This window comes from Cuculus canorus, chromosome 16, assembly GCF_017976375.1.
Source record: "Cuculus canorus isolate bCucCan1 chromosome 16, bCucCan1.pri, whole genome shotgun sequence".
Lineage (NCBI taxonomy): Eukaryota > Metazoa > Chordata > Aves > Cuculiformes > Cuculidae > Cuculus > Cuculus canorus.
The window spans coordinates 17,981,031-18,039,723 of record NC_071416.1 but is presented as its reverse complement, the minus strand read 5'-3'; the positions used below and the strand labels follow the sequence as shown (position 1 = coordinate 18,039,723).

At 52.1% G+C, this 58,693-nt stretch overlaps 2 protein-coding genes across 6 annotated transcripts; one reads left to right on the top strand and one right to left on the bottom strand.

The window, feature by feature from the left end:
• Nucleotides 1-10,747: 10,747 nt before the first annotated feature.
• RBPJL (recombination signal binding protein for immunoglobulin kappa J region like) lies at nucleotides 10,748-33,164 on the bottom strand. Of its 2 annotated transcripts, XM_054081754.1 has the most exons (12): nucleotides 32,746-33,164; nucleotides 24,680-24,737; nucleotides 19,383-19,508; nucleotides 17,698-17,768; nucleotides 17,334-17,449; nucleotides 16,258-16,432; nucleotides 15,720-15,857; nucleotides 15,051-15,160; nucleotides 14,811-14,951; nucleotides 14,299-14,454; nucleotides 13,972-14,075; nucleotides 10,748-13,557 (listed from the first exon to the last, which is right to left on the bottom strand). In XM_054081754.1, the coding sequence occupies exons 1-12, from the start codon at nucleotides 32,780-32,782 to the stop codon at nucleotides 13,284-13,286; spliced, it is 1,506 nt and encodes a 501-aa protein (XP_053937729.1). In that variant the 5' UTR covers nucleotides 32,783-33,164; the 3' UTR covers nucleotides 10,748-13,283. The 2 variants fall into 2 exon arrangements, with proteins under 2 accessions (XP_053937729.1, XP_053937727.1); XM_054081752.1 differs by having other exon boundaries at nucleotides 14,811-15,160.
• MATN4 (matrilin 4) lies at nucleotides 17,571-42,742 on the top strand. 4 transcript variants are annotated; one of them, XM_009567572.2, is made up of 11 exons: nucleotides 17,574-17,894; nucleotides 35,448-35,564; nucleotides 36,708-37,277; nucleotides 38,434-38,556; nucleotides 39,033-39,155; nucleotides 39,241-39,363; nucleotides 39,484-39,606; nucleotides 40,016-40,429; nucleotides 40,719-40,871; nucleotides 41,675-41,779; nucleotides 41,940-42,742. In XM_009567572.2, exons 1-11 carry the CDS (start codon nucleotides 17,819-17,821, stop codon nucleotides 41,996-41,998), a joined length of 1,986 nt encoding a protein of 661 aa, XP_009565867.2. In that variant the 5' UTR covers nucleotides 17,574-17,818; the 3' UTR covers nucleotides 41,999-42,742. The 4 variants fall into 4 exon arrangements, with proteins under 4 accessions (XP_053937725.1, XP_009565867.2, XP_053937726.1 ...); XM_054081750.1 differs by lacking the exon at nucleotides 39,241-39,363 and having other exon boundaries at nucleotides 17,571-17,894; XM_054081749.1 differs by lacking the exon at nucleotides 38,434-38,556 and having other exon boundaries at nucleotides 17,577-17,894; nucleotides 41,940-42,741.
• The last annotated feature ends 15,951 nt before the right edge of the window (nucleotides 42,743-58,693 follow it).

Here is a 58,693-nt window from a genome sequence, read left to right as displayed (position 1 = left end):
AGTCTTGCCAAGTTTCAGGTTTGATGCTGTCCTTCAAGCGGGAGCAGAGTTGTTTCAGCTTCCCTGGGATCAGCTGCTCTGGAAGCAAGTCCATGTCCACTTTGTGCTGTTCTGGACTAAAGCAGCTCTGCTCTTAATCAAGACCTGGAGGAAGCTACTGCTTCAAGTCCCCCAGATCTGACAGCTTGGTATTCTTGAGGGATGGGGCCCATCTGTGTCTCCTCAGGCACATGCAGGAGAGAGGGCTGGGAAAATTCCCAAGTCTCCTAAGGAGTGCTGTCTTTAAATGGATTATCATCCTTGAGAAAATGTAATTCCCTTCTCCCTCATGGGAACTCCTAATGCAGGTGGTTAGGATTAGCAGGGGTGGAGGAAACAACTCCGGACTAGTATCCGGGCTTTGCTCCTTGTTGCCTTGTCTGTCACTGGTGTGCTCTGAAGGTCCTCTGAGAGAATGCTGCTTGTTCTGAGAAGAAGCGCGTGTTGCAGGGCTGATCTTTGCTCCGTGGGAGCTGCTGCTCCAGTAAATTGGTGACGTATACCTGCAATCTTCACGTTCTCATGTGGCTGTTCTTGGATGTGCTCCTTGGAAGTACTTATTTTTGCCTTCCTAACCCTTTATTTCCACACTCCACACCCCTACACCCCGGGCTTCATCTCTCTGTTGCAAGAATCCTGTGTACTTTCCAAAACTGCCCTCAGCATAAAAGCACCTTGGTTTTGTAATGCAATCTGGATGGGTACTCTGCAAATCCCTAGAGCACAAGCCTGGCTGCCTGCCCACGCTTGCAAAGCCACGGTTCCTGGGATGGATTTGTCACCGTTCACTTAATCTCTCTTCCTGCCTTCTCTGGTCAGCCTGCCTGTATCTGGTGTTACCTGATGTTAGCTGAGGGGCGACACGCGCTAACACCTCATGAGTTCCTGGTCTTCAGCTCTGACCACGGAGAGGACGCTTGTTTTCTTTTTCCTAGAGCTGCTCTGGGTTTAAAACCAAAACACCGAGAACCTTTGCCTGGCTGGAAAATAGCTGGAACCCTCCTGGGTACTGATGTGGTTGAGTGGTCATGGGCAGCTCTGCCCTTCCCAAATGCTCCCTGACAGGAGGGACTTGAGGGAACAAGCAGAAGAGCTGGGAGGTGAAGCGTGACCTTGCTATTCCCCTTTGCTTTATGGCTTCCAGGGGAGATTTGAGGTGGGATTCACAGGTGTTTGGGTCCATTCATTTGCTGGGATGGGTGCTGTGCCAAGCTGTTTGCCAGAATGGTGCTGAAATGGGCCATAGAGATGGTGTGCAATAGTGTTTGTGATAGCGGTACCAGTCCCCACCAGCCCTCTGGAGGGGCATGGGGCACGAGGTACTCACATGTCTACGCAGGACACCCAGGCTGCCTGCAGAGACCATGGAGTCTGGGAGGGGACAACTGCTGCATGCTGGAGATGTGGTGTTCCCTGCTGGGTGCTGACCAGGGTGCAGAGCTTGGCTCCCCATGGATGCAGGTGGGGGACAGGGTGAGTGGGGCAAGCCCAGGGGATGGGGGTCCTGGGACAGCCCACCCTGCCCATGGGGCTGGAGGCCACCAGTGGTGCTCACTGGATTCCAGTTGGCAGTGCAGGAGGTATCTGGGCAGGTTGTTCTCAGGGCTGGGACCTGCTGGGTGACAACCTTCCTCCTTTGTTATTGCTGGGCACAGCTGACCCCTTCCTGCACGGGTGTCCCTATCGTTGGGGCAAAAACCTCTTAGCTCCTCCTTTACCCTTCTCTGTCCCATCTTGTGCGGTGCCAGCTCTGGTGCTGAGGTCTGATGTCCTTGGAGTGTGAGCCCATCGCATAAACCAAAGTGGATCCTTGGACAGGCTCAGAGGAGTGTGTGATGGAGCAGTGTTGCCCATGCAGTGTATAAACAGCATCCTATTTCTCTTCTCCTTGTTAATATCATAGAATCGTAGAATCACCAGGTCGGAAAAGACCTCTTGGACCATTGAGTCCAATCATTCCTATGTGCCACTAAACCATGTCCCTGAGCACCTCATCTACCCGTCTTTTAAACACCTCCAGGGATGGGGATTCAACCACCTTTCTAGGCAGCCTCTGCCAGTGCCCAATGACCCTTTCTGTGAAAAATTTTCTCCTGATATCCAGTCTGACCCTCCCCGGGGCAGCTTGAGGCCATTCCCCTTGTCCTATCACCTGTCACTTGAGAGAAGAGGTCAGCTCTTTCCGCTCTACAACCTCCTTTTGGGCAGTTGTAGTGAGCAATAAGGTCTTCCCTCCGCCTCCTCTTCTCAAGGCTAAACAACCCCCTCAGCTGCTCCTCGTAAGTCTAGCAGGAAGACTGAAAAGAAGGCAATAGGGAGAGAAGGAGGATATAAAATCTTTTTGCTTCATCACCTCTCCATCCCCTGAAAGAGGAGGGTGAGGGCTTGCACCAGCAGCTGCACTGGGGGAAACAGCGCTGCTCTGGGTTCAGCTGCGCACCTTGGGCTGGGTTCCTGCCCACCAGCCCCATTTTCCGGCAGCCCCGGCGGAGCCCTGGGGCTCAACACCCCGGGACCACTGAGACATGCTCTCGCCCCGCCCCCCCCGGGGACATCCCCCTGCTCCCGGCCCCTCCTGCTCGCCTTGTGGCTGCTGCCACCTCCTGGGCAAATCCCTCCGGCCGCCCGAGCCCCGCCTGCGGCGATGCTTGCGCTGCTGGTCGATCTGCTGGGGACCGAGAGGCTTGTGTTTACACCTCCCCAACCCCCAGACTTTTGTCCCCATTTTTTTCATATTTTTTCCTTTTTTTTGTTATATTTTTCTTTGGTTTTCTATATTTTCTTTCTGTATTTTATTTCTATATTTTTTCTAGATTTTTCTTTTTTCTAGATTTTTCCCTTTTCCCCTAGATTTTTCTTTTTTCTAGATTTTACTTTTTCTCTATATTTTTTAATGTGTATTTTTCTATATTTTTCTATGTTTTGCTAGATTTTTGCTAGATTTTTTTTTCTCTATATTTTTGGGGTTTTTTTCCTGTATATTTTTCCTATATTTTTCTTTTTTTCCTGTTTATTTCTCCTATATTTTTCTTTTTTCCTATATTTTTCTTTTTCCTATATTTTTCTTTTTTTTCCTATATTTTTCTTTTTTCCTGTGTTTTTCTTTTTTTCATAGAATCATAGAATAGTTTTTGTTGAAAGGGACCTTAAAGATCATCTAGTTCCAACCCCCTTGCCATGGGCAGGAACACCTCCCACTACATCAGGCTGCCCGATGTTTTCCTTTTGTCCCTATATTTTCCGTTTGTCTCCATATTTTCCTTTTGTCCCTGTATTTTTCTTTTTTTTCCCGTATTTTTCTTTTTCCCTGTATTTTACTTTTTTCCAGTATTTTTTTCTCTTTTCCTGTATTTTTCTTTCTTATTCCTATATTTTACCCTTTTTTCTGTGTATTTTTTCCTATATTTTTCTCTTTTTCTTGCCTATATTTTTTTTTCTCCTTTTTGCAGTGCAATGCAAGCACTTCAGCGCAGATAAAGGCCCCTGAGCCCTTGGCAGGGATGGGGAGGAGGGACTGAAATGTCTTTTGGCTTTGACACACACCAGCTCCTGACTCCTCGGAAGGGACCAAGCGCTTCCCAGGGTGCGCTCCAACCCAGGTTTTTGCTCCTTATGGGGAGGATTCAGGTAAATCACTATGGAGGCATTTTCTATGTCACTTTTTGTCCTAGCTATTGCAGCCAAAGCTCATGGGCAGCTTTATAGAGGTGGTCTGGCATCTGAAAGCCATCTGGGAACCACAGGGAAATATAATTTTCCTGCAAAATGCATTAAAAGAACCTCTGTGGGGGGAGCAGACAGTGGCCTGGCATTCAGCAGACCGAGGGCAGTGGCTGGCGAGGTGCTGACCGAGCTTTACCCACAGGCTAGGTGTTTCAGGAGTCTAGAGCAGCATCCCAAGAGTTCTTCCTCTGTGCAAGTCACTGCTGAGCCGCCGTGGGTGATCAGACCTGGGAAAGACCGTGTCCCCCCCAACTTCACCCCCCAATGTCAGGATCTGCTTCGGTTTGTGTCTGTACAATCAGATCGTGTTGTGGCGTGATGTGCAAGGAGACCCCTGGGTTCACTAGCATCCCATCCTGCCCCAGTGCCACAGGGATGGGCCTTCCCTCCCTTTCCCCAGCAGAGTGCATGGTGGTGTAGATCCTCTGTCCCACAGAAACCAGATTTCTCCTGCCACCCTAAAATATTGGTGGCTTAGGAAAAGTGTGGGTGCAATAGCTATAATGATGCGTTCATCCTGGGAACAGACTAATCTTAATAACGCGGGGTCATGGTGGTGAAGGTGTATCCAGTTGATGCAGTGAGATGTGGCAAAGCCCGACGGTGGGGCAAGGGCCCTGAGGTAGCAGCTGCTGCATGCCTGGTGGGACCTCGCTGTGCTGGGAGCTCAGCTGGGAAAATCCACCCTCAGTTGTGCCAAGCATGGGGTGACCAGGGCTGCTGTAAAGGGAAAGGGGCTTTGGGGCGCCAGCCAGCCTGTTGCAGGCAGGAACCCACCACCCAGCATGGGGCTGACAGCTCCCCCAAACCCACCTTGTGCTCGGTGACACCCCGCTATGTGTCTCAGCCTGTAGTCAGTGTAGTACAATGAGCCACCACTTTGACAGCTCTGGGAGCAGTGTCCCCAGAGCCACTGGCAAACCTGGACCTGTGAGGGCTGTGCTGAGCATTGCAGAAGGTGTAGTGAAGCCAGCCTGGCTCCCAGTGGCACCCCAGCCTCGGGGCGAGGGGTGGTGTTGGCTGCTGTGGAGCCTGAATTCCTGGAGATCTCTGGGGTAGGTGTGCTAGCTCATCTCAGCCTCGCCTGCATGGGCTTTGTGATGGGAGGGAAGATGAGCGGGGCCATTTTGAGCCCTGTGGGTACATCTCTGGCTGCGGGGATGGGACCTCCCTTAGGACTGGTGGCTCCTCATCCAGGGTGCTCATGTGTGTGGCCAAGACAGCCAGATGTGTGGGGTGCTGAGTGTCTGCTTGCCCCTGTGCATCTTTAGCCCAAGTAGTACTTATGCAGGATGCAGCCACCAAGGCTACTGAGGTTGTTGGGCTCATTGCAGGTTTGTTTTGCCAGCCCGTCCTTGGTAAAGGTGATCCAAAGCCCTGGTCCTTTCCTTGAGCCTTTCAATGGTGATGGTTAAAGTTGCCCTTTCACGTAGGTCTCCTGCCAGCAGCCTTGGGAAGAAGCACTGCCAGAGCTCGAGGCTGCCTTATTCTCAAGGCTACTTGCCAGGACCAGCATGAGAAGCAGTCTGGCATGCTGTCCCCAGCAGTTGTACCACCTATGACCGGTTCCTTGTTGAAAATCAGTTTACTACACCCGTAAACGCATTGCTGCTCTGCATCTGGAAGGCGTCTGTGTTTCAGCATGATACAGCGCAAGGGCCGAGTGTCCCCAGACCTCTGTGGGGTTTGGCACAGGCAGGGTTGCACACAAGTGCAGTTGCCCAGCTGGGCTGCTGTGGCGTGTGCTGAGGGAGCTCCCCATCTCAGTGAATGCCCAAGGCTGAAGTTACCGGCCAGGGGACATAGGGATGCTCCAGTGCCGAAAGGCGGTAGCTCACCCATGGGCACTGCCCTTGCCCTGGGCAGGGGGGAGGCTCAGGTCATTTTGCCCAGTGTTGATGTTGCAGAGGGAAATGACCTGTTTTTTAATCACAGGCTGGTTATTTCGGGGAAGCAGGGGGTGCAGGAGGTGGGATGGCAGCCCCAGGCACCCAGGAGGGAACAATGGGACCGCTGTGCAGCTGAATGCCCTGGCTCCTGTCAGAAAGGTCCAGTGAGGGGTTTTCAGCACATTTCTATTCCCTTGCTCAGGTATAATTACACAGGGGAACAAAGAGCCCTTCAAACGTGCTCACTCTCCCTAGAAGAGCCTCAGGGGGCTGCATGCATGCACGCGTGTCAGCCATCAATGGGGTGCAAGGGGATGGTGAAGACAGCACAGTGGGGCTGGTGATGGTGGGCGATGGGGTGAGGACAGTGGGCAGTGGTATGGGGACAAACCCCGGGTGCATCCCCAGCCGCCCTAGGAGCCATGGTGAGCATAGGAGGCTTCCTCTGCCAGAGCTGCCCTCCTGGTTATGCACCCCATGGCAGAAAGCAAAGAACAAATCTCACAGAATCACAGAATCACCAGGTTGGAAAGGACCCACTGGATCATCGAGTCCAACCATTCTTAACACTCCCTAAACCATGTCCCTAAGCACTTCATCCACCCTTTCCTTAAACACCTCCAGGGAAGGCGACTCAACCACCTCCCTGGGCAGCTGTTCCAGTGCCCAATGACTCTTTCTGTGAAGAATTTTTTTCTGATATCCAACCTGAACCTCCCCTGGCAGAGCTTCAGGGCATTCCCTCTTGTCCTGTCCCCTGTCACTTAGGAGAAAAGGCCAGCTCCCTCCTCTCCACAACCTCCTTTCAGGTAGTTGTAGAGAGTAATAAGGTCTCCCCTCAGCCTCCTCTTCTCCAGGTTAAACAATCCCAGCTCTCTCAGCCGCTCCTCGTAAGACTTGTTCTCCAGCCCCTTCACCAGCTTTGTTGCTCTTCTCTGGACACGCTCCAGAGCCTCAACATCCTTCTTGTGATGAGGGGCCCAGAACTGAACACAGTATTTGAGGTGCGGTCTCACCAGTGCTGAGTACAGAGGGAGAATAACCTCCCTGGACCTGCTGGTGACTCCATTTCTGATACAAGCCAAGATTCCATTGGCCTTCTTGGCCACCTGGGCACACTGCTGGCTCATGTTCAGTCGGCTGTCAACCAGCACCCCCAGGTCCTTCTCTTCCGTGCAGCTCTCAAGCCACTCTTCCCCCAGTCTGTAGCACTGCATAGGGTTGTTATGCCCCAAGTGCAGGACCCGGCATTTGGCCTTGTTAAACCTTATGCCATTGGTCTCGGCCCAGCGGTCCAGCCTGTTCAGATCCCTCTGCAGAGCCTCCCTACCTTCCAGCAGATCCACACTTCCACCCAGCTTAGTGTCATCTGCAAACTTGCTGAGGGTGCACTCAATGCCTTCATCCAGGTCATTGATAAAGACATTGAACAGAGCTGGACCCGGTACTGAGCCCTGGGAAACCCCACTTGTAACTGGCCTCCAGCTGGAGTTAACTCCATTTACTAGCACTCTCTGGGCCCAGCCATCCAACTAGTTTTCAACCCAGGAGAGTGTGCGCCTGTCCAGGCCAGAGGCTGACAGTTTCTGAAGCAGAAATTATTTTGGAGAAAATTATTTTGGAGAAAAGCTGAGTTTTCACTAATGAGGCTGATGCACAAAGACTAGTTAATACATTGGTTCAACAGGACCGAATTCAGTAACAGATGAAGAAATAATTCTCAAGTATAGTTCCTGTATTTATATGAACACTAACTTATAATCTCCCTCTGCCTCTCAGTACTGATCTGCTGCTGTTGGTCACGTGGCCGTAAGTCACAGCAGGTTTAATAAAGAGCCTTTTCTTCTAGCCTCCTCCCTTGCCCCTGAGAGGTCCTTTGCTGGGCGCTGGTTTGGGACACGGCACAGGTGGCTGCTCCCTTCGCTCCCATTGATTCAGGCAGCTCCTGGTAGCCCCTCTGTTTGGGTTTGGGGTGGACACCAGTGCTGGGGGGTTCTATGTCAGCCCCACATGGGTCTGGCAGGTGAGGACTATGTCTTAGTATCCCTGTGGTGAGTGGGCATGGGAAGGCCTGAAGCCCCAGTGTTGCTCCCCTGCCCCGTGATCCCTGGCAGCGCTGAGCTTCTCTCTCTGGACCCTGGTGGAGCCAGGCTGGGGCAGGGGCTGCCAGGCAGCAGCAGAGGCAGGCAGGGTCCGGCTTGGACAGCCTCGCTCACTCCCAGCCATGCTCTCCATGGAGGTTCCCAGGGCCAGACTCCCTCCCTGGGAATGGGTTTGCTGTGCTTAGACACCAAAGCTGTACCAATTCACTCACTCTTTTTTTATTTCCAGCCCATATCTGCTGCTCAGCCCATACCCCAGAACCTCGGTGCTGCCCAGGGCTGTGGCAGGGCCACATCCCTGTTCTTCTGATTGCAGGGAGCGAGGACACATCACTGTAGGGTCAAATCCCTCCAGGAGCTGCTTCTGCTCCTGGCAGAGCCTGGTACCCATCCCAACACCCTGGTCCCTTTGCAGACACCAGTTGGAGTGGAATGTCCCACCCAGGCTTGATGCAGAAGTGAGAGGCACCAACTGGGGAGCTTGTGACTGCATCCTCAAGCTGTCCCAGCCCCAGCCAGCCAGGGCAGGAGGCCAGATTGAACATGGCAAGATACCTGGGAGTGCTCACAGCCTTCATGACCACACTGCCAGGGTACTGGCACACACTGGGCTGCATAGGCAGTGCTCCCAGCAAAGCCACGCTGGGGTAGCACTGAGCCTGATGGCCCTGGAGGTGCAGATGAGCACCTGAGGGTGCTGCTCAGCTCCTCTACCAGCAGCTTCACTGCTGCCGAGTCAATGCTGAGTTCACAAGAAGGGAGCTGCACTAGTTCCCACTCTGTTCCAGAGCAGATCCTAACTGCTGTAGCTGTCTGTCTGGTTTGCATGCCTAATTACAGTAATGGTACATGGAAATCAGGCTTGCATTTTTCTATCCCAATTGTTTATCTAAGCTCTTTAAAAACCTTTTTTCCCCTCCACAGTGAACCCTGAAAAAAAATGTGTGTTTCTTTTGCAAGGGGAATGAAAGCAGATTGCCAGTCCCCTCCATCCTGCTCCCTGGACCCCCTGGCAGCGCTGTGTGGGGTTGGCCTTGGGGAGCCGTGTCCAGTGCTGACCCCGCACCCCTAATCTGGCCACCAAGTCCTGGCTGCAGCCCTGAGGCAGTGGTCCAGCCCTGTATCCTGGTAGGATGCCGCCGGCCCTAGGACTCAGTCCTTCCCTGGGCTGCAGGAAGTCTGGAGCTTGCCAGGAGTGAGATTATTTTCAACTTGTTTAAAGGAAAAAAAAACGAAATGAAAAAAAAAAACTAAAAAGAAAAACAAAGCAAAAAAGGAACCAAATTTTCCACAGGCTTTTTGGCTGCATGGGCTGTGCTCAGCACCCGGACCCGTGGGCACAGAAGTGTGTCAGCCTCGGTCCCCAAACAGCCTGTTTTGGGGCCAATAACACCAGCTCCTGGCATTGCCAGTGATGTGGGCACCCACGAGTCTCTCTGGTTTGCTCCATCCTTAATGCTTTTTGTAATATTCTTAGAGTCTGGCCAGTGAGACCACCTCCCTGGGCAGTTCCTGATGCCCTTGGACTCTCTTGAGCCTTTAATTGTAATTCCTTAGCAACTCAGCTCAGCCTCAGGGGCACCACATTTCCAAGAAATGGATTTTTGTCTGCACCTTTTCCCTGGGTTATGAGAGGAGCAGCATCCCCACATCCCCCATTTTGAGGTCTGGAATACAGACATTTACACCATGTAGCATGGCCCAAGGACCCACTAGAACACCTGGAGACTCTGCCCAGGTAAGCGGGGCAGAGACAGCCCCAGGCTTAGGACTGGGGTGGACAGACTGGTCTGGTGGGATGCCCCTGCTTGACCTGTGTCCGTGGCACTGCTTGCAGCAGCTCAGCCTGATGTCGGGTCCACAGCAATGTTTGCCTGTTACCTCATGCTTCTTAGCAGAGGATGGGCAGGGACTGGGAGCGCTGCCACCAACCTGACCACCCTCATGTCAGGGAGGTGAAAAACCCACAGCGCAGAAAAGGGTCCTGCCTGGGCTGCCCTGGCCAAGGCAAACACTTTGCCTGGATCTCAAGATCTGGGGAAGAACATCCAGGCCTGGCAGCAAGCCTGCTGGTGCCAAGCTGCTTTGGCATGGGACAGTCTGGTTCCTTACAGCAACCCTGGGCAGCTCCCGCTCTCTGCACACCCCTTTCAGTCAGAGAGGGTGCAAAAATCCCCTTTAAGTGGAGTTTTTTGGCTTTTCAGCAGGTGTGGTTGCAAATTCCTCTACAAACAAACCAGCCCACTGCCTGTCTAGGTGACAAGCACAGTGTCATCAGTCTGGATTTGGGTTTGGTGAGCAGGGAAGGAACAGTCCTTGTACCCCTCCATGTGCCACAGCTGCCCCCTGCTCTCCCAAAGCCTCTCAACCACTCCATGAAGAAATGTGCTACATGGTCTAAATGCAATGCAATGGCTGTTTAAAAAAACAGCCAACCCCTCTGAACTGGGCAGCAAATGTCCCTTGGAGATGGTCAGACGCTCAGGTGATCCCCTGGCTGACATAAGCCTCTGGGCAGAGTAGGCGTGGGCAGTGTGATGAGCGTGGCAGTGCTCAGCAGGCAGGGTGCCGGTGGCTGTGCTCACTAGATGGCAGCAACTCTGCTCCCAAACGACCAGGACAGATCAAACCCAGACTTCGTCTTTCTCTGGAATATTGTTTTAGGGAGAGCAAGCCAGGATTTGATTTTCTTCTTGAAGTTTTTGAAGCTGCACTCACCTCTAGGACCTAAAATGGCTCCCTGGGGCTCTGGGCTTCAGCTGCACCCCAGCTTAGCAGGAGCAGGAGATCCCTGTTGCCTTCAAGCCTCACCATTGCCTAGGGATGCTCATGCAATGCCACAGCTGCACACAGTGTCAGTTATCCCAAGCCTCCCTAAAGCATTTGATGCTTTTCCTAAATCCCTAGCTCTTGGAATGAAGTGAAGGGTGTTTTATGGTTCATGTTATGTTTATGTTTTATTTTATATCTGGCTGCCTTGGGGATAGGGAAAAGCTCCATGTACTATTCAGGAGCACAGAAAAGAGCTGTCAGACGGGGTCCGCTGAGCAGCCCAGGCTCGGAGCAGGCAGCCCAGCTTGCCAGAGCTGGTGGGATGGTCTGTGTGAGTTTCTCCAGCATATGGTGGGTTATTGTAGGATCCGGCAGAGACGGGCGCTGCCGACTCGCAAGCGAGAATGTACAACTGGATAGCTGGCGCCTGTCTGAGACATTTGAATTAATCAGAGATTATGCAAATAAACAGCTCTGCCAATGCTACCAGCTCCTCTGCCGTGATGTGGAGCATATGTTCCCAGCTTTCTCCAGGAGCTGCAAAGCTCCTCGTTTCCATTTGCAGGACCTGCTGTGAGGAGCAGATTAAAGGCAGCCTGTGGCTGGGCAGGGGGAAACAGGAGCCCCTCGAGGCCCTCCCAGTCCTCCTGCTGCCACCTCTCCCCTTTCCTCATGTGGCTTGAATTACTGTGGCTGTTTACTTAATCCATCAGGCTTCAAGTATGAGCCACTCAGTGCTTTCTTGGCCTCTCCAGCAGAATGCTGCACCATAAACGTAACAAGGCAGGCTTGTTCCAAGCCCTTGAAGTCAATAAGCAGCGCTCCTCCTGCCCTTTGGGACTGGGCTGCTGCTAAATATAGCTGAGAGCACTTTCCATTCATAAAATGTGAATTATACCCTAGCCTCCGAGGGAGGTTGAGGAATCCGCGGGCTCCAGACAGTCCTGCGTGGGATGCAGGCAGAAATTGAAAGGCTTTGCCGTGTACTTTCACTTCCCTCCAGCCCTTTTTTTTTGAGGAGACAGCGGAGGAAATACTTTTGGGGTAGATATGAGGGATCCTCTGCTCAGGCTGGTTAAAGAATTTTCTTGCATTTCATCCTCAGTTACATTAGGGGCCAGGGTAGATTTGCTGGGGAGGTGAGCACAGGTGATGGTAAGCATGGGCTGATGGAGTGGCCCAAGCGACTATCACACAGGTGAAGCACCTGCTCCCCCAGCACCTATAAGATGCTCGAGCACTTGCCAGGAATGGGAGCAGTAAGGTGGTGTACCAGCTGCTCCCAATACTTAATAAGCATGCTGAGATCTGCCTCCTGCTCAATGGACTTGCTTCCTTTTGAAACCCCCTGCAGATCTGCATGTTGCTACATTCCTGTCATCCAGCCCTTTCCTTCACCATCCCTTGGCTCTTGGCATGCGCTGTAGATGTTCTCTTTGAGTTTTTCCTCTGGCAGCTGCAGCTCTAGATGCACACACATGTGTCTGCCAACAGCTTTGCACCCTGTGTGAGGCTTCCACTTTTGGGAACCCCATCTCCCAGTGTAATTTAGGGACATGCTGCCCTCCAGGAAGTCTCAGGTTAGGACCCTGGAGACCCAAGCTCTTGTGTTTCCATGGGAGCTGAAGCTATGCAGGTGCTGCAGAGGGAGGAGGCCAAGACACCCAGCATCATTAAGTATCTCCATGCTGGGTGGTACGAGGCTGTTGGTCCCTTGCAGTCCCGAACTCATCATGCTGAGCTGCAGTGTGGCAGGTGATGTGCACAGTGAGGCTGAGGATGGGCTGTGCGCCAAAACTGTCGGTCTGTGCAGTACTGGTGTCCCCGACATGCTGAATGGCACAAAACACTGCACGATGGGCCGGGGACGGGGTAAGTCACCCTGTGCTCCTGGGGTGCTGCGAGTCGTGGGGCACCGCGCTTCCCCTGCCCACTGCTACCAAGTTCAGTGTGGATTTAACACCGCTGTTGGGTTGTTCCTAAATCTAGCTCAAAAATGCCAAACCAGCAGGTTTCCAGGTACACCATGGGCTTTTTGATGCCGCAGAGATCTGAAAACTAAATAAACACCTCCTCTGCTTAACGCTTGTGTCTGGCTCTAAGAAACCTGCCTTCTTTTTATGGCATCTTTAGTCTCCTGCTGATGCCAGCACCTGCAGTCACTGTCTGTGTGTGTAAAACAGAGGAGCTTGGCAGAGCTATGCCAGCTATGAAGGGGCTGGGTTTCATGCCGAAGTTTTTCTCTCTTTTTCCCTCTTCCTTTTGAAATAACCCCATTTGGGCCTCTAATAAGAAAAACAAAGCATCTGGTACCAAGTATTTGGCCGCTGGAAATCAGCTCCTCATGCTCATCAAAGCACACAAGTGATACAGGGACTCCTGGTATGGACCAATAACACTTATGGCTGCATTCATGCATCATTGCTGTCCCTCCTGGCCTTTGAATATATGGACTGAGGACACCAAGGGAGCTGTGATGCTCTGTGCCAGCATGTGAGGTAAATTGAGAAGGTTAGTAAAGAAGCAATTGAATCAGTAAAGAGTCCTTGAAGCCTGATTTATTAATGCTCTTGTGTGAGGTCTCAGCAGGGTGAGATGCCTCCATGAGCAAGAGACCAGTCGGGAAATCACGAAATCTGGTGGGCATTCAATGTGTGCGGAGGACCCTTCGGTGAGACCACCCCAAGCCCTGGACAGCTCAGGGCTGTTCCCCTTCCCCAGGGCTGGCAGCAATGCTAGCCACTGCCTGCCTAGCTTGCTAGCTTTGCATGAAGAGGTGGAAGTTGGTCCTGGTGAACTCCTGATGGATGCTGTCAAGTATTTTGTCTGAGTTCTGGGGGATGTCTGAGAGGACCTGCTGCCCTGGGATGAAGCTCTGCTCCGGGGTGTAGGTGAATGTGAATGAGCTGGAGTAGATAAGGCCATCATCCCTGATCAGCAGGAGTGGGACCGTGATGGGGTATCGCAGCCATCTCCAGTTACTGCCGAAGGCAGAGACATCGGGGACAACACACATGAGGGACTTGGGGCTCCTGGGAACAGCACAGGATAGGAAAACTTGCATTAATCCATGAGGTCCTGGTGAAGGACCAGGTGGCAGCGAGTGCTGGGATGACTCCTCCAGCCTGGAACTCAGCAGGAAGTCTCCAGCTTATTTCCCCTCCCCTGTCCTCCCTGGTGCTTCATTCCTCCTCAGGGTTGCTTGCTTGTTTGCAGCCCCAAGGTTCCTTGCCCACCGCCATCCCCAGGCTATATCCAGAGCCAGCAGCATCAGCTAGACTCCTCTCTACCCCTCCTTGCAATGCTCACACACGGTCCTGCAGAACGGGCAGTACAAGTGCCCCTGTCCCGGAGGTCAGCAGCCACATAGCCCCCCGAGTTGCCCAGCACTGCCCAAATGTGGCTGCTGTTCCCTATCTGCTCCCTGGCCCTCTCGGCTGTGTTACCTGTACATTGTCTCTGCTTCCACATCTCCAAACCAGACCTTGAGGTGTGCGTGGAAATACTCCCCCTGCAACTCCAGCATGGCCACATCCCTGCTGCCCGTGAGCTGTGATAAGCAGAGCGCATGGCATTGTGTTACATGGTGGAATAAGCCAGACTCCTCCTCCTGCACGATGCTCTGCCCAAGTATCCCGTCCTCACCACAGTGGTCCAGACTCAAGCATTCCCACAGCATCCCAAACCCAGGAGATGATGAGTGTGGGTGCAAGGGCTCATCAGCAGAAGCCAGGGTGGATGCTGGGGTGGCCAGTGGCTGGCACTGTGCCTACCTGCAGGGCAGTGATGAGTGGCACGGGGCTGACGGGCTCATGGACACAGGCCAGGCTCTTGCTGAAGGTGTACTCCACTGTCTCCGTGCCGATGATGGTCCAGCAGGAGCCATCATTCAGCAGCTCCCGGGTGGCTTCCTTTGGGCAGGGAGATGCCTGTGAAGAGTGTCACAGCTTCAAATACACCGCAGCAGGGTACCAGGGCCAGGACACCTGGCTTCTGCCCCTGGTATCTCAGTTCCAAGAAGTGAGTCAGTGCCTCCCCTTTCCTTGCTGGAAAACTGGGATTGTGATGCTTAAGCTCAGACCTCGGTGATGATGCCTCTGCTAGAGCAGCCAAACCAGAGCAGATGGCTTTGCAGTGGTTCTAACCTTAATTTGGATGAATCCCCACCCCTTTACTCGAAGATTCCTCCTGGTGACATGTTCCCCAGACACCAGCAACACAGAGGAGCTTGGAGAGAGGGCAATGAGCAGCCCAGGAGTCCTCACTCCTCCTTGCACTGCCATACCTGGTACTGGATCACTTTATCTGTGGAAAGACACAGGTACATGTGGTCGCTGCCCTGGAACTGGAAGGCGCATTTGTGGAGCTGGGAGATGGGCTCATCCACGTCCAGCACAGCATACTGCTTCGTCACCTTCCGGATGATCTGTGGGGCAGCATCATCATCCCAGGGATGGTACTCATCACTCAGAAACACAGAGCAGCCAGTTCCATGTGTCTGACAACTTGTGGAATGGAGGCTTACCAGGGGGGGCAGGGTGATGCCGGTGGCTGTGCAGACGAGCTGGACCACGGAGCCGTAGTGGATATACCCTTCCCGCAAGGGGAACTCACTCCGGGTGCAATGCTCATTGGCTTGCCAGGAAGCAGAGAAGTAGAGTCACTGCTCTGAGCAACTGGGGAGCAGGTAAGCCTGCACTGCCTTGCTATGTGCAGGTTAACTACGCTTCTGGTACTTTCTTACTGCTTTCTCTGCTCTGCAGGCGCTTGCTGTTTGATGAGACCATTGCTCTGTGGGACCCCAGCATAGCAGAGCAGAACTGGCATGTGGTATCTCATAAGGACACCCTGGAGGCAGTGTCAGTGGGGATGCTCTGCGCTCTGGCCTCTTCCAGGCAAGTTAACTTCCTTAGATTCCTGAGTCTCCAGACCAGTACAGCTCTTGCTGCCCTATTCACAGCCTGTGAGCTCTCAGGACAAGATGCCAACCCTCAAGGCCAGTGGGAAACATCCACTGGCTCCACAAATACATCAGGAACACCAGGCAGAGATGAGATCTGAACTAGGTTCCTACATCCTCAGGTTAATTCCCACCCCCTTTGCTGCCAAAAACCTAGTTTGCAGGAAGGGAGAGCCCAGGCTGGAGGCAGACAGCCCCAGGAATGGCTAGCATCAGCAGCCCCAGGGTCCTTACCCAGGTGGAGGGTGAAGGCTCCCCATTGCCTGGCACTGGCGACAAAGGCTCCCCCCTCGACAGAGAGGTAGCGGGTGCTGACGGTCTGGGAGCGCAGGCGGTTGAAGAGAGAGACTTTGGAGCCTGAGGAGATGCAGACTGTGGGGAGAGATGTCTGGGTTAGCACTTGCCAGGTCTGTGTGTAGCTTGAACTATGGCTTTGTAAAGGCAAGGGAGGACAAGTCCTGGTCACCAGTGTAACCAGTTTGGCAGGAGCCAGCACTCCGTCTGCCTTTCTCTGTATGTGAGTGCCAGCCTGGTGGGGCTTTTCAAAGATGGGGAGCCCAGGAAGCAGGGAGCACACTGGCATCATGTATCATGGTGGGTGAACCCTTCAGAAAAGAGACATTGATATGCCCAGATATGTCCTTTTTTGGAGGTGTCCATGGGCTTTGGGCCCAGCCTGGACCATTCCAGAGCCAAGCTGTGAACACTTGGAGAGCATCCCACCCTGGGCTCACACTTGCTTTCCTCCCCATAGAGCCATCCCTGTACACACGATCTGTGTTCTTCAGCGACTGCTTCTTCTGTGAAGGCTTGGAGATGACCTTGATCAGCTTGCTGTGGAAGGTGCCAATCTCCTGCCCGTCACTGAAGAAGAGCTTCAGGACCAGGCGGAAATGCTTGCGCTTGTCTGCATCCGAGATGTACAGTGCCTTGGCACAGCTGAAGCCCTGTCAAGGGGAGAGAGCAGTTGTGGGCAGCTCCAGCCCAGCCCCACCCACCTTCCTCACCCTTCTCATCCTCCTCACCACCCTGAGAGGACATAATAGCACCTTTTCAAACAGTCCAGGGTTCATGTAGAGGGAGAAACAACCAGAGATGTTATTACAGGTGGAATGAAGAGCTGCGGATCGGCAGAGGCTTTATTTACACTGAGGTCAGAGAATGCCCCATGGAAATAAATGTTCACATGTGATTTATCCCACATAACATGAGAAATCACCCTGGGTTTATGGTTTCCTTGCTGTCCCAGCTGCCACACTGTGACTTAGCAGCTATGCGAGCACTGCAAACAAAGGCTCTTTTTGTAAGGTTTCTGGCCCAGCTCAGACCCCGTGGTCTTCGGGGACCTCAGATAATGCTTTTTTCAAAAAAAAAAAAAAAAATTTCTTTTTTACCCCTATCAAAGGACACCAGATCTCTGCTGAAGGTCTTGAACTTGGTGATCAATCAGGTGTTTATTTAGCTGTTTATCTGCAAATGAAAGACTGGGCTTTGATTTTGCGATAAGCAGCAGTGCTGCTCATTGGGAGAACGTACTGAGGCTGAGGGAGCTGTGTAGTTTTTGGCAGCTTGCCTGCCACGGGGCTGAAAAGGTGGTGCTGAAGAAAGATAGGGCTCTTTGCAAGGCAGAGGAGCCTGCCTGGCTGCTCAGGCTGCCACCTATGCCACAACAGTGTGGCAGAACAGGAGCAGGGAGAGATGGCTAGAAAGGAAGGACCATGACATCCCAAGAAAGGGGGTGCTGCATCATCCCAAGGCATGGGGTAACACCAGAGATAGCCGAGCAAATGCATGAAGAGGGTCTCCATGGGGTGCCACCGCATGGCTTTGGGGCTCATCAAGATATACCTTAGCATCCGGCTGCTCCTCAAAGCTGAGCTTCTGGGTCTCCTTCAGGCTGCTGCCCATGCTGTCCAGCCCCATGTACCCACACACCTGAAAACCCGCCTCTCCCACGTCCTTGTCTGGAAGAGACAGGGAGAAACATCCTCCAGCTGTGGGCTCTGCTCCTCCTGGCATGGTGGGGTAGCCCAGGCTCCAGCCCTCACTGGGTCTGGACTGCAAAGGGCTCAGCCTTGAGGGGGAAAGAGGAGTTTGGGGGGGGCAGACAAAAATAAACAGTGTCCCTCTCCCTTTTGTAGGGGTGGAGGGCAGCTCTCCCTGGCACAGGAAGGGACGGAGGAGAGATCCATGGCTGCCATCCAGCGCTTACCTTTTATCTGCTCCTGTTTTAACTTCCATCCTGGCCCACTCAGGTAAACGCAAGGTGGGGGGCAGAAAAATCTGCAGAGACAAGAGGATATTTTCTTACTGCACTCCGACACCCAGAAAAGATGCTTCGGAGGGACAGAGAGGGAAGACCTTCACCTGGGGCTTGCCAGCACCAGGAGCAGCCCTGCACCCTGGGAGGTACATGGGGCTGGGGACCCCCTGGCTCAGGGGCGTGGGCAGGGCTGGCCAGGGGAATCGGGCTTTGCTGTCTCAGCATCTCCTGCCCTGCACTAGGTGGCTGCCACATCTACCGGTGCTGCTGGTGGCTGTGAGCCTGCTGGCCACAGGATGATCCTGGGAGGGGAGGATATGGCGCTTTGGCCCCCCTGCTCTGAGCTAAGGAGGGATTGGGCCCCCAGCCTCTGCCTGCCTGCCATGTGGGAGTGTCAGCAGGTTAGGAACAGAGTTTGTGTTCACAGCCAGATTCAGAGTCCAATGCAAATAAATCTATAGCCAGGGTTTTAGAAACCTATTTTCTTGTGTTTTATTTGTGTTTCTGCTGTCTTTGCACTTGGGTGAATGACGCAAATTCATCCTCTACTGATACTGGGTAAGGCGCTAGTAGAGAAAACACCAGTACAGGGGGCTGGATATTTCAGAGCCCCGAAGTCCTGGGCATGGATTTATTTAAATAAGTCATCCTCAGTACAGGGCCCTGACTCACATCATGAAGAAAAATGGCACCTTTAAACTTTAACCTGGGAGCTCTGTGCCAGTTTTGTCTCCCTCTGCAGACCAGGCATCTGATTTTTATGCTCACCCCTTGCATGGGGTCTGCAGCAGGGGAGAGAAACTGTCACAAAGGCTCAGCAAAGTGAGGGCTTATTCCCTGGCCTGGGAGACCCAGTGCCAAAATAAAACCCTTAGTTGTGGACTGGCAGCCCCTGGCAGGAGACTGTGTGTGATAAGGACTTTGTAGGCACAGCCATCCCAGCCTGCAGCTGTCAGCTGGGGTCACTGGGTGCAGTTGCGCCTTTAGAGGCAGAGTTCGTCCCCTCACAGCTACTTCACACTCAGTAATAACAGAGGATTATTTATATTATGAGGATTAATGGGGGGATTAATTATATTACAGTGCCATAGTCTGACGTCACTGCCCAGGAATAGCAATTTTGGAGATTCAAACCAGAACCTCAAGGTGTTTTTGCAGTGTGGGAAGGGTTTTCAAAAATAGCAGCTTTTTGGAGACTGTGGGCATTGATGGAAACACTCCAGTCTCTGCTGTGGCCGTTCAGATCTTGAAAAAAGATTTCCAGAGCACTTCAATCACTAACCTTTCCTCTTCTTCACCTCTGTAATTCCATTCTTGGGGAATAAGATTTGAATAATATCTTTCCTTCTTTTACTTCATCTTTCTGCTCTCCAGCACTTCACTGGAGGAACCTAATGACTGGAAACACCTAACTGGGATGAATGCAGGCAGGGGTTAATGTCTTTCTTGTGTTGTTCAGTTCATGAAGATTAAATGATAGCTTTGGAGACAAAGAGGTTGTGAGTGGATGAAAGAGGGATATGGCAAATCCTTTGCTTCACCAACTTAAATCAGAGAAATCTGGCAAGGCTGAAATTAAAGTCTAGGTAGGTACGTTTGGAAGTAGCTATCGGAGAAGCTGGAGTATCTCCTACCTTTTTTCATTGCCATACGACTTCTGGGCGACTTTGGCATGCAGTATCAGTACCGTCTGGTCTGCTGGCAGCTGCAGGTACCTCCGCACACTGTCTCGAAGCAGGTTGGGTTGGTATGGGTTTGATCTATAAGATAACAATCTCCTAGCACTGTAGCGCCAGAACTGGTTTCCTTGCCTTGCCCTGTGCTGAACACGGTGCCTGGAGCTCCCTCCATGTCCAGGCTGATGGTGTGGGGAAGGTGGAAAGGCTTTCCCATCAGAAAGCACTAGAGCTCAGAGAGCATCTCAGCTGCTGCAGCACCAGGATTGGCATTGAAAAATATAAAGTTTGGATAACTGAACAACTACTTCCCCAATTTCCAGTCAAACACACAGAGGTCATTTTGTTTATAGTGCATTTCTACGACTGAAACATGCATTTCTATGAATTCTACTTGCACATGATGGTAGCAGTGCCCTAATTCATAATTAATCTGTTATTTTCCATCTGATGCGTTTGTCGCTCTGTGGCTTTTTAGTGATTTGGGAAATGACGCTGCTGAGCCACAAGCTGCCACACAAGGAGGAGCTGCTTGTTGGCTTCTGCAAGGGCTGTTGGGTGAAAATAGCTAAATTTCTCTCCAGGTGTGTGGTTTTGCTGATTCTTTCTGCTCTATTAACTAGGAGTTAAGCAAGCCCATTCCTGACTGCATGGGCTGATACTGACCTCCTCTTCCTGCAACAGCTCCAGTGCTGCCACCAGCACACGATTCTGAGCTCAGCCACAACTTTCCCCAGCTGGCACTTATGCCAAGCCAGGCAGAGCACCTTTGCCAAATAAACCCTTGGATTGCCCTTACCAGCTCCTCTGCCAAGGCTGGATCTGTTCCCTCTGACCCTCCACAGAGGAGCTGGGAGAATCCTGCTCCAGCACGCTGAGGCTGAGCTTTACCTACCAATATCTCCCCAGTGCCTGCTCCAGGGTGGGTTACTTAGTCTTGCTGAAAAGCCACACTTCAGCCTTTCTATCTACTGAATAGTTTATATCTTTGCATGACCAAAGAGAATCTGTAAGAAAGGTATTTAATCTTCTTCCATCTAGGTAATATGCAGCTGTCTCAATCCTCTGCTGCCAAGTAATAGTGGGATTTCAGCTTTGATCTGCCTTTGCTGTTTTTCCCTTCATTTAAAAGCATCACTTGGGAATCTCTCTGTAAAAAGTCTTTTTTTAATACAGAACTACTGATTGTGATCAGGATAAATATGCAAAAGACTGTCCATTGGCATGACCTTGGTTATTCTTCATTAATACAGCACAGTGAAAAATGAGTATTAAAATTTGCTGGCTACATTCAATATGATTTTGTCCTCAATTTCTCAGAGACAATGAGCACAGAGCAGGGGAGAGCCAGGCATGGTGTGTGATTTTCTTTCCTGGTGAATCTCATTGTTCAGTATTCAGTTAAAAATGAGGAATAAAGTTTTGGGTCCTTGCTCGTGTTTCAGCTGCAGGGACACATGCTCCACCTCTGTCAGTGTCACCCACCAGCACCAATATGCTTGCCAGCACCCATCCATACAGCTCACGGTCCGCCTGGGAGCCTTTCTCATTAGCCCATCAGCTGAGTAAGGAAAAGCCTGGGACCAAGGTGAGGCAGCGGCAGGGCGTGTTCAGGAGCAAACTGCCAAATCCTGTGGATTAAGACATGTGCTGACAGCACGGCCAGCAGTAATGCCTGCTCCACAGAGCCTCCCACGGCACCAGCTCAGGGCAGGGCTGAACTTGTGCTGGTATCACTGCTACCTGCCATCCATACGTAATATCGGAGGCACGTGGGTTACTGCTCAGAGCTTATTAAAGAGTCTTCTGAAATGATTATACACATTCTATCTACTGCTTAAAGTGGAAACCTGCATGCCAAAGGTGGGTAAATAGACTGTAGTTCTCCGGATTTTATGTCTAGCTGGAGGAACGACTACCTAGAAACTTGGTTTTCTTTTCTTCATCTGTTCTCTGCAGCCATTGCCTTCCAAATTTTGGGGCTAAATCACTTCAGTGATGCACTTCTGAACAGTGCTTGCCATTCTGCACGCAGAGGTGACCACCCAGCATCCATCATCTGGTTTAAATTTACCTTCAGAGAGTCACATGGCTTTTGCTAAAGCAGCTCAATATACCCACTTGGCTCCTTCTGGCACCTACAGCCTCCTCAGGGTTACAGGGAATTATTCACTCCTTCTGACATATTAAATTATTAAAATGCTTTGATTGTAGTGCAGTGCTAGTTCAGTGTCGTGTTAGCAGCAACACATGGGCTGGGCTCTTAGAGCTCACACAAAAAGCCTCCTTTTCAGAGCCTGTGGTCTCAGCAGGAACTCAGCCGATCTTGCACACAGTTGGACATTATGTGGAAGCAGGGGAGGAGCAAGCAGGGAGCCACCACCTTTCTACTATACTGTTTTTGTACGCTTTTTCCCCTCCCTGCTCAGCCTGCCATCACTCACCACCAAGGCTTTTCCCTCGCTTTAGTCAGGTTGTGCCTAAGGAGAAGCTTTGTATGCACTTTGAGGTGCATCTCTGGTGTGGCTCTGCCCTGGTGTTGGGGGTAGGAGAGACCCAGGGCACCCACAGATATTTGCAAGCCCTGGCTGTGTTGCTGTGCCCTCTTTCATGGGAAATGGGACAGGCTGAGAGAGTTGGGCTTTTTCAGCCTGGAGAAGAGAAGGTTCCGAGGAGTTCTTACAGTGACCTTCCAGCACTTGCAGGGGCTACAAGAAAGCTGGGGAGGGACTGTTTACAAAGGCTTGTAGTGATAGGACGAGGAGCAATGGGTATGAATTGGAGACAGGCAGAGTTAGGCTAGACATAAGGAGGAATTTCTTCACCGTAAGGGTGGTGAGGCACTAGCACAGGTTGCCCAGAGAAGTTGTGGCTGCGCCATCCCTGGAGGTGTTCAAGGACAGGCTGGATGGGGCCTTAGGCAGCCTGATCCAGTGGGATGTATCCCTGCCCATGGCAGAGGGGTTGTGTATGATCTCCTGGTCTCTAAGGTCCTTACAACCCAAACTATTCCATGATTCTACGATTCTATGAAATGAAACAGAAAAAGGAGGAGTGACGTGTGTGCTTTTCATGCAACACAGCTGGACCATCTCGTGAGGGGCTGTTTTAGGTAAGCACACAGGGAAGCCAGGCAGTTGCTGTGAGGCTTTGGTAGGAGATTTGAGGAGAGCTGTTGTTTAACTTCATAGCTATAAATTAGTCCTCACCTTCCCTGCAGCGAGTGCAGGGGGCCTCAACCAGCACTTGTCCTGCTCCAGCCAGGAAACATTTTCCCCCTCCTCAGTACTTTGGGTAGGGCTGTGCATCGCTGTCTACCTCCTGCCACAGAGCACCGCAGCTCAGGTGTCCTGCCTTCCCCCTGGGTGACTGCCCTGCCACAGGCACGGCTTCTGCCTCTGTCACAGACCAGGAAGAACCCAGCCAAGGGGCTGCACATGTCCCCGCTGAGACAGCCATACTCATGGTGTGCAACTTATCCCACTCTCTACGTCACCTTCTGCTCCCCGAGGGCAGATCAGGCTGGGAAGTCCCACAACACCCTGTTTGTGCACCCATGGGCAACTGCAAGAGCAGAAAATGCACTCTATGGAAACTGGGAGAAGCAAACTGCCTTCTGCACCGCTGTGTTCCAGTTCGAGGATGTACACCAGCTCAGTCTGTGGAGGAAGGGATCCAACTTTTTCAGTCCCCTGGGAATGAAACTATCTGACTCAGGAGACCAAAATACGATCCCAGCAGCCATTGTTTAGAAATTAGGTCGTCAAACCAACTCTTTATACAAGAACTTCAACTCATGGTAACATTGTCCTCAAGCATAGGTAATGCTGAATTCAAGTGCAGAGATTTAATTTGCTGCTTCTCCCCTACAAAGGAGCTGCCGTTTGCCTTGCTCAGGAGATGCCTGCCTTGCAGCTTGCTGGGGACTTACTGCTACAGAGGGCAATTGTTCTTTCCTGGGTTTGGGGAACTAAACATCCTAATAAAAAATATCCATTTTAGAGGCCAGGGCTATACTTTGTACAGAGCAGGGGAGAAAATGCCTGCAGTGCTCTTGGGTATGGAGTCAATGCAATGTTTATGCAAAAGGAAAAGTCATTAGAAATCGCAGAAATGAGAAGCCTGCAGTTTCTGGCTTCCCTCATTTTTCAATACCTCCTTTAATACAGACCAACCCAACCCACAAGCCCTGTATGCACAAGTGAAATTCAGCCTTTTCTGGGCTTGGGGGATTTATCTACCACACCAAGGGCAAATACCAGCGGAGAGCAGGAAGCGCAAAAACCTTGCAGCAGTGTGCTCTGTGGAGAACCGGGGGCCAGCTGGGGTGGTCACCCCAGGCACATTCCCAGCGGCCCCAGCAGCACCAGCACCCTCAATGTCTGAGTTTGTTAACACAGTATTGACTTGTCTGCTAGAAAATTCAGATAATGTGGGTGATTTACTGTAGTCTCCTTTCTGTTCCTTGTAGAGCCATTGATGTTAGTGCAAAGAGGAAAGAAAGTGCTGTTAAAGCACTGAACCACAGTCCTACAAAGCTGCAAAGGTGGTTTCTACCATCACTAGACTGATGCAAGTGCTAAAAAGAGGTGGAGGGCTGGGTAAGGTCTATTCTGGTGTGTCTTAAGAAGCCTCTGCTGCTGATCTCCATTGCTACAGTCAAGCATATCAATTAACCTTCTTGCTGGAAGCTTGACCTGAGGCTCTACGGCCCTCAGAGCTCTGGTCTGCAGCTCTGTGGTTCAACCCCACCTCCCCACACTGCAGACACTACCTGCAGAGGTCCCTAAACTTCCAGGGCACTGTAGCTCAAACAGGCATTAAGCTTGGAGTCTCTTTTTCCACAGCCTTCTGAGTCTACGCAGGTCCCAAGTGCACTCCCACAGTGAGGAAAAAGAAAAAGAAAAAGAAAAAGAAAAAGAAAAAGAAAAAGAAAAAGAAAAAGAAAAAGGAAAAGAAATTTTAGGAAAAGAAAAAAGTAAAAAACAAAGTAAAGAAAAAAATGTAAAAGAACGAAAAACTAAAGAAAATGAAGGACTAGCCCGCGTTCCTCTTCCCTCCCGCAGGGTCTGGGTGCCCGCGCTGTGCCCGCTCGGTGCCTCGGAGCCCCCTTTGTCGTTCCCACCTGCCCATCACCCAGTGCCCGCGGGCACCTGCCTGGCCGTTCTCCCCCGCCCCCAGCGCTGCCCCGGCCGTGCCCCCCCCGCCCCTCCCGCCCCGTTAAAAGAGGCCCCGGCCCCGCGCAGCGCCCCTACCTGAGCCAGCAGCGCGGCGGGGAGCGGCTCGGCGGTCCGCACGGGTGAGCGGGGGGCGCTGCGGGGAACAGCAGGCGTCAGGGGGGCTGCTCCGGGAGACGGGGGGCCGCGCCCCCCGGGGTGATTTTCCGGGAGGAAGAGGGGTGGGTGTCGCCGCCTCTGGGGATGCTTTTCCCGGGGGAGAGGGGAGGGTTGCAGCCCCCCCGCGGATGATTTTCCCTGGGGAAGGATAGGGGTCGGCAGCCTCCAGGGGGCTTTCCCGTGGGTGAGAGGTGGGGATGCTTTTCCCGGGGAGAGGGGTAGGGGATGCTTTTCCCGGGAGAGATGTGGGAGTCGGCATCCCTGGGGAGCTTTTGCCGTGGGTGGGAGTCAGCATCCCTCGGGTTTGCTTTTCCTGGGAGGGAGGTGGAAGTCGGTATCCCCCGAGGGGGTTTCCTTGGAGAGAGGCGGGGGTGCTTTTCCTGGGAGAGAGGTGAGGGTCGGAGTCCCCCGGGGATGCTTTTCCTGGCAGGGAAGTGGGGATCGGCAGCCCCCGAGGATGATTTTCCTGGGAGAGAGGTGGGGGTCAGCATCCCCCGGGGGGAGTTTCCTCGGAGAGAGGTGGGGATGCTTTTCCTGGGAGGGAGGTGGGGGGTCGGCATCCCCCGAGGGATGTAGGAATGGAAGTAGGAATGCCAAAGAGGGGAGCAGCAGTCCTGGGCATGAGGCGCAGAAAGCAAAGCTCGGGGGTGCGTTGAAGAGCAGAGCCTTTGACGTGGGTTTTATTACCCCAAGCTGCGGGAAGGAGCGCCCCTGCGAAGCCCCCTGCCTGTATGGGTTTGTACACCTGCAGTGGGGCCAGCAGTTGCCCTCCCGAGCACTCTGACATGGGGGGTATGTTTTGGGGGGCGCTGTAAGAGAGCATGGTACCCTACTCTGCGCAGAGGATGTAAACTCTTTACTGCTGTCGGAATGGTGCAGTTTGCAGTCTGCCTGCTCCGCTCACCTTTTGCCTAGCTTTGGGGCAGGTTTCTGCTTATACAACCCGGGATCTCTTTTAACAGAAAATAATAAGGTCTGGTACCCCTGGGCAAGGTGCACTGAGCAACAGGAGATCGAGATCCTGCAAAAGGATAAGCTGAAAAAGTGTACTGTCTGTTTGTTATGCACTGTTTTCGCACGGCTGGAAAATTGGTTCTGTGCATACTCATAAATATGTTTGCACAAGCAATCACCCATCTTTAGCTTATAATTCCAACCATTTCACAGAGAAAAAGTAGCTTTGGGCACTTTTGTTCTAAGCAATTACATGGGAAAACTTGTTTTGAAAATCAGATTAGTCTGTACTCATCATGTCTGTACTAACATGCAGCCGTCCAAGATAAGTGGAGTCAAGCAGATATGTGATGTGGTGGGATGTGCTCTGCTGGGGTTTCCCCCTCGTTCTGTGAGGACAGTCCTTGGTGGGGTGCAGAGAGCTGCCCAATCCATCGAGGAGGAAGGGCTTTATAGTGGGAACTGGTGTTGGTGCAGAGGCTGGCAGGGAAACAGGACTTCGAAGGAAGCCACCAGCTCTGTGCAGTGGAACATGGGGAGGGAAGTTCCTCCAAGAGAGGAGCCTGTTCAGAGCCCTGACTCTGAGAGAAGACACACAACTTCACCTCTTCTGCTTAAACCCATAAACCATAGACCCAATTTGGTTCAGTCGAGCCCAGATTATTTCTAATGTTACTAAGAAGTCCTCCCCGTGGGACCCTCTGTAGCATCTCTTGACAATGAAGATGCCTCTTTCTTTTTCCAAGAACAGGAGCAATTAATCACAGGCAGTGAGCATGCAGGTTCTCAGTAACAAGTAGAAACTGCTTTTCACAAGCAGATTCTTGTCTTGTCGTCAGGGATTCTTTAGATTGGCATTTGATTTCAGCAAAAAGTGTGTGGGGAAGTCTGCTCTCGGATCTCAGCTCTGATATTTGCCACCAGGATATGAAGAGCAGAGTTAACTCCTAGAATAAAATTGGCCTCATCCAAAATACAAATTCCCATCTGAAAGGCATGCAAGAGGTCTTGGTGTTTGTAGTAGAATGACAGTTTCTATTGAAGCCGGCATGGTATTGCCGCATCCAACTGGAAAAAGCTGTTGTTGATTTTTGTGGATGTTGCGACTTGCTTTTTTTTTCTCTTAGAATTAAAGTAATTTTACATGATTAATACAAGATGGGCTCAGGAGCTGCCCTTGCTGGCGATGGCAGCAGGCAGAAAATATGTAGCCAACAAGGCAGCTGGTTGTATGCAATCTGTGGTCACAGAAGATGTTTGTGCTTCAATTGCTTATAACATAGCATTTCCCTTGAGGTTGGCATTAGGGGTTAAAGGTTTTCAAGAGGAGCCTTTATTTAAACATCTTTAAAGTTTCCAATAGGGGCCCCTTTGTTCACTTTCCGAGCAGCGTGCCTGTCTTGGTAAAAAGTCAGCGCTCATAAAACGCCATTTGTGAATGCTTGATGAATAGGGCTGAAACACCGAGGGGGAGATCAGTTGTGTTTGTGTCTACAGGCGCATGAGAATTACAGACAAGCTCTACCATGAGTGAATTAATGAGATATAGAAAAAACACAGGAAAAAAAAAAAAAAGGTCCAGTGGTGCTTATGAAGAAACTTATACGAATCAGCTACTGCAGCAGAAGTCTTTAGTGCCTTTTGTGCCAGATGTCATGCATGTTTCCTCCAGCCATGCCAGGAGGCTGAGTGGCTCCTGCCACTTGTCATTACTTCTCAGTAATGGTGTTTTCTCCACTTTGGGTCCAAACAGTAGCAAACTGATCACTTGGGCTCTGTTGTCTGGAAGGGAGCTCATGCAGCTGCCTTAAGGGCTCCATTGAGAAGCCGAGCACAGGGACCCAGACTTTGGGCTTTCTGTGGGTACTTGCGGCACTTGCGCTTTCTGTGGGTACTTGCGGTACTTGTACCTTGAGGTGTCCAGTAAAACTTTTAGCACTTAGTAGGATTTCATCCCCTCTCCCATCCTGACTAAAGGTAAAGGGCTTAAAACTAGCTCTGTTAAAGCTGAGGAGGGTATAGGTGTGTGCAGGAGCCTCCAGATACCAATAAACAGCTATGGCAGAGTTTCCATGCAGGATGCCCCCAGGCTTCTTGTGCCTTATGCTTTTCTGTTTCTCAGGCAGCTTTTGCTTCCTGGTGTTTTTCACTGGAGGCTGGATCCTTCTTCCCTAGCAACTTTATACTTTTGTCTGTGTCTGTCTGCAAACTTCTGATCTCTTGCCTTGCAGGTCCTTGGTTGCATGCTGATTCCATCACTAACCTGATCCCTCTGACGCCCATCAGAGAAATCCATAAAGATCAACTGTGGTCCCCTGCAGAGAGGTGGCAGTAATTTGGTTTCTCTCCAGACTCAGCCTTCCTGTCTTTAGGCTGTGTCGTGCTGCTTTGCTGGTTGATTGCCAGTGTGTAAGTTTGGGAGTCTTTGAGTTGTAGTCTGTGGACCCATAGAAGTCTATTGTATATGGCAGGAGTCAGAAGGAGCTGATCTGTTGACAGCAGAAGTAACCCACTTTACAAGAGTCTGTGTCTTGGTGGGGAAATTAGCAAGGTCCACAAACTGAAAAATATGGGAAAAACCTGCCTTTGGGTGTTCACAGTTCCACACATGCAGCTAGGCTTGGATGGCTTTCCCAAAGGGTCACGTTAGGTGTCCCCCTTGTTCTTTTTCTCTTTTCACAGTGACTTGCTTTGGCTTTAACAGTACCAGCCAGGATGAGCGTGACACAAAACATTTCAGGCTGTGCTTGAGTAAGGGTGGCAATCTCTCTACCACTTCTCCATTTTGCTCTCCCTGTCATCTCCTGCACCTCTCGTGTCAAATGGTTGAGGCAGATGATGGGCCAAGAGTGGCTGTCCCCTGCCCAGGCTCCCTAAAGCATGTCTAGACATTCCCTTGTCTGTCTGAAGTGCCCTCATCCCAGGATGCAGGTGGGAGAGCCAGCCTGGCCCTGCCACAAACTTCCTGCAGCTCTACACAAGTGGCTTTGACTCTCCCGGTCTCTGGTTCCTCATGCCAAGCCATTGGACTCTCCTTGGAGAAAGCCTCAGTGAAGCTACCTCAGACTGTTCCCTGGTCTCAAAGACCTTGCAGGCGCCTTTGGCAAGGACTCAGTAAATCCAACGAGTTGCTCACAGGTTGACCAGAAAGGGCTGATCCCACACAGGGGTGAGGCTTAGGTCAAGTGGTCCTCAGCTATGACTCTGCATCATCCTGTCTTTGTCATCACACTCAAATGCTGCATGGAAACCTCCTGTGAGTCCTCCCCAAGGCCTCAAAGCAGAACTTGCAGGTTTCCATGCAGCATTTGAGTGTGATGACAAAGACAGGATGATGCAGAGTCATAAGGGTCGCCAGTGTGCTCTCCAGTGTGGACAGAAGTGAGGCCACATGCCACTGTGACACTGGTGAAGGTTCTTCTCTGGTCCATCTCCTATGGACTGATGGCATCCCAGTCCTGGGACAGTGGTTCTTCTGCTGTCAGAGGGACATGACAGCCATGAAGTTAGGTGGGAACAGTTTCCCATGCTACCTTTGGGGCTCTCCCTGTGAGAAGTATCTAGACAAAGAATTCAGCCAGTTTCTTTTCTGTCTTGAGGAGGGCTGAAAAGTCTCTGCATACTTTTCTGCATCCGCCAAATACTCCTTGCTTTCTGCTATTTCAATTAAACACATAGAAGGATGGGTAGGATAGAGGGGAGAGGCACAGGAATATTCTCCTAGTGTGTTTCTTTATGCCAACACATTGAGTCACGTCTCCAGAGTGAGAAATATGATATAAAGATTTAGAAAAGGAGGTCAGGCAATGAATCTATGATTGCGGGGCTGAAATAGCAGGCGCTCTCTGTGGTTGTCAGTGCCATGCAAGCCTCCTGGAGGTCAGCTGGGGATATTGGTCCCAGCAGATTTAGGAGAAAGAGATCCTGCTAGTAACTATCAATCCCATGGCTTAGATACCAGCCATGCTGCACCAGGAGCTCTGCTGACAAATTCTGCATTAGCCCAGGAATTGCTCTGGGCCATTTCACTTGCCTTTATGGCTGAACATGCATATTTCTGGGGAAAAAAAATGCCCTCTAACACCGTTCTCCCAGAACAGGAACTTGGGCAATAGATTGCTGCCTCAGCTTCTGAATGGCCGAGAAAATCTTCCTTCCAAAGTCTGAGGCCTCTTGGTCCATTTCAGCTGTCTTCCAGGGGCCTGTTTGCAGAAAAGCATCTGCTTTTTTTAAGAGAGTCTGTAAGGTGGGTCTTTCCCCTGCTGATCACTCTTCAAGATCAAAAAGTATTAGAAAATCCTTCCAGTTTTGCTTAAAATACTAGATAGGCACAGAGCTCAGTTTGCCTGTCATGCAGCTCAGGGGACAAGTGCAGCCGAAAGTTTTGAGCGGGACAGAGAAATGCCACCAGCAGTCCTGAAACAGGACCCATCTCTTGATGTGATTAGTTGTGCAGGGAGAACTGGCTGACAATCTCATACTTTCCTTTTGGCCAGATCTTTAACATGGGATTTGAAAGGCCATGTTTAATTTGCAAGTGAATATGACATTTATTCTTGTCAGCTGTTGCTGCAGCTGCCCGGGTACAGTGTGTTTCAGTGCAGAGTTTTTCCTCCTAGCTGAATTGCAGAGCACCAAGAGCTCTTTTAGGAATAGATTGGAGGCAGAGTAAGATGCCATGGGCTGTCGTGGAGAAAATTTAAAAGGGATCCTCTCTCCGTTGTCACACCCAGCATTTCCCTCCCAAGGGGACTTCAAATATCATCTCATAGAATGAGCCTGTCAGGACTTGTATGATGTTAAGTCTATGAGCTGCGAGACAAAGATGTCTGTCACTCAGCCTGCAGATGGACCTGGACAAGAAACCTGTTTTCCTCCTGCTCATCCTAGTGACTGCAGGAATGAGCTGCATAAAATGGGCAATTAGTTTTTTAAGGGAGAGGAAGAAGTCTCTTCTGCATCCAGCAAGGTTTTCCTGTTACAGCACTCCTGCCGATTCGTTCCTGTTGGGTTTAGAGCCATGATGTGCTGTTTGAGAAATACAGCCTTGTTTTTCAAACAATATGTCCTTCCAGGTGGCACTTGGCCCAGTAAAGCTGCCATAGCGTTGTAAGTGGAGAGTACTGCGATGTCCTGGAAAGAGTCGGCTCTTGTTCTCCCACACATGAGTTTGGGAAGAACCAAGGACACATTAGTCCTTAAAAAGAGGGGAAAAAACATTTTGGACTGGAAATTCATGCCATTTTTCTGCCTTGATGTGCTTGTGCTCCATGACACTTCCTTGCTCTAAAAACTGCATTGCTGTCTGCTCTTGTGGGATTTGCCACAAGTTTGCTGGTATCTCCCTGCTGCTGTGGAGGATGAACGTTGAGATGTTGGAGTTGTGTTGGAGTGCAAGGTTGGTGCTGCCTGTAAAATGGTCCTGAGGGTGGATTCAGTGCTCAGGGGCAGCAGAGGCACTGCTGAAAGCCAGGCACCTGCAGGCAGGGAGCACCTGGGGATTGTGAGAAGCCAACCTTTGGGAAACCCTCTAGGAGAGGATGGTTCTAGCTTCAGGGCTGTCCTGGGGCTCATCAGTTCACATGGCTTGCAGGTCTTGCAACTATATGGACAATGCCAGTGGTTCATTTGGTTTTCCACAGCAAAATCTGACACCAAGAGGTGCCTCCAGGTTGATGTAAGTTGTCTACATCTCTCCAGGTAGCTCTGGTTTCTTCATTGTATCCTGTGCCTTGATCAAGGCATGCTTTGGTCATCTCCTCTTGGTGCCGCGTGCACTTTTTGGGCAGACTTTCTTTCCGGCAAGGACCTAAAGGATGACCTACCCTTGCTGAGGATGTGAAAATATGTTCCCTCATCCTCCTGCCTTAGGCCAGCTCTTGCTGTCTTTCTGCTCTTGTCCTGGCAGGATTCTGGTGCCCCAAGCACAAGGAGTCTCTGTCCAGGCTCCTGAGCTTATTTTTTTGGGCACTTTCATCAAATAACGCTGATATGGGAGTTGAATTATGGCCTGCCAAAACTGCCTGGCTGAGTCTCTATGAAGAAAGGCCTTGCAGAACAAAGCAGGGTACATGGAGAGACAGACAAGATGGGTGAGTTTCAGGAACGTCATGTCTAGGGCTGCTCTACTGTCAGCCAAGGTTTCCAGTGCAGAAAAACATGCTATTAGTTGGTAGCACATGTGGCATCAGTGCAGTGCACCCCTGCCACACACGCCCAGGAACGCTGCATGCCTCCTCCCGTGCACATGCATGCTGCATAGGACAGCCCTCTGGCTCTGCTTGTGTCAGGTAACAGTGTGCTCGATCAGATGCTCCCAGCTGTGCCTCACTCCTTGCAATGCACGGTGATACTTTGTTCTGGCTTCTTGCAGAGCCTGGAGCCCGGGCAAAGCTGCCGCTGCTGCTCTCACAATGTGCCAAGGGTCTGCCAAGTCCAGGCAGGTGGCTGGACTTATGGGTTTTTTTGGCCATAAACAAAAAAAATCTTAGCTGATGTGCCCAGATGTTTGAAATCTTGCATGTGGTTGTACCTGAGACCTGGCTCCTAACTCCATAGTCATGGTCCACAACCCACTTTCCTCCTTGTGACACTACGCTCAGGGTTTTACTTGGGCTGTGAATGCACTGAGCCTTTCACTCCTTCTTTCTCAATCTGCTTGATCCCTTCTACAGTTCTCTATATAAAGCCCCCACCCCTCTAGCAGCAAGGAGAGTATGGGGCTGGCTGCATCCCCCACCCTGCTCCCTGCCATACCCTGTCCTTTGGGCTCACCCACAGAAGGATGCGCCAAGATCCAACAAAGGAGCCGGAGGCGGCGGGGGGGGAATATTCAGAATATTTCTGTTAACCTGTGTCCAGGAGAGAGAGCTGCCAAGGAGGCTGCACTGAAATCCAAAATGGCTGGTTTTCCTGAGACTCAGCACTTGGCAGTGAGAGCAGACGGGCAAGTGGCAGAGTGGGCAGGGATGCAAGTGCCCTGGGGGGCAGTGCTGCCAGTGGAGGTGCCCAGGGAAAGCATCCTGGCTTACCTGTTTGCCTCTGGGGATTTGTCTCCATGTCCTCCATGTCCGAGATCACTTGGGGAGCTGAGAGAAGGCTGAGGTCATTGCTGACTCTTCTGTCCTTATGTGTGGCTCTTTTCTTGGTCACGCTTTTTGTGCCATGCACTGAGCATCTCCTTCAGCAGACACAAGGAGCGGGCTGTGTTTCCCCTTGTATAACTCTAAAAGGTTGGGAGACTGAGTGTCCCTCTAGACTCGGCCACTGTGGGCTGCAGCTGAGCCAGCCCAGCTGGCAGCACTTACCCTACCTAGACCTTTTTTCCTTTATAGCTCTGTGTTATCTCAAGGTCCCCAGCACTGCAGCTGGCCCCATGTTTGCTTTGCCTCACAGCACCTGCCTGCCAGCCGGTTGCTTCCCATCCATCTCCCTCCCACTCCCAGCTGGTGGCAGGGGGGTCAGGAGGGTGCCGGAGCCCTTGAGGTGAAGGAAACCCCTGCAATGGGGCTGTAAGTCAGTCCCTGTGCTGCCAGCCCTGAGGGAGTGAGGACAGCAGGTAGCAGAGGAAATTGTCCAGTGCAGGATGGTGGGAGAGGTACTTGGGGACGTCTGTTCCATCACCTTTGCTTCCCCATCACCATCACCGTTGCTGTCGGGGCAGGCCTGGCATTATATTGAATCGGAGACCAGGGCACTGTCCCAGCCTGGGTCTCTGCTGCCAGGACTGGTGCTGGATGTACAGCTGAGCAGCCATGCCCTGCCTTGTCCAGGCAGCATCAGCCCCTCCAGACGTGGGGAGTGCCAAGGCTTCCTCCAAAGCTGAGATGCTGTTAAAAATAGATCAGTCGTGAACTGGTTTTCTCCTCCTTGGTTCCTGGCTCGAGAGCTCATTCCTGACTCTGGGCTGACTTTGAAGCTATCTGGATGCCGCGAGAGGCGGGCTACATGCCAGCCTGCTGTTGCAGGGAGGCTTGGAGAGTGGAGAGCTGCAGAAATGTTATAGGTGGCATAGCTGTCCCCAAAGTATTTAGTGGTTAGTGAGTTCTTCCCCCCTAAAAAGCATTGCTGGAAAAAGAATCTGCTAAATAAACAGAGAATAAAGCTGGGATAGGAGGGGCTGTTTGCCCTTCTGCTTCACATGGTGCTTTTCTGAGGGCGTTGGAGCATTCCTAGTCATGACATGATGCTTGCCTCAGGCCATAGCTTCCTAGAAAATGCCTGCCGGACTTCAGCCTCCCCTCATCTCCACAACTTGGAGTGATCCACTGGCTGCTCCACTGCATGGCTCTGCAGGAGCTCCCTGCTCCCACTGTGGAGCTGTTGTGTGCTGGGCTGGCTGGGCTGATTATGCTCCCCACGGAAAGGCTGTCTCTCTCACTTTGAGACTCATATTCTGTATCCCAGTTTTCCCTTGTAGTTCTTTTCTGTTCTTCTAATCCTTCAATATCATTTTTCAGGTGTGAACACTTGAGTCTGGAGACAATTTTAAGATGCATCTGTGAAACCTATTATCAGCATCATTCCTATCAAATACATGAGGTTCAGGGCTGCACGTAACCACTGAGCAATTAAGTGGCAACCCTGGTGATGAATTACCACTGAGACCTCCTGGGGCTAAATAAATATCAGCTGATAACTACCAATAAAGTGAATTTTCCTGTCCTTTTGAAAACAGCACTCTTCCAATATCTCTTCCCGGTTGCAGCACTGCATGTCTCCCAGGAAAAGCTGTGTTAACTGTGGCATTTTGCACCCCCCCCTCCTCCCCAGCACCTTGGGTTTCCAACTAGAGCTGGAATAAAAAGAAACCAAATAAATCCGTGTCCCTGCAGGAGCGAGGTAAGGGCAGGGAAAGGCAATGCAAGGCAATAAAGGTGGGAAGGGAGGGAGACGAGTGACAAGTTTTGGGTAACCTGTCTAAATAGCTTTCTCTTTTACACCTCAAAGGCATGAAAAAAACCACAAACTGTTGGGATGCAGAACATCCCTTGGAAAAATCCATCAGGACAGGGAGAGCTGCAAAGCACTGGAGACAGAGCAGGGGGGTCCCCTTGGGTGAGCAGCAGGCTGGCAGTGCTTCACCCAGTGCCCTGCCTGGTGATAACGGGAGCAAGCTCATCTGTGCAGGCGCCATTACACCTTCTGCCTGGGGAGCCTTCTGCTCACTGATCTTCAAAGGGAGTCTGGAAAAGGCAGAGAATAAATTTATGGAGTTTCTTGAAAAAAATCATCTTTGCCAATGGCTTTGAGAGACTTCTGAGCAGGTTTTGCCTGTGCTGGTGTTTCATCTGGAGGCTTCTCGTCCCATTTGGAGGGAGTGTCAGGAGAGCTGGTGCTCTGTGGCTCCTGGTGCAGCTTTCCCACTCTGCAGCTGACTGTGGAGAGCAGCCGCACGGCCAGTGAAAAGCATTTGGCTGAACATCCGATCTGCCTGGTTTGCAAGTGAAAATAAGGCTTGTGTGATGGCCAGCTCCACCCAGAACAGAAAGTCAGACCCTTTGGCAGGTTATTGCTACTGTAATGAGATCTAGCTGTGCTAAAACTGCCAGCACAGTCAATGGGATATGACCCACGTGGGTTCAGAGAAGTTTGGGGATGGATCTGTCACAGCTCCTGCTGCTGCCCAGGGCTTTTGGCACTGCCTGGGGACACCCACCACTCACCACTAGGGTGAGTGGCCCTGGGGCTTGGCCACCCTCAGCACTGATAGCACATTCTATTTTCCCTGCAGTGAGTCCCAGCAGCCCCAAAGCAGTCTGGTCTCGCAGAGCCATGATGAACCTCCTGCCTGTTGCCCCTCTCCTCCTGCTTCTCCTGACAACACTGGAAGCCAGACCAAAACCTGCAGGTGAGCACTGGATGGTGGGAATTGTCTGGAGGAAAGAGAAGTGAATCTGTCCGGGCAGGGAAGCCCTCAGATGATGGCTTGCTGCTTTGAGGTGGGGGGATGTGATGCTGCTTTTTCAAGGGCATCCCTGAGAGGATGGAGGATCCCCCCAGGCATGGAACTCGAACTCTGCCCAGGGCAGAGCAAACTAAATCAATTCCATTTTAAAAACAATGGAGGCGCTGAACGGAGAAAGGAGAAGTGCCTTGGAGACGTCCAGAGCAATTGAGATGGCAGCTTGGGTCTGGGCATCATCCCAAGGGAACTCGAAGTGTTTACTTACCATTAGGGCCAAATTCTCAAATGCTCCCAGGCCTGGGTACACCCTAGCAAAAAAAAATATGTTCATTGGCATTTCACTTGCTAAGTGCTCTCCTGGTTTGCACTGGAAGTTGCACCCATATGCCCAAGAGACGCTCTTTGGCTCAATCCCTGCCATGTGCATGCCCTTAGCTGTGCTTTTCACTGTCTTGTTTTCTGCCCCTAAAGAGAAACCCAACAAAGCAACAAGAAAGCAAGCCCTGTTTTAGGGCAGGCTGGAGTTGTGAGAGGAAACAGAATTGCCCAAAGCTGTATTTTCTTGCTTGACACCACAGTAGTGGGAGCCTGTGTGATGCAGAGGTCTGGAGCATGAGCTGCATCTTGCAGAGGACAGCACGAGGCACTGGGCTCTTTTACACGTTAATGCTCTGATTTGCTGCAGAGATGAAGATGCTACTGCCTAAACCTGTGCCAAAACCTTGCCAGGGTGGATGCTGTCAGACAGAGAGGGGTTTCTGCAGCTCCTGGGGCTGTCAGCTGCGGGAATACAGGGAGCAGGAGCTGAGTCTGGCTGCAGGGACAATGTTTGGGACGAGAGGAAGCTGCCATTTCCCCATCGCTAGGGCATATTTCCCCAGCCTGTCACCCCTGCTCCCCTTCTGCCAGCACCCTCCATGGGTTTATTTGGTAGTGGGAAGGTGCTGGTCTATGGGGACTGCCCAGACCTGCCCTCTCCACCCCACATGGAGCACTTGTCAAGCCATCTAATGGGGATGTCTCCTCTCCCATCCCTGCTCCCCACAGGCAGCCGCAAAGCTGAACCATTTCTTTGCTCCCTTCCAGCCCTGAAGTGCAGGACGGGTCCCATGGACATCGTGTTTGTGATTGACAGCTCCCGCAGTGTGCGTCCCTTCGAGTTTGAGATCATGCGGCAGTTCATGATGGACATCATTGGCAGCCTGGACTTGGGCCCCAATGCCACACGGGTTGGAGTGATCCAGTACTCCAGCCAGGTGCAGAACATCTTCTCCCTCAAGACCTTCTTCACACGGGTGGACATGGAGAATGCCATCAACAGCATCGTCCCACTGGCCCAGGGCACTATGACAGGGCTGGCCATCCAGTATGCCATGAACGTGGCCTTCACCACACAGGAGGGTGCGCGCCCTCTGCACAAGAAGATCCCCCGCATTGCCATCATCGTGACAGATGGACGGCCCCAGGACCGTGTCACCGAGGTGGCCACCCAGGCCCAGAACGCTGGTATCGAGATCTATGCTGTGGGCATTCAGCGGGCAGATATGAACTCACTGCGGGCCATGGCTTCACCGCCACTGGAGGAGCATGTCTTCCTGGTGGAGTCCTTCGAGCTCATCCAGCAATTTGGGAAGCAGTTCCAGGACAAGCTCTGCGGTGGGTGAGAGCTGCGGCTGTGGGCTGGCAAGGGTGGCTCCAGCTAGAAGATGACCTTCACATGGGTGTTTGGGGTGGCTGCCTTTACTAGGGGCTGCATCAGGGAAGCAGCCTCCCTGATGGGGTGCTGGGACAGACAGCTTTCCCTCTTACTCACCTTCCCTCTTGCTCACCTTTCCTCTGCTGGTGCAGGATAAGGAGAGCTTCAAAAGCATTGCAAATAAGTGCTCTTCTTCACCCATGTCTGGTAGCTCTGCCCCAAGCGAGGACATCGTGGCAGCAGTGACAGGAATATTGAAGAGCAGAAAATATGGAGCTGGTTTCCCTGGATGGGATGGGGATGCGTGACACATCCCAGAGCCCCATGCATGTTTTGGTGTGGCTCTAGCAGGGTCTCCTTCTACACAGACACGTGCTTGGTCTTGGCTGGAAGCCGGCAGACTGGTTTGCACTGTTGCCATGCTGGCATGGGTCAGGAGCTCGCAGGCTGGAACTTGTCTGTTCCTCCCCATGCTGGAAGGTTTTGCGGAGACCTGGCACTGCAGCAGGTTAGTGAGACCTTGCTCACACTTTCCAGTGCCTGTCAAAGGGCAGAAGGCAGCTTCCAGCATCTTTCAGGCAGTGTTTCACAGCCAGGGGCAGGTGCCTGCAGGACTGTGTTAGTGCTGTGGTGAGCCCCTGCTTGCTGGGGTGGGGGTCTAGGGCTGACCAGATGTTGCCCCCAGGGCACTGATGTGCTCCCATGCTTGATTCCTTTGCTTAAAATGCCCTGCCCATCACCTGCCTGCCCTGCTGCCCGCTTCCCCACCAGCTCTGCAGGCTGATGGCCACATGGAAATGCAGACCAGGCTCCTTTGGCATGTTCTGGCTGAGCTCAAGCTTTCACTTACTCAGCTCAAGCTATCAACGGTGTCAATATTGAACGTTGATTTAGTGGGGTAGATCAGAAAGCTGAGGCAGTTCAGAAACCTGCCCTGTGCAGTGTCTGTGTGCATGCACTGGAAAACAGCAGATGAGCACTGGAGATGGAAGGGCTGAGGCTGTGCGGGTCATCCTGGTGACCTTCGGCTGCAGGGACAGGGCATGTCCTGGAGCTGGGGGTCCCCATGCATCCAGCATGCCTGTGGGCTGCTCTGATGCCCTTTCTGTCTTGCAGCTGTGGACATGTGTATGGATCAGGAGCACGGCTGCCAGCACAGCTGTGTCAGCACCCCTGGCTCCTTCTACTGTGAATGCAATCCAGGCTACAGGCTCAACGTGGACGCAAAGACCTGTTCCCGTAAAACACTTTTTTTTAATCCTAACTCTTACAGGCAGCTTGTAGTTACAGGTCTCAGAGGGAAGCTGAAAGGCAGCAGAGGACCCTGTGGGGCCAGCAGCAACCTGGGTGCTCTGTTCACTAGACATGCTGCCTCCTAGGTCTGTAACGATTGTGGGCACTCAGCTTTGCTAAATTCTGGTCACCTCTCTGGGATGGGACACATGGGGCTTACGGGAGCACAACCAGCTGCCAGTCACCTGAGGGGGCTCTGGGCAGTGCATCCCATGGGATTCACATCCCAGCTGCCAAAGTACACAGTGTTTTGGCCCTGCATGTGACTGCAAAGCTGTATTATTTGGTCTCATCACTACCCCCGGACTTTTCCTTCCTGTCTCATGGTGCTGGGAGCTGCTTCCAAGCCCTGGGGAAGACACTGCTCAGCTGCCCTGGGGAGGCTGAGACAGGAGGGTGACGGGTGTCCTGTTCCCCTGCAGCCATCGATGCTTGTGCAGATGGGAGACACGGCTGTCAGCACCAGTGTGTCAGCACTCGTGGGTCATACTCATGCCGGTGCCGTGCAGGTTACTACCTCAACCAGGACAAGAAGAGCTGCTCTAGTAAGTGTTCCTTCCTGTCCTTCCTTCACTTCCTCTTCTTCTCTTGTCTTTCCCTTTCTGCTCACCCCTCTCCTTCTCTCACCAGTGATCGATTACTGCAGCTTCAGAAACCACAGCTGCCAGCACGAGTGTGTGAGCATCCCCAACGGGCACTACTGCCGCTGCCGCAGTGGGTTCACTCTGCAGCCCGACAGCAGGTCCTGCAGAGGTGTGTCCCGGCACCACACCATGGCACAGGCTGCGGTGTACAACAGATACTCTGATGGGGCTGTTCCTGGGCAACCCTGCCTGGATAGGGGTAATCCTGTGCCCTTGGCTTGTCTTCCAGCCACCGATCTCTGCAACGGGGTGGATCACGGCTGTGAGTTCAAGTGTGTGAGCACCGAGGGCTCCTTCTACTGTGTGTGCCCCGAGGGCCAGCATCTCCAGGGTGATGGCAAGGCATGCAGCAGTAAGTACTGGGACGCGTCTCTTGGCATCCTCCTCATCTGGACTCCTGGCAAGGGCTTACCTGAAACTAGACTGGGAGTCTAAGTGGAACTTTGTCCGAGCTGGATTGGAAGAGGATGGAGAGTTGTCTGGTGTTGGGGGAGCACCCTGGCTGCTGTGGGGATGGATGTGGGTTCGTGTCCTCAGAGAAAAGGTTCAGGAAAAGGGAGACCTAGGAAAGACCTTAGGGGACACTAGTGTAGCAGTGAAGGTTTTTGGGCTGAGACCCTTGAGCATGCTTGGTCCCACTTCCTGGCCTCACCTCAACTACAGTTCCAGAGGGTCCACACGGTGTCCTGGAGTCCAGCTCTGCCCCAGCCCTGGGCATCTTCACTCTGATGGTCCCTTCTCACCTTCTCCTTGTGCCACAGAGTGTGGGGGTGGACACATCGACCTGGTGATGGTGATCGATGGCTCCAAGAGTGTCCGGCCCCAAAACTTTGAGCTGGTGAAGCAGTTTGTGAACCGCATCGTGGACCTGCTGGAGGTGTCCGCCCATGGCACACGGGTAGGGCTGGTGCAGTACTCTAGCCGTGTCCGCACCGAGTTCCCCCTCAACAAGTACCACAGCGCGGATGAGATCAAGAAGGCAGTGATGGAGGTGGAGTACATGGAGAAAGGCACCATGACAGGCCTTGCCCTCAAGCACATGGTGGAACACAGCTTCTCCGAGCTAGAAGGTGCCAGACCTCTCTCCCACAACATCCCCAGAATTGGACTCGTCTTCACAGATGGGCGCTCCCAGGATGACATCTCTGAATGGGCCAGGAGAGCAAAGGAGTCAGGTGCAGAGGGCTGGAATACCCTGCAGTGCTTTGGGCTTCCTGGGATGGTTCCTTGGGGTGGCTGGCTCACTCTGGGGAAGGCTGCAGTGTCCAGCCTTGGGATGCTGCATTGCCCAGGTCCACAGGGGCACACATGACTCTGCTGTGGTCACAGGGTGCTCTGAGCAGCATCATGCAGCAGCCTGCATTGTAGTGGTACTGCCACATTCCTGCTTTGCTTACTCTGGTCCTGAGGCTGCTTGATGCGGGGTGCCCAGCACAGTACTCAAGGGCTATTGTTACCATGCAGGTATTGTCATGTTTGCCGTGGGTGTTGGCAAGGCTGTGGAAGAGGAGCTCAGAGCAATTGCCTCCGAGCCAGTGGAGCAGCACTTCTCCTACTCAGCAGACTTCACCACCATGACCCACCTTGTGGAGAACTTCAAGCTGAACATCTGCCCAGGTGGGTGCCCCTCGCCAGAGCAGGAGGCTCAGCCCTAAGCCAAGGGGAGCCCTTCTTTCCCCACAGAGCCAGGGGGGTAGTTTTTGTGTCTGTCACCCAGTCCCATCTACCTTAGGACTGAGCTGGGCTGATGTGAGCCTCAGCTATCTCTGGATCTCACCAGGCTATAGTGGCTGTAGAGGTGGGTCTCAGGGCGGGATTTGGAAGAGGAGAAAATGGAGCTGATGAGGTTTAAAACGAAAGTATGAATGTGAGCAGCCACTCCAGTGCTGCTGCATGAGCAGAGGCTGGGAGTGGGTGGGCACACCCTGCCTTGAGGGATGCTCCCCTAGATTCAAAGATGGCCTGTCTCCTCATTCGAACTGGCACTTCTGCTGCTGCCGGGTGTATGAAGACCACAACAGGTTACTGTGAGGGTCTCCCTGCCTTGGGGTGGTCTGGGGCTCCCCAGTGCCCTTGGGACCACTGCAGGGCTGCAAATGTGGGGTCAGCATGTCCCCTGCCACCCTGGCTTGAAGTCCAAGTGAAGCTGAGCACTGGCTGTCCTTGGCACACTGACCGCAGCTCTGCAGGATGCCTGGTAGGATGCTTGGCAGCCAGCTGGCTGGTCTGGCAGGGATGCAGCCCTGCACAAAGGAGCAAGGCTGGAAAAAGAGAAGACGATGAACGGGAGAGCCCAGTGGCTCAGGTCTGGCCCCAGCAGGTCACTGTAGGGACAAGGGACCTGTGCTGTGTGGGAGCAAGGGAAAGCCAGGCACCATGGGGCTGTGGCTCTGACTACACCCAAACCCCCACGGTCACAGAGGAGGGCAAAGGTGAGATGGAGATCCGCGGCCTGTGCGAATGCGAGGTGCTGGTGCAGTTCCAGACGAACACTGTGGCCATCCTGCGGAGCCTGACCGAGAAACATATCCTTTGCTGGGGTGTGGGGCAGCCTTGGGACAGGCTGCACACAGGGAAGGGAGGGATGGATAAATGGGAGCGGGGAAAGTTTTAGGCTCCTTCAAGGGGAAAAAGCAATTTGCCCACTGGACCATCTGGCTCCCACTGTTTCCTTAGCATGTTCACTTGCTCAGATGACAGCCAGACTTGAAGACTTGGAAAAGCAGATTGCTGACAAAAAGTGATCCTCGCAAAGGGCTGCAGCGCTCAGATGGAGCACGGAGACATACAGTAGCTACGTGGCATTGTTATTGCTAGGTTATTGTAAAGCATCAGTGTTTGTTCTTGTATTGCAAAATCCCAAGGGGAACATGGAGCGTCTTTAAAAAGAAGAAAAATGCTAAAAACAAAAAACAAAAAACAAAAAAGAACTTGAGCAAAACCCTGCTGTGAGGCCAAGGGGTTCAGCCTTTGCTGTTGCTTTGTTCCTTTTGAACTGGCAGGCCTGGGATGAGGTGGAATGACTGCGTGGGCAGGCTGGGCTTTGAACAAGGAGATGTGACACACAGCCTTTTCCCAAAGCAGCTGGGATGAACCAGCCCCCGCACCGCCTCCCCAGGAAGAGAAAAATTCTACAGTGCTCCCACCTGAGAGCTTCTGCCGTCTCAGTGCCTGCTGCCAAGTGGTGGGGCAGGGAGAGCCAGGTGCTGTGGGCAGGGCATGGAGATGTGTGCTGCCTGGGTGTACAGGCATGGGAGAAGGGAGGGGCAGGAATCAGCAGATCCCCTTGCCCTGATTTGGGCAGAATTTTTTGGGAATTGGTCATTATCTTGTTTGTTCTTTTATGACATAGCAAAATGCTAATAATTCTTTCTAGAAATATATGTGTGTGTGTATATATTATATTTCATTCTAAGGGCAGAGTAGTGCTATTTTTAAACACTTCTTCTATATAAAGAAATTTCTATCCTGACAATAAATACTCTGAAGATTTGTATAATATGTGCCTCTCCTTTTGGCTGGGCTGCAGGGCCAGAGATGCATCTCTTTGTCAGAACAGGGGTCTCTGGCTTCTGCAAAGACCCCCTGCCGTTAGGCTCTGAAAATCCTTTGGGAAAATCCTTGCTCGTTGGGCACCCCAGGATGCTGCAGATCCAGGCTCAGCCAGAGGGAGTCAGAGTGACTTGCATGCTGTGGTGCCCTCCACAGTGTTTGCTTTGGAGCTTGTGCTTGTTGGAGCATGGGGAGCTCAGTGCCTGCCCTGGGGGTGTGTAAATGCACCAGGTCAGTGGTGCAGGGCCGCTTGCACCCACAGGGGACACAGCCCTGGTGCTGGGATGTGTCTGCTTGGGGCAGAAGAGCCACTGAGCTCCCTGGCTGGCTGCGCAGGGAGGGATGCTGAGGCAGCTTAGCACCTTCTCTTGCAGATTAATAGTGAAGAGGTGGCTTTTTAATCACAGAAGCCCACCTTGGTGTAGCCCCTGTGTCCCACACCCAGGGGAAATGGAGGTCTCCACCCAGTCCCATCTCCAGCTGCACAATAGGGACAATGACAAATTATTGGTAGAGTCCTTCATGTGCTCACTTTGTGTGCTGCTTCTGTACCTGGGAGGCAAGAGCAAAATAGGACTAAGAGAAGCTATTGCTTTTGAACTAGCAATTCATGCAGGAGGGATTTGTGTACCCAGGGGGCTCTTCAGGCTGTGCAGGGTGCTGTGCAGTCCTGGGGCTGCAAAGAGGAGGAAGAGAGTTGCAGCCCTAGGGCTCACACTGCTTCAGCACAGATCCTTTTCCCCCTTTGATGCCGTTAGTCACTCCAGCACCTGCCTTGGCCCATTTGCTTTGCAGAGCCTGGGTGTTTCTGCTGCCATGAATGGTGGGTTTATAGGGCACTTCCAGGGCTTGCTGAGGAGGCCACAGCCTGCTGGTCTCACTTCCAGGAGTGGTTTTCTCCATGGGACCCATGTCCTCGGGGACCTGAGCTGGGATGTGGTGAGGTTTTGTGTGCTTGAGGCTGGGATTTGAAGCAGAGGAGCAGGAGGCTGAAAGCAGTCCTGGGCTGGGTGTCCCCTTGCTGGGACTGCTCTGGGGAGAAGAGCTGGAAAGTGCTCAGATATTCACTTTATGAGGTGAGGAGTAGCTTTTACCATATGCAATCAAAAACTGTGGTTCCCTACCTTAGCATGAGGGGTTGATGGCTTGTGAGCAGGGCTCTTGTCCTGGTTTGCATGGACTGGGGCATTTGTAGCTTTATTAGATCTGTTTGCTGGGCTGGCAAATGAAGAACTGCTGGTTGTTAGCTCTGCGTGTATCCCAGCTGGCAGCCCCCTGGCCCCTCTGTCAGCCCTATATAACAGAATCACAGAATGGTTTGGGTCAGAAGGAACCTTAAAGAACATTCAGTTCCAACCCCTGCTGTGGGCAGGGACACCTCCCACTGGATCAGGCTGTTCAAAGCTTCAACCAGCCTAGCTTTGATCACCTCCCGGGATGGGCAGCCACAACTTCCTTGGGTAATCTGTGCCAGTGCCTCACTCACTATCCTCACGGTGAAAAATTTTTCCCAATATCTCTTGTAAATCTCCCCTCTTTCATCTCAAAACCATTCCTCCTTGTCCTGTCACTGCACTCTCTGATAAAGAGCCTCAACCCAGCTTTCCTGCAGGTGCCTTTCAAGTACTGGAAGGCCACTCCACCCATGCATTCCCCCTATTCCTCCGACCTACTCCATAGCCCAGCAGGTAGTTTAGGAAGGTACCGATGGTCACAAGCCACATCCAAGCCCCTATAGATAGAGAGCACAGCAACTAACAAGCCACAGGAGCATTCTGCAGCCCTGAAATGGGGGCTGGGACTTCCCTGCCCTGCATGCTTCTCCCTAAAAACCCACAGGAACTGAAGGGAAAATTAAAATAAAGTAGGGAGGCAGGAGTGGGGAAGAGAGGAAGTAATTAGCTGAGTTTAGGATTTAATAACAGGCTTGATCAGAGCAGATAACAGCACACCCTGCAGGCATCATCAAGCCTACCTTGGCCCCACGTAATTTTGGCAAATACTAAGGGTAACTGTAGACAAAGGGGAGCTGGACTGGCAGCAAGACAAAGGCTCAATGAGGGCTGGCAGCGCAGTGTGGCCTCTGGGATGGCAAAGCATTGGTGGGGAGGTGCAAGAGGGGAGGTACGGGGAAAGCAGCAGGAGCTGGGCATCAGCTGAGGTGGGATTATCGGGAAAGCATCCCCAGGACACGTTGTGGGATCGCATCTGGGAGCAGGGCTACATCTGCGTGATCCTGCGGAGCCTCACTAGTGGCTTTTCACTAGATGGCACCAGACACCAGCGCTATAGAAAGTGCAATGGAATAGGGGCACCCCTTCTCTGGGCAACCCGAGGCGGTGGTTGCAGCCAAGGTGGGGGCAGCAGAGTATCCTTAGCCATGACCAGGGGATGGATGGACAGAGCTTGGCATCAGGCTAAAAGCATTGCATCATCTGGTAAGGGACAAGGGCTGCTTTTCAGGGTGCAACTTGTCCCTTGGGTGTTTTATGCACCCTGCTAAGGCTGGAGCTTGGCCATGGTCAAGCCCTGAGCTGGAGGGCTGGAGGCTGCTGGCCTCCCACCTTGCCACCCCTGTGGAAAACAAACTAGAGAGCTCTGGCCTGTCTGGGAAATTGCAGACAGCAGAATCCTCACTGTCGCACAGCTCAGACCTTGCTGCCTGGGGAGGAGGCTCACAGAGCAGTGTGGGATGTGGATGGCTCTGCAGGAGCCTAGGGCAATGGTGCTGCAGATGTGGCAGAGTGCAACACAGAGACCTTAGGTGGCCCGGTGAACAGAAGTGCCATGGGTCTGGGTTATTCTGTGGGAAGTTGCAATAGGAGCAGATTTTAGACCTTTTCCCTGTGGACTTGTTATGGATAAAGCACTATTCAAAGTCCTTCACGTGGATTTCTTTTACCCCAGCTTCTCTGCAGCTGAATCCAAGCCTTGCTCCTTGTTTGTTTTTTTTTTTTTTTCTCTCCTGTCTCGAGGATGCAGCTCCAAGCACCACCTTGGCTGAATCCTGGTGCAGCACAGCACTGTCCTCTCCAGCCCCCACAGCAGCTGAATGCCAAAGGATTGCTTAAAACTTAATCCAATGCTTGTATTTCTCATTAAAAGTACTAAATCATTTGTGCACAGCCCAGAAAGTCTATTTGGATTGGCCAAATGCTCTCCTGGTTATTTGATAAATGACTTTGCAAAGAGATAAATGCAGCCTCAATCATTGGGGATATGGGACAATAATTAACAGACATTCAGCAAGTTAAGGTCCAGTTAACATGGCACATTGAAGCATAAGAAGGGAAGTCTGAGGACAAATAGGGAGATGTCCACCGTGCCCTGGGTGAAAACAGAAGGCTCCAGGGGCCGCGTGGAGCATATCGGGGCAATGCCCGGGCTTTTGCTGCTCCTTGTCCTACCTGGCTGCAAAAATCAGGGTCTGCCCCAGCCTGCCCTTTGCACGAGCACAAGGTGTTTGGCTGTGGGGTGCCTTCACCCTGCCCCACGGCATTCCCAGCACAGCCCAGGTTTCTGTCAGCCCCAGAAATCCCAAGGAAAGGCTCCAGGAACTGGTTATACAAGGAGAGGGGGAACATTGACCCGTTGGTGGGAAATGGAGTAATTTCCCATTGCCCAAGAGCACCTAAAGAAAACAGGTTTGCGCAGAGCCAGGGTGGGGTACAACCTCCTTGTGAAAAACAAAATAGAGGCTCAAAGGCTGATATTTGCCATCTGAGCAAGGACTACAGCCACTAGTCTCCACAGCCATCAAGGGTTAGGGTTCAGTCATGCTGTCCTTGTGCTGCATGGGGACTTTTGGCTGATGATAGAGTAAATATCCTATCCCAGTGGGGCCAGCCACTTTCTTCCAGAACTGACCGGCTTCCCGAATGGCAGTGACCACCCAGAGAAGATGCTGGTGACCCCCTCAGGCTTGTGAAAAACTCACCCTTGGCTGAGCCAAAGCTGCTTTCCCCACACTAGCTTATGCCAACACTGGGGTAAAAAACAGGAGGCTTTGGGGCTGGGGCAGGTTTCTGCTAGGAAAACCTCAGAGAAGGCACAGGCAGCCCCCATGCTCTGAACTATTGCTGATCTGAATCATGCTGTAGGGTTTGGTTTGTGGGTCCACATGGAAGCAGGATACTGAGGGAAACCCATGCAATGGACCCCCAGAAGGGAACACGGCATGGTCACCACAATGGTGTATAGTGAAGAAGCGTGCCTGCCCAGAAGAGAGCAGTCCCACCACCTCCAGCCTGCTTGGGGGATGATGCCCTAGAGGTCTTGGCTTGTCCCTCAGCCCACGGTGTGGCTGTAGGAGATAGCTGTGCAATGGAACAACTGCTTTTTTAGCAACTGAACAATCCCATTTGTATCTTGTGCAAAAAGCTTCAGGAAAACACAATGCAACAGCAGAGGAAAAAGGTACAAACATTAACACATGCCCAGCCCAGGTCCCCACCCCCATCCTCTCCAAGAGTTTAAATGTCAGCAGCCCCCAGCTCATCATACCTGCACCTCTTGGGGACACAGCAGCACGAAGTCAGTGGCTACACTTCTACTGGTAGGGATGTTCATCCTCTGGACAGAGCTGCCAACAGGTATGAGATGTCCCGGGATAAGCTATGGAGCTTATTCCTCAAGCACAAGAGTAGGGAAGGAGCCATGTTTGGATTGGGGAATTCTCTGGCATGAGAGGGGAAAGGAAAGGGGTGTTTGCTGCAGGGGGAACTCTCCAGGGCCCCTCAGCTGTCAGCACCCTGGAGCAAACAGCTCCCTCCTCTTGCAGGCAGCACCTGGTCCTGCCCACACATCCGCTTCACCTGTGCGATACCCAATCCTCCTAATGAGTGCAACTTCAGACAACCGTGCCCACCACACCTGAAGTGCTGTCCATCCTCCTGCGGGCTGAGATGCCACTCACAACCAAAGTTCCTCCCCAACTGCTAGGGTAGGGTCTTGGAAGCCCCTCCTGCACCCACCTCCCCGTGTCGCAGAGGAGGTAAGACAGTGACAGTGACTCTGGGCAGGGCACTGTGTCCAGCTTCCAGTCTCCCACTGTCAAGTTAGTGGAGTGATTAATGGCCAGACATGTGGGATGGGGTTACACTGAGTGCCAGACCCAAACTGTTGCTTTCTCTCCCTTTCCCTAGTGTGAACTCCTGCTCCCAGGCCAGACCAACAGCCTTCTCAACAGCCCTGTGCCACCCTGGCACCAGCCAGCTGCCCACTCTTCCAAGTCTTGTCCTGCCTAGTGCCAGCTCCCAGGATGATGGGGACAGCCACTAGCCCACACTCAGAGACCACCTTGGCTCCAGGACTGCCCTGATGACAGCTGCTGCAGTGTTACATCTCACCACTTCTCTCCTTCTGCTTCCCCACTGCTGTATTAACAAATAAAAGAGCTTGTCCCAGGGATGCTCATGGTATGCAATGCCTTTCCCCACCTCTTCCTGCCTCTCTTCAGGCTCATCTTGGCACACGCTACCACTGCTGCTTTCACTCCAGAATTTCTGCCTGGGGAAGAAGATGAAAACCATCTATCTGCACACCCAGAGAGTGGTTAGAGACTGACTTGGGGGGCAAAATCCATCCAGAGGCATACAAATGGCAAGAGGAGAGGGAAATGGGAAAGAGCTGGAGCAAAACATGATGGGGCGCTTTAGGGGATGCTCCTGGCAGGCTGTGAGGGGCCCTGGAGAGCAGTGTGTCCTCCCAGGAACTCCCCAAGAAGGGCAGGGCTGTGGGAAGGCGTCATGGTTTAGCTTCAGCCCAGCTGGATTGGCAGCTAAATGTGAGCAGTTGTGCTCTTCTTCCTAACCCCAAGGAAAGTAGAGTGAGGGAAAAACTTGCTGGTTGGAAACTAAAAGAACTTTGATGAATCTATAAGGGAAATACTATTAATAAGGAAATAATAAAATATTTACAATTGCCGCTCCCCCTTGGGGACTATGTCACCACAGATGCTGCAGGGCATGCATGGGAAAGAGGTCCCAGTTTGGACTCGGAGGCAGAAGGGAGCTGGACTCAGGAACTAGGTCCAAGCACACATGGATCCAGGATCAGGGGAAAAAGACAGACAAGGTCCTTGCTGGACATCAGCCATCAAAGAAGAGAGTTTGACCTTTGTGATCCCTCAGTCTTATACAGAGTATGACGTATATGGGATCAAACACTCTATTTTCCTGTCTGAAAGCTTCCAAGTCAAGGCTTGGGGGAGCAACTGCTGGAGCACCTCCTTCCATGGTCACCCCCATGGAGGAAATATGGAACCCCCATGTGAGGAAGGCAAAGAACTAGAAATTATTCAGTGACTGAGAAGGAAGAAGTCCTATGGTAAAAGGCCACGTCTCTGCTTAACTTGGCCAAGGAACTGCAGAGATAACTGTGGAGCTCATACAGTTCCAGCAGAGGGTGGAAACACCAGGTGAATCTGTCAGGGACAGGCAGAACAAGGGCTGGGAGCTCATCAGCCAAATTCCGTGTAGAATCAGACCTGGCTTCTGATCAGTGAGAGTGTCCTGCGGAGGGGAAAACATCTCTGTCACCCTTGCACCAACTCACCCCTCTGACTGGAATATGCTGTGCAACACAAGCCATGAGGTGACAGAGCCCCAGCACTCCTAGGCCATCTCCTCAGCAGCCAAGGGCAAAGAAGCCTGATTATACCTCCGGCCAGTTATCAGTCACAGATCACAGCCCTCCCTCCTTCATCAGGACCAGCTATTATCAGCTATTAAGCAGGCATTTCCATGCAGCTGGCTAATTTGATAATGCTGCAATTATCTTGGTTGGTTAACAAGATTAAATTGGTAATTGGTTTAATTAAATAGAGCTCCAGGCAGGCGGTGCCTCTCAGCTGGCAGCACTCATGGCCCTGCACAGCCTGATGGCTGCGGCTGCTGTGCCCAGTGCAGCAGCTCCTTCATCAAGACAAGGGCAAGGCAGACACCCAGGAGGGGTTCATCCTCCCCAAACTGCACCATGGGGCTTTCAGATCTACAGGTGATGGCGTGGGAAGGTCCCACCTCCTACCCTGAGGCAGAGAAAGCTTTGCCCATGTCACTGCTGTCACCCAGCTGCTGGCCCAGGCAGGCAGGAGGAGATGGCTTTGGGAGCCAGAAGAGGATGCTATGGGAACATCTGGTCTGCCTTGGTCCTGCTGCTTTCTGTTTGGGAGCACTGCAAGCTAGAAATCCCCAAGGAAATGCAGAAGGCATGTATATCCACCTGCAGCTGCCTTAAACTATCCCCCTCTCCCCAGGCACAGGTCCCTACCTCCATGCACAGTATTTCCAGCAACACCCAGCTCCCATCACCATGGATTAGTCACCCCCAACACCGCCAGCACCCACCTGGGAGGAGCTGAGCAATGCACCAAAGCATGCATAGGGAAGGACCATAGAAAGCTCCTAGCAGCATGCTGACATATCCCTCTCCCTCTTGAAGCTGCTGAAGAGGGCTGCTGCCTTGCTGAGTCGCAGGGTGGAGAGGGGCCAGACAGAGGTCTGGTGGCCACTCCACATCAGTGGCCATATCAAAGCCTACCTGTGCAGCAAGGATGAGTCGGGGAGAATGAGCCATTATGTCTCTGCCACTCATTTGCCTATCAGGATGACTAAACTGGCACCTGGTCATCCCCTCCCTTATCAGATCTACACCATAGCTACAGAACAAAGACTCAGAGGTGATCCTCAAAACAAAAGTATTAATAAGATTTTTGAACAGAAATCTAAATATGTTGCACTTGGATGATTTAGACTGAGTTTTTTTGTGATGGAAACATCCTGATCTACAACCCTGGATTTTCTGGATTCCTACACATTGGTGGGGATTGCACTGACAGGAAGAAATGCACTGACAGGAAGCAATCCACTGGGAAGGTTCCAGTGGGTCCTTTCCAACCTGGTGATTCTATGATTCACTGTGTCCCTTACCATTGGCGCTACTGACAAAGGTAAAGGAGATGGGCCAACTAGTATCCCAGATGTCATCACTCCAGAATGGACTATAAGAGAATGAGAGGAGCAAGCCTTAATCAGAGCTCCCTCTCAGCTGGTCTGAGATCCCCCACCAACATCAACAATCTACAAACACCTGAGAATTTGCAGACACTTCACTCTCAGCAACTTCTTCGAGAAAACATCTAAAGACTTTATCACCGAACTCCGTACAGGTCGTATAGTCCCTCACAAATCCTTATGGGATGCTAATATTGGTCTAGACTTAAGCTTATATTCTTGACTTAGAATTGTAACATTATAGGTAATAAAGTAAATGTTTAAATACAGTTCTGGGTCCTACTCTGTCTCCCTCAGAGTGTGACACACGCTTTGACTGAAAATCCTTTGGATCTGTATCTCTTGGGAGGAAGGGAATTCCTCTCTGCATCCTAGTTATGTGCCAAGGAGACAACAGGAAAAGCAGTCCTGTGCCAGAAAGGAGACATTTCCATGCTGGTGCTTCCCATGTCATCTGCTTCCCCAGGCCTGGAGCTGCCTAGAGACAGAGAGGTTAGTTTTCTAGTGCCTGGGAGCTGACCACAGCACCAGACTCGGTGCTGTGAGACCTTCTCCTGGGATAAGGCCACCAAGTCTGCTGCTGGGAAAACAGGCAAAAGCTGTGGCCAAAGACCCAGCATTGGGCTGGCAAGTGTCCATCATGGCATGTCACAGCCTGGGCACCACTGCAGGGCTGCTCAGCTCCTTTTGCATGCAGCAAGTCTGGCTCACATGGGGTTTTTGGGCCAGTCACTCTTGGACCAGTCCCAAAGGAAGCATTCAACACTCCCCAACATCCCAGGGGATAGGTTCCAGAGGGTCTCCCTGAGGAGCCATCGGCATCATGGAGGCAGTCCCATGGTTCTCTCTCAGACAGAGGCAGGGCAAAGGATGGAGAAGTAAGGTCTCACCTGCAGCGTGTCTCATGCACACCTCAACATCTTTTTAATATTTTGTAGGAGCCTTCTTCCTATGTATTTCATGCTCTGGCTCAGGAGACAGGGTGATCAGGGTCTGAATACAAAACAGTTTGGTGCTCAGGAGTGATGCGAGACCTTTTCAAGAGATGATTCAAACCAAACTAATAAGAATTACTACAGCTTTGAAAAACCTTTGAAAAGGGAGAGTTATTTAACTAGCCTGGCCCATGAGTGGGAAGCTACAGCTCCAGCAGGATGCAACACTCGCATCAGATCCAGAGGAGAAAATACCCCGGGCTAAGCAGATCCACTCGGCAGCGGCTCTGCCCGTGGTTGGGGGCAATGTGTGGTCCTCAGCTCTCATCTCCTCTGCAGAGAAGCAGCAGTATTTCAGGTGGGAAAATGAGTCAATACCATTCTGCTCCCCACCAGAAAAGAAATATACGTACAACCCTGCAGAAAATACATCATCCTTGCACTGCTAGAGGTCAACAGATGTATGAGTTCACTCTGTGCTTTCTTCTGTGGGGGTGATTATTTGTACTCTGCTCCTCACCGGGACCAAGGCAGCCTCCAGCTGCAGGGAGAGGGTGGTCAGGGCCAGAGCTGTCTCACACTACCCAACCCCCCCCAGCATTTTCTTTCTGCAGACAAAGGGATGCCTTCCTTCCTCCCCCCACCCTGGAGTCTTGCTATGAACAATATGCACATATAAACCTTCCCAGCACCCTCCCCCTAAATGTAGGGAGGCGGAAACACATGGCATCAGCTCCCAATGCACTGCAAGGGCAGACAAGGAGCTAGGTCCCAGGCAGGCATGGCAGAGGAACACTGCTGCTGCCACCAGGAAGCCTTTAAGGCAACCAGGGTGGAAGCTGTCCCTTCTGCCTGGCTCCAGCAAGCCAACCTAGCACTGCACCCAGCCCCCTGAATGGCAAAGAGCACCAGAGCAGTGGGGTCTGGCAGAGGACAGGACTATGGTCCCAGGGATGCCAGAGCAGCCCACTGCAATTTCTCTCCTGCCCAAAGTGCTGCCAAGCCTCACAAGCATCTTGTGATAAGGTCCTTCAATCTGGCACAGAATCCACTTTCTCCATGAGGCCAAGAGGCAGCAAACCTGTGCCCTACTCAGCTGAGCCACTTTGCTCCATCCTCCCCTTCATCCCACCAGGAATCCTCACCAGGCTGCTCTCTCCTGCAACTGCACAAGGTTACACACCCAGGAAACACGCCAGATGCCCACAAGACTTCCTTCAGCCCAGGAACCAAAAGGAAAAGAAGTCAAAAGCAACCCCAAGGCGCTGACAGCATCCTGTAGCTGGGAGAGGTCCCTGCATTCTAGCACCCCCTTGTCCCCACAGAGAAAGAGCACTGAGGAGACAAACCTCTTTCCTCTGCAGTAAACCACACTGCATGAAAGCACATGTAAAAGCTCAGCAGGAGTTTCACAGGGGTGCAGGCTCCCTCTCCCACGCCTTCTCTGCAGCCCCAGCCCTCAGCTCCAGGGCCAGTCCCACAGTCCCTCAGACAGGCTGATGTCTGCATTCAGCCCAGCACCTGGGATGTTAAATAACTGCTCTGGCAAAGCACTTCAAGCCTCACATGAAGCAGTTTGCAGAGAAGAAAGCATCAGAAGTGAGCAAAGTACCTCCCATAGGTGCCTGCCCTGCTCACACACTGGACTGCAGCACAGCTCCCAACTCATGGCCCACACACATGCTCTGAGCAAGGTCAGGGTCATAAACTCACCATCACCCCCAAATCCATCAACACAGGCACCACAGTACCTATACACCCCCTTCTAAATGGGGCTACTCACCTGCAAAAAGACCTCACCCAACTGAAACCAGCATCTCCCCATAGCAAAAAAAAAAAAAAAAAATGGGGGAGGGTGGGCTATTTATGCTCTAGGGCAGCCCAGATGAGTTCCTGCCACACCCAGCTCCAGCTGCAGAAAGGAAGTCCTTTCCTTGCTTAGGTCTTGCCATCAGCTTCCCCTTAGTGCCAGCAGCATCGCATGGGGGAATTCCTGCCTTTTCAGCCCTGCCTGTGCCAAGGCACACACAGATGCTCCTTTGCACGACAACTATGTAGGTTAATAACATGCAATGTAATTGCAAGTCACAGGGAACCGCAAAGCTATGTCAATATTTAGCTTTTACACATTTGGCTAATTAGAGAGCAACCAGTGATTCCCTCTGAAGGAGGCATGGCTGCTTCGCCCCTCTCCCTCCCCTTCTGTATGTTCCCAGTTCAGATGGGATAAACGTCAGCTCATTATTTCTGGAGTTCGCTGGTCGCAAACAGTCTGTCCCAAAATGCTATTCCAAGGCACTGGATGTCAGAAATCATTATACTAAATAAAGCTTCATGAATGATTCATGAACCTGGTTTTCACATTAGTCAGGGACAGATGGGCAAAAGCAGCACAGCATTGCAGACCGCTGCTTCGTGTTCTTGCGCAGACGGGCAAACAGAGAGGTTCGGACCTTCAAGGCACAAAGCAGAGCTATGGTGCAAATCAGACAACCACCCTGATCCCAGCACAACTGGAGTCTGACCAAGCGGAGACGAAAAGCAGGCAAAGGGCCATTGCCCAAATACCTTTCTGCTTCAGGAGCTCCTGTGACTCAATCACATTAATGAGCCCAGGGCAGGCTGCTCCGAGCATCCTCAGAGATGCACGACTGCTTTTCACATTAGCCCTGGTCTCAACTATGGGGCTGGGTTCAGGACACATGTCCTGACTCCCCAGCTCTGTGCACCATGGCCACTAAAAATAGAATGAGGTTTTTCTGAAATGTCATCAGGAGGCTCCGTCCAGACCCCAGGCAAATGGGGCTTCTGCCTGGGTGCCACGCTGTGTCCCAGCACAGGTTGTCCATCAATGAATGGGGGTTTTCTTGGGATGCAAATGCTTCTTCTACTGCTCCAAGACTTTGGAAAAAAGGTAGATATGTCCTTTCTTCGTACCTGCATCTACCTAAAAAGCCAAGCCCTGGACACCGTAAATCAAGAAAAGAGTGAGAGATGCCCTCAACATGGAAATGCTGGTGGAAGGAGGTGATGAAACCCGGGATCCTGTGTGTGTTTTGTAGGAGTGAGTACCCCTGCATCTCCCAATCAGGCAGGCTCAGCCAGCGAGCTCTCATCCTTGGGTCTCCTCCTGTGTCTCTGGCTGCTCCTCTGCTGCTTGCTCAACGAAATTCCTAGTGAAAAATACTCAAAACTACAAAATATGATGACATGCAGCCAGGCCAGCTGCACGGCAGGGAAAAATCCATAGCTGGCGTTGTAAAACCTGGGCTCTGACATGAAGACAGCAGTGATTCTCCATGCAGCAGTGGAAGAATATCTGTCAGGAGGCCAAAGAGCTGTCAGACACCTCTGCTTCCCCCACTGCAGCTCTGCAGCTTTCCTGCAGGGCTGATCTGAGGGGAGGACAAGCAAGTCCCGGCCAGCTTGGGACCCCAGAGCCATCCCACAGGTCTGGGGTGGCACTCCGCCCTGTTCCCCGGGGCTCCAGCATCTCACACGGTGGATCGCCAATGCCACAGCTCCATCAGCCCCAAGTCCTCCTTGGACCGGGGTATCCTGCCCACATAGGGATATGTACCTGACGTCTGCAGGAGGAAGAGGGAGAGACGAGATGAAGGAAGCCAACAAGTCCCCCATCATCCTTCGGAGCCTCGAGACCCGAAGCCACTCCACCACCCTCAGACCCTCCAAAAACTCCTGTGGAGAGCCTGGAAGATGGCATCCTTGCAGAGACAGGTGAGCCTCTCCCCCTCAGCCCATGCCCTCTTAATCTCCGTCTCGAATTGCTTCTGCACTCACACTTCTGCCAGTGCAGAGGCAGATCTGCAACAGGAGCCAGGTTATCACTGACAGCCTCAAGCCACCGTGGCACTTATGCCTGCAAAATAACAAGAATAGTGGCAATCCATCTGCAATTTATAGTTTTGTCTTGAAATTTCCAGTTGTCATCACAGCCAGACAGGGATTGAAGAGCCCCAAACCCAGCAGCCACTCTTCAACCCAGCTCTCCTGGAGAGGCAGAGCCCCAAGGCAGGTTTGCTGCCCCTGCTCCCACCATGCCAGCCCCTTGTCTGTACTTGCTATGGGATGAAAGGATCTGCTGGATCAGCTGTCTCAGGGAAAGAGCTTCTCCCAACTCCCTTACTGCATGAAGAGACTGATTTCTGACTCATCTCCTCCTGTCATCACCCAACACTAATTTATAAGGCAGTGCCTTGCCTGGGGCAGCACACCTCCCTGCTCCATCCTGCCTGGCTGTGCCCAGCAATGATCAAAGGCCACCACGTGCTCGCTCTGTGACTGTGGTCGTGGCCATGGACATGCATAGTTATGGGAAGCAAAGTGTCTGCACTGCATGAGCCTCAAAGGCTCAGCTGCACTCCTGGTTACTCGCATGATTTGACCTGCAATATTGTAAGATTTAATTACAGTGAAATTTGTGCTTCCATCTTCACCTGTTTCTTTCCTGGTGGACAAAGCAAGCAGTGAGCCTGTGCTGCCTGTGTGAGCTTGGGCACCATAATTATTTCATGTGGCTTTGTCTGTACTAGTAAATTAAGTGTGCCTGGGTTCATTCTGGCACCAAAGTGCAGTGGCAGGGAACAGACCACATCTTTACTGTAAATCCCTCCTCTAATACTATGCTGTCTTCTGGCAGCATCCCTGCCCACAGTGACTCGTAGCCCTGCTTGGAATGGTCTGAGAGGGTTGCCTGGCCTGGAGGAAGCCCTGTCCCAAGATTCTCCAGTGGGTATGTGGTGATCCTGGGAATGGCCCTTGGCTTTTTTAATTAGATTTTGGAGACCTGTCCCAGGTATTGGAGGGCAAACAACCAGGGGCAGAGACAGAGCAGAGGGAGGGGTTGCAGCACAAGGGAGATTGCAAATTGCTATAAGATGGAGGCAATGCATGTGCTCGGGGCACGTGAAAGCCCTCAAGACAGTAAATCATGGCCCTGAAGTACCTGACTTTGCACTGCAGCATTTCCCCATTCTCTCTGCATATCAAAAATAGCCACTGCTGTGTTAAGTCTCCAAATTTCCTCATGTTTCTGGTTACAGCTTAAGAGCCCAACCACAAGCCAAGGTCTCCAGCGAGTTCAGCGAATGCTCATTAATCTCTCCTGGCTTAGGCACCCAGTGGGCTCAGTAAAACTCCAAGCTATAAAAGTTTCAGGCTGTGAGAGCTGTGGGCTGTAGTGAGGCCATACATCGAGAGCCTGTCCTGTGTCCACTGCGGGCAGATGGTAATGCACTTACCTTACTGCAGTGCGATGGGCACTGTGGGTTCATCCAGGGTCTCCGGTGCAGCCCTGGGGGAGGCTCAGACCCGAAGGAGACTGGTTAAATAATTTCCTGGCATGGGGCAGTCTGAGATCTCCCCATCAGCAGCGCCTACAGACACCTTGCAGCTCTGGGAGGAAGATGAGGGTTGTGGGGATGGTGGTCCCCACTCCCCTCCTCCTGGTTGGAGGATGCTGCAATCATGGGCTGGCTGTATGGGTTGCATGGAAGTGAGGACAGCACAAGAAGAAGCCCAAGCCCCTCCATCTGAAGCAATTCCCTTCCAGAGCTCAGGGGAAGCCAGAGGGGACAAACACACCAGCAAGCACAGAAATCACCACGAAAAAAGAGCATTAAGCCCAAATGCCTTTGCCACTGAAAAACACAAGAGCAGGATTTTGTGTCTGCCCTAATTTAGCTCTTTGCGTCTGGAAAGGGCTATTTATTAAATGCTTTGTGCTCGTGTCCCCAGCATTATCAGCCCCCACTGGCAGCCTGCTCCATGGGTCCCCTGCGCTCCCAGGTGCGCTACTACTCATCCTGCTCTATCCCACTCTTCCACATCACAGGTACCCAGTGGCTCCAGCCTTTCACAATGGATGTCCACGAGGATGAAAAGTGCTTGAAGATTTGTAATTAAAGAAGCTCTGCAGACATGTTATATTCATATATATTTTCCACCTATTCTTTTTTAATTTATTGCTACATCAGCTATTTAAAAACAAAAAAGGCAGAAGGAAGGGAGCTGCCACAAGATGAGTGCCTTTCGGAATGACTCACTGCAGTACTGAAATGGCTGCTGGCTTCAGACTCACCCTGCCTGTGTGGTTTGCTTCCAGACTGCAGAAGAGACCACGCAAGAGGTTTCAACCCCCCTATCCCTACATGGAGGATTTGCCATGTGGTTATCGACATAATCACCCCCAGGCTTCAACGGAAGGAAACCTTCCTTCCACAAGAGAGAAAGATGGGGGCAGACATGAAAGGAAGAGATGGCGAGGTGTTTCCAGCTGACCTGATTTTCCACCTGTTCCCATCTCCGCATCACTGCCAGCTAGTTCAGGACTTGTGGTGGATGCACAGTGCTGGCCAGTACCATGGGAAGCTGTGCCATCCCAGCATGGCTGCAACCCCCGCTGTGCTGAGCAAGGCCCCTTGCACCTCAGTTTGCTGGGGAAGAACCTTAAAAAGGGAGTCTTCCTTTCCTGCCATGGCTCACCAGTGTCAATGAGAAGTCAGGCCAACAAGCTCTGGTCAGCTAACGGGAAAGTCAGGCCTTTTGAATCCGAGTTTGTGCAGCAAAGGGGAAATTCATGTCACCTACCATTGTTGCTGCAGCCAAGTCCCTCTGAAGGATGCTGTGATGCCAGCACAAGCCTACGTGGGGACTCTGCAACCTGGAAGGTGAAATTCATTCTCCTGCAGCTGCTTCCAGCCAGGGCTTGGAGCTGCAGCAGGAGATGTGGAGATGTCTGCCCTTTGTGTCTCCCCAGCCCCTTCCCAGTGGGACCCCTCCAGCCTGAGGACATCACAAGGCAGAGCCCCAGCCGCTCCCTGCCTCGCTTTCCACTCATGCTTCAGCTCCTCTACATAGCCCAGGGGACACTCAGGGAACCTCCTGGTGCTGGAACAACTGGTTGTGGGGGGACACGGGG

What these genes read in the sequence shown, in the direction of transcription:
- MATN4 (XM_009567572.2), top strand. Translation starts at nt 17,819, where the DNA reads ATGCTTCGGAGGGACAGAGAGGGAAGACCTTCACCTGGGGCTTGCCAG. An exon ending in GCAGCCCTGCACCCTGGGAG is followed by an intron (nt 17,895 to 35,447) that starts GTACATGGGGCT and finishes TTTTCCCTGCAG; the next exon opens with TGAGTCCCAGCAGCCCCAAA. An exon ending in AGCCAGACCAAAACCTGCAG is followed by an intron (nt 35,565 to 36,707) that starts GTGAGCACTGGA and finishes GCTCCCTTCCAG; the next exon opens with CCCTGAAGTGCAGGACGGGT.
- RBPJL (XM_054081752.1), bottom strand. Translation starts at nt 32,782, where the DNA reads ATGGAGGACATGGAGACAAATCCCCAGAGGCAAACAG. An exon ending in GTCGCTGAAGAACACAGATC is followed by an intron (nt 15,858 to 16,257) that starts GTGTGTACAGGG and finishes CTCTCCCCACAG; the next exon opens with TCTGCATCTCCTCAGGCTCC. An exon ending in AGCCTTCACCCTCCACCTGG is followed by an intron (nt 15,161 to 15,719) that starts GTAAGGACCCTG and finishes CTTCCTGGCAAG; the next exon opens with CCAATGAGCATTGCACCCGG.